The sequence below is a fragment of the Cervus canadensis genome, chromosome 28, assembly GCF_019320065.1.
Source record: "Cervus canadensis isolate Bull #8, Minnesota chromosome 28, ASM1932006v1, whole genome shotgun sequence".
NCBI lineage: Eukaryota > Metazoa > Chordata > Mammalia > Artiodactyla > Cervidae > Cervus > Cervus canadensis.
In genome coordinates, this window is record NC_057413.1 from 43,842,505 (window position 1) to 43,914,593 (window position 72,089).

The 72,089-nt window shown below is 40.4% G+C and overlaps 1 protein-coding gene across 1 annotated transcript; it reads right to left on the minus strand.

Annotated features, from left to right (window-relative positions):
• Positions 1 to 12,675: 12,675 nt before the first annotated feature.
• GLO1 (glyoxalase I) lies at positions 12,676 to 38,664 on the minus strand. The gene is made up of 6 exons (XM_043450261.1): positions 38,481 to 38,664; positions 21,829 to 21,911; positions 19,061 to 19,201; positions 18,174 to 18,241; positions 17,168 to 17,257; positions 12,676 to 14,161 (listed from the first exon to the last, which is right to left on the minus strand). The coding sequence occupies exons 1-6, from the start codon at positions 38,562 to 38,564 to the stop codon at positions 14,073 to 14,075; spliced, it is 555 nt and encodes a 184-aa protein (XP_043306196.1). The 5' UTR covers positions 38,565 to 38,664; the 3' UTR covers positions 12,676 to 14,072.
• Between the last annotated feature and the right edge of the window lie 33,425 nt (positions 38,665 to 72,089).

The window sequence follows — 72,089 nt, forward strand, 5'->3', positions numbered from 1 at the left end:
GGCAAACGCTCTACCCCCAGCCAGCAGATTGTTACTGAGTGGTGTGTGAATATCTTGGGTTGCCAGATTTTTAATTTATTCATCTCTTAATATTAGTAACTAATGTGAGCATGGGTTAAAAACACAAATGACTTGTCTGTGAGTTTGCAGACCCTCTGCCCTGTTAGATAGAACTTCACAAACTTGAATACTTCATTCTTCTTATTTTGAAGAACTGGGTTTGTTTTTTGTGTGTGTTTTTTAAAGAAAATTCTAGACCGCCTTCAGGTGCTCCCTCTGTCCACCCCCATGAAGAGAGGAATGTTCCTATTTAGGTGAGAATCTCAAGGGGATGACTCACTGTTCACAAAAGGCTGTCACCCACCCACCATCTGCTGATCAGATTACTGAACAATATGTATTTGCTTTTAGTCAAGCCTGGGTATTAACTGGTCCATCAGAAAATTGCATCCCTGACCATGTTGTCCTGAGCTCATACACACAGAAATATTTCTCACCACCATACCAGGAGTGTTTTACTGACTTATCTTTTGAATACTGTGGCTTCTACATACATTAAGGAATTCTAAAAGAAACAGTTCTACAAAGCACACTGTCGCATTTGCTGCAGAGCTATTGTTCACTGAGTCATTTCTGTTCCTTACGGAAAACCCCACAGGAGAATTTTCTTTCAGAGCCAAGTGTCAGGAAATGCTGGTTACCCTTGAGTAAGTGATGTGTTTTCCTCACAGGCAAGTAGGTAATGTAACTAGATGTGTTGCTCTTCACTTTCGCTGTTGTGAAGCTCCAAGTCCATTCTTAGCTCAGCTTTAATGCTTGCATAGGAACTGTGGCCTACGTATCTGCGTTCTAATTTATTCCCTGGTCCTGATCTTCTATTTAAATTTGGGTTTTCTCTTACTCAGATTTATCTGTAATTTTCTGGATTGTGTGTATCATTGCACTGGGCAACTCAGGTTGATCATGGAAAAGCTAGGGAAATGAGTGATATTTATGCTTAATAATGACTACCTTTTAGATGGTTGGATGGCATCACCGATTCAATGGACATGAGTTTGAGTAAGCTCCGGGAGTTGGTGATGGACAGGGAACTCTGGCGTACCGCAGTCCATGGGGTTGCAAAGAGTCGGACACGACTGAGTGACTGAACTGAACTGAATCCTTACTTCAGTGAAGAGTTAAAACTTATGGACCCAAATTTGTTCCTTTTTATGCTGAGTAATATTCCACTGTATGTATGCACCACACCTTCTTTCTTCATTCATCTGTCAATGGACATCTAGGTTGCTTCTATGTCCTGGCTATTGTAAACAGTCCTGCAGTGAACACTGGGGTACATGTGTCTTTTTGAATTAGGACGAATCTAGAGTCTGTTGTACAGAGTGAAGTCAGAAATAGAAAAACAAATTTCATATATTAATGCATATATATGGCATCTAGAAAAATGGTACTTATAAACATGTTTTCAGGGCAGGAATAGAGATGCAGACATAGAGAACAGACCTGTGGACACAGCAGGGGAAGGAGAAGGTGGGACTAATTGGGAGACTAGCGTTGACGTATGTAGACTACCATGTGTGAAATAGATAACTAGAGGGAAGTTGCTTATAACAAAGGGAGCTCAGCCTGGTCTCTGTGATAACCTAAAGGAGTGGGATAGGGGGTGGGATGGGAGCAAGACTCTAGAGGGAAGGGATATATGTATACTATGGCTGATTCATGTTGTATGGCAGAAACCAATAGACCATTGTAAAGCAATTACCCTCCAATAAAAAATAAATAAATAAAAACTATGAACCCTTCCATGCTGATAAGGATATTTTGTTTATAAGATGTCCAGGGTTTTACACTAACTAAACAATCAGAACAATAAATTATTTTCAAAGAAGTTTTAATATTATTGTAAATCTAAAGAATGTCACTTTTAACTCTGCTTTCGTTCTTCTGAGGGAGGTATTAACAGATAGATAAAGTAATGGCTGAGAGTCATAAATGAGATACTTCAAGTCCCCAAATCTCTAAACACTTTTCTTATAGCCTGTCTCAGTACAGTGTTCTAGTAGGCCATGATATAAAGAACTAGCTGTCCTATATCTAAACCATATTCTTTGTTTTAAACCCTTTTCTGTGTAGTGTATTAGTGATCTGATTTGTATACACTGGTGTACATATTTGTACACATACACTTCAACTGAAGATACATGGAAAGATCCTAAGCAAGATTCATCATTGTCTTAATAACATCTTTTATATTTGCTAAATCAAAGGCAGAAAGGTAATTGAGTACCCCCCTGACTATTAGGTTCTGTTCTCAGACACCAACGTGTCTATGATTTAATATTTTAATCCTGTGTTTATCTTGAGAAAGGACAATAAAGCTGCTTTGTAAGTAAAGATTTAGAATGTCCAGAAAACACTTTTGTAATCCTGTTTTGGCATTTCTTTTCTTAATACACCAGGAACATCAAAAAACAAATGGGAGTAGCGTGGCCTTATTTCAGTTTTTATTTACTGGGTTGTTCTGTGTCAGGCACAAGGAAGATGCAGAGACCGAGGGTACAGTCCCTGCTCTTGAGGGCTGACGGTCTGGAGCTGTGCGGTCTAATGTGGTAGCTTCTAGCTGCGTGTGGCCATTTGAGTTACATTAAAAAATGGGTTCCTCGGTTATACTAGTCACACCTCAGGAGCTGAGTGAGGCTGGTGGTTACTCTATCGGACAGCACGTGTAAAGTACATTTCTATCCAGGAAGAAGGTTCTATTGGATAATGCTGCTCTAAAAGTTGTGTGGGAACCACGAGGTACAGCAAGGTGATTTCAGCCTGAGAAAGATCCTGTGTGAAGTATGCGTGAGAATGACTTGGAGGGACTTCCCTGGTAGTCCAGTGGATAAGAATTTGCCTGCCAACGCAGGGAACACTGGCTTGATCCCTGGTGCAAGAACTAACGTCCTGTATACCACAGGGCAACTAAGCCCAGTGCGCCGCCCCTACTGAGCCCACACACCACAACTGCTGAAGCCCGTGTGAGCCCATGCTCGGCAACAAGAGAGCCCACCGCCATGAGAAGCCCAGGCACCGCAGTGAGAGTGTAGCCCCCTCCTGCTGCAACTAGAGAAAGCCTGCTTGCAGCAACCAAGACCCAGTGCAACCAATAAACAGATAAAAAGAATGACTTGGGGGCATGTTGAGTCCTGCCAGATTCTGATTTGACGGGTAATGTGGGTCTATTTTTAACAAATAACTCAGGTGATTTGATACAGAGGGTGTATAAACTACACTGAGAAAAACCAATGTAGGGTAAGTGGGAATAGCTCAACAGAGTGATTCTGAACTTCCTACCTAATTGGCATCTGGGTGCTTGAAACAATTTAAATTTGAGTTAGAGCGACAAGAGTGTTGGGACTACATTTATATGTTATGGAGCATTTCCTACCCATTATGTGTCTTAAGACATATTATTTCAAATGCCTCTAATTTGTCATGTATATTTTAAATAGCTAAAAGGGTATGTGATAGTTTCAGTCAAGATAGGCTTTCCTATGCAACAGCAAAAAATAACCCTGAAATATAAGGCTTCCACTAGCAGTTAAATTCTTGACCCTCAAAGTGACAGTCACCACTTCTACTGATAATTTATGCCAGAATTAGTCACAGAACCAAAGCTTAAGGAGGTCTGGACATGCATCCTACTACGTGACCGGGGAGGAGAACCAGACACCAGTGAGCGGCACTCATGATTACCCCCGGGATGGTGAAGGAAACACGGTGATCAAACTACGAGAGACGAGACCTCCAGAAGCACAGAGCAGGGTGGTGAATGGCAAAGGCATAGAGGACTAGGATGAACTTTCGGGAAAATTTTACTTGGTTTGGAGAAAGAAGCCAAGGAAAAATGACAACAGAATGCTGAGTTAGCGTTTTCTGGACAAACATCCTTAATTACTTGGACGTTTGATCCTGCAGAGAGGATTAAACATCCTTCTCTTCTTCCTGAAACAGAGCATATCCGAGGCTTAAGGTTCTTTCTTTAGAGGCTGATATAGGGCATTATGACAGAGACACAGGGACACATCTGTGTATAATGTTCCTATGCCAGAGAAAGACTAGGAAGCCAGTGGCCTTGGAGGAAACCTGCCTCTTTCTGAATCCGGGGAGAAGAATGTTCAGTCTGGTAGATGCCTGAAAGGGCCCTGTGTACCTCTCAATAAAGGCAGCTCTTGGAGAAGCCATTTATTCCACTGACACCAGGAGTTGCCTGTTGTGCAGCTCCATCATTAGCTGAGGCTGAGATGGTCAGTGGATATGCAGTGTGAGGGAGAAACAAATCTTGTAAGCCACTGAGATTTGGGGGATCCTTTGTTTCTGCAGTGTAACCTCACCCATACTAACTGATAGTATGTTTATTCTTTCAGTGTCTATGCAGATGAAGCCATTGAGATCCATCAGGCAGACAATGATAAATTTAGAATGAGAGATAAGGGAGAAATATCTGTTCTAAAATACTAGAGGAACTTACAGGTGATTTCTTGATTAAGGCATAGAGAGGAGAGTATTTTAGGTTCTCAGGTTTCTTTAGATGTGAGTGGGCAAGAATGGGGAGAATTCTCTCCCAATATCATGAAAGGGGTGTAAAAATCACAGTTCAATCAAAAGACGAGAAATATTTCTAAAACTCATGACAGAAGAGTTAAGGAAAATAATCCAAAGGAAAAAGGATCAAAGGAACTAAAGCATTGCATAAAATAGGAAATACAAATTGCCAAAACAATATGAAAAAAAGTCATCGCCACTTATAAAAAAGGAAAATTCAAATCAGATGGGAAGTGTTACAACCTTCCTGGAAAGTAAACTGTTGACTTCTATTAAAATTTAATACTTATCTATAGATCCTCATAGGAGTCTATTGTCCTCTCCCCTCAAAAAAAATTCCAACATATAAAACACATACATACATTTCCTGCAGCACTATTTACAATGGAAAACTGGAAACTAGAAAGTCTAGAATGTTTAAATGAATTATAAAACATCTATACTATGGACTGTTGTTGTTGTCTGATCACTAAGTCGTATCCAACTCTTTGTGACCTCACAGACTGTAGCCCACCAGGCTCCTCTGTCCATGGGATTTCCCAAGCAAAAATACTGAAGAGGATTGCCACTTCCTTCTCCAGGGGTTCTCCCCAATCCAGGGATTGAACCTACATCTCCTGCATGGGCAGGCAGATTCTTTACCACTGAGCCTACTACGGACTATTCCTTGGTTATTAAAAAGCATGGCATCCATAGATATTGACCTTTGAAGATATAATTGATCTATTTTTATATAATTGATATATTATTAAGAGGGACAGAAAGTTAGTCCAGAGCACCATAAGAGTATGATGTCGTATTTATCAAAAATATTAAAAAGGGGGAAATTTTAAACTTACATATTAGCTTTCTATTGTTGCTGTAAAAATTATAGCAGCAGAAAGATGGTGGCTTAAAACAGTACATGTTTATTCTATTCTTTGAGACTTCTGGAGGCCAGAAGTCCAAAATCAGTGTCGCTGAGTTGAAATCAACATGTGGGTAGAGCCACACTCACTTGAATAGTTAGAGGAAAATGTTCCTTATATTTTCCACTTCTGGTGGCAGACAGCATTCCTTGGCTCACAGTCCCATCACACCAATCTCCACAGTAATTTTCACACCATCTTTTTCACTTCTGTATCAAATCTCTGTCGGTCTCCTTCTTAGGACACATAGCGGTTGCATTTAGGGCACATCCAGATAATCCAAGATAACCTCATGTCAAGATTCCTAACTTAATCACAGGTACTGTGACCCTTTTCCCATATAAGGTGACACTCACAGGCTCCAGAGATTAGTATCTAGACATGTTGAGGGCCATTATTGGCCTACCACAACATATTTATACAGATTTATGAACTTAGAGACTAAGGTTGAAGAATAACTTTTTTTTTTTTTATTAGTTGGAGGCTAATTACTTCACAACATTTCAGTGGGTTTTGTCATACATTGATATGAATCAAGTTTCTTTCAAATGGATGTGGCTGGGGAAGCAGACGTTTTTCTATCTACCTTGTTTGACTTGCTAAAAATAATAAAATTGAAAAATTTGAAAAAAACAAAAGCGAAAATTTCAGGTAAGTGCAAACAAAAAGAAAGCAGAGGCAGCAATATTAATTTTCCTATAATGGAATTCAGAAAGGGGGAGTAGGAGTGGGGAGAAGAGGGAGAAGAAGGGGAAGAAGAAGAGCAGACAACAGCTGCTGTGGAGGATTTTTAGTTGAAACTCAGTCGGTTTGATCTCAACAGTTTTAAACAGAACTTAATATCCCACAACAGACGATACTGTTCTTATCCAAGGAATATTCACAAAATCAAGCACATGCTTGTTCACAAAGAAAATTATAGTAAATTTCAAAAAGGAACAATACAGTTCACATCCACTGGACACAAAATTAACATCAAAAGATAGCAAAATAATAACAATGGGAGCCTACGTAGCAAAAACTGTGGGGCCTGCCACCAAAACAATTCTGAGGGAAAAAATAACATTTTAAAATGCACTTTTGAGATTTCAAAATAGTTTCAATAAGCAAACCAATCACTCCAGTTAAGAAGTTAGAACAAAGAACAAGATAAACTAAGAAATTTGGGGAGGATAGATAGAAGTGTGTCAATCAGCTATTGCCACAAAATTCTGTGTAACACACATGCAGAAAGCCTCAGTGGCATACAATAAGGATTTATTTCTAGCTTATGCAGATCAGCTGCGTAAGCAGATCACTCTGCTCCAGGCTGTGGGACAGCTGGGATGACACTCTCTCTGCTCCAACTGCCCCTTTCTAAGATTCCCGCTGGAAGGTCAATGGTTCTCTGGAGCGTGTCCTTCTCTTGGTGATGGCAGCCCAAGGGGCCCATTTTAGAGCATAGCAATTGTGGCAGTAGGCACATGACCATGGGATCCCCTGGACCTGTCACCTGCTTCACCATCAGAAGATGCTGCTCTGAGACAGTGATGAAATGGTCTTCTGAAGGTGCAGCTGAGGTACCAGCTTGGAGATGATACTCTGTAATGATGAGATGCCAACTGCCAGGACACATGATATACCCTAAGTCAGTTATCATTACTGGCGCTCTACTCCCAATAGGTATCATATGGGTTCACGAACCAAGGCGGGAAATACGAGCAGCCCCTCTTAGCATCATTGCTCCCAGTTATTCACTTGGATAACTTCAGGTTCTCCTTGTCTAGAGGTCCTTCTTCTAAAAAATGGGACACTTTCACCAGAGCACACATTAATTTCTTTTATTGTCGTAAAATATACAAAAACAAAGTCTATCCTTTTAACCATTTTAAAGTATACAGTTCAATGGCTTTAAATGCGTTTCCATTGTCCTAAAACCATTACCATGATCCATCTCCAAAACTTTTCCTTCTTCCCAAACTCTCCATCTATTAAACAATTATTTTAAATAATAGATGAAACAATTAATCTATTAAACAATCCCCATTTCCTCTGCCCTCCAGTCCTTGGAAACCACCATTCTTTCAGTCTCTGTGAATTTAACTACTCTAGGTATCTCATATAAATGGAATCATACTGTATTTATCTTTTTGTCTGACTTAGTCCGGTGTCTTCAAGTTTCATCCATGTTGTAGCATGTTTCTAATTACATTCCTTTTTAAGGCTGAATAACATTCCATTGTATGCATATATCACATTTTACTTATTCATCCATCAATGGACATTTGGGTTGTTTCCACCTTTTGTTATTGTTACTCAGTTGTGTCCAACTCTGTGACCCCATGGACTGAAGCACGCCAGGCTTCCCTGTCCTTCACTGTCTCCCAGAGTCTGCTCAAACTCACCCACGTTTTGGCTACGTGAATAATGCTGCTAACAACCCTTGGTGTACAAGTATCAGTTTGAGTCTCTGTTTTCAGTTCTTTTGGGTATATGTCCAAAAGTAGAATTGCTGAAGAAATGGTAATTGTTTGATTTTTGGAAGAACTGCCATACCGTTTTCCACGCCGCTGCACTGTTTTACATTCCCACCAGCAATACCTGGGCCATGGCAGTGAAAGCCAGAATCCTAACCACAAGGCCACCAGGGAACTCCCGAATATCTTTAAAACTGATTTTTATTTACTCAATGACACATAAAAATCACCTGCAGAGCCTGAAAGCTCAGTGTTCATTCCTTGTCTTGCTCTTTGCAGATTCTGATTTAGTGGGGAAAAAAAGCTTCTAAATTTTTATAGGATATATTGTATTAGGGCTTCCCTGATAGCTCAGTTGGTAAAGAATCTGCCTATAATACAGGAGACCTGGGTTTGATCCCTGGGTTGGGAAGATCCACTGGAGAAGGGAAAGGCTATCCACTCCAGTATTCTGGCCTGGAGAATTCCATGGATTGTATTGTCCGTGGGGTCGCAAAGTGTCAGACACGACTGAGCAACTTTCACCTTCATATTAATCCATAATGTTAACATTTATAGGATGTAAATATTATATGATAACTAGTGACCTATTAGGATAAATTGCAGGTACAAATGAAGTTACTTGTAATAAAAGTATTAATCCAAAATGTAAATATTCAGGCTTTCCCTAAAACATTTGTCATTTTCTGTTTTTGTTTTTATTTTTACATACTTCCCAGCGGTAAAGAATTCACCTGCCAATGCAGGAGACTCAGGTTCAACCCCAGGGTCGGGAACATCCCTTGGAGAAAGAAATGGCAACTCACTCCGGAATTTTGCCTGTGAAATTCCACGGACAGAGGGGCCTAGTGGGCTACAGTCCATGGGATTGAAAGTCAGTCACAACTTAGCCAGTAAACAACAGCCGTCTTAATGGGTACGGATGTTATCTCATTGCCGTATTGACTGGCAATCCTCTGCTCGTTTTAAAACTGGGTGGTTTTTGTTGTTGTTGCATGTGGTTCTTTACATATTCTGAATATTATATCAGATATATGATTTGCAAGTATGTTTTCCCATTTGTGGGTTGCCTTTACACTCTGTTGATAGCATCCTTTGATATAAAATTTAAATTTAAATGTTTTAAATTCGTTGACTTTTTTTCTTTTGTTGCTTGTGTTTCTTGGTGTCATAGCTAAGAAATTATTGCTAAATCCAAGGTCATGCAGCCTTTTCTCATGTTTTCTTCTAAGAGTTTATACTTTCAGCTTTTACATTTAGACCTTTGATCCATTTTGAGTTAATTTTTATAGACGGTGTAAGATAAAGATCCACCTACACTACACTTGCCTCTTTTGTGTGTGTGGATATCCAGTTTTACCAGCACTATTTGTTGAAAACATTTTCCTTTCCCCATTGAATGGTCTTGGTATCCTCATCAAAAATCATCTGAACATATGTGTGAGGCTCAATGCCCAGAAACAAAACCCACTGGTCTGTATGTCTGTCTTTATGCCAGTACCATGCTGTTTTGATTACTGAAGCTTTGTGGTGAGTTTTGAAATCAGTATGTGTGAGTCCTCCAATTTTATTCTTTTTTTTTTCAAGATTGTTTTGGCTATTTGTGTTCCCTTGAGATTCCATGTGAATTTTAGTTTGAATTTTTCTATTTCTGGGAAAAAAATCATTAAAATTTTGATAGGTTTTAATTGAATCTGTAGATTGCTTTGGGATTACTCCCATTAAGTTGTGGCTGCTGCCCTGTTACTTTGGACAATAATAATAATCAGTATCCTGGTGTCAGTAACTGACCCTTATCATTATGAAGTAGGGCTGCTGCTACACAATGGAAGCAGCTAGGAGACTACTCTGTAGCATCCCTGTGACCCCCTTAGGTGCCTGTTGGTATTCGCATGCTCGGGTTTAAGGGTAAATGGACAAGTGCTGCAACCCTGGCTGGCCTGAAAAGGACATGTTAATCCAGGTGCTTGGACCTCTCAGAGATGACAGGATGGGTCACTCCACCAAGTTTGCTACCTATACTAGCAGAAGTGCTAGCCAAGGATGGTTTTGTTTGTTCTTTTTTCTAGTTCCTTTAGGTGTAAGGTTAAGACTGAGATTTCTAATTTCCTGAGGTAGGCTGGCTTGTATTACCATGAACTTCCCTCTTAGAACTGCTTTTGCTGTTGGATCGTTGTTTCCATTTTCATTTGTCTCCAAATGTCTTCCTCTTTGATTTCTTTGGTGACTCACTGGTTATCGAGTAGCATATTGTTCAGCCTCAGTGTTTGTGTTTTCTTGCTGTTTTTTTTTTTTTTCTTAGAGTTTATTTCTAGGCAAAGAGGCTAGATCTTAATTATTCCCATCACAAAAAAGAAGAGGTAATTATGTGACAATATAAGTGTCAGCTAAGCCTGTGGTGGTAATATTGCAAACATAAATATCAAATCAACATACTGCACATCTTAAACTTACACAGATCAACTGAAAAATTATAACACCTGCTTTTATCATCTGAGCCTAGAATTTCTACTTACTCTTATACCTAATCTTAATATTCACTAGAGACAAAACTATCTCATAAACAGAAGGAATATTATTCTTTTATTCAAAACTTCCATAAGAATTGATCACCATTTTGGAATATGATGTTTCCAACAGTTAACATCACTCAATTTCTTTGAGTGACCAATAAAACATACCTGTTACCAATATGCATTTAAAAGTTGTAACAGAGCTCTTCAGGAGTCATGAATTCAGTCTCTATTTTAAAGTACCAATAGAGTTACCAGTGCGCAATTCAACAATTTTACTTCTTCTATATAGTAGTGGTAAGGAATCCACCTGCCAATGCAGGAGATGCAAGAGAGACGGGTTCCATCCCTGGGTTGGGAAGATACCCTGGAGTAGGAAATGGTAACCCACTCCAGTACTGTTGCCTGGAAAATTTCATGGATAGAGGAGCTGGTGGGCTGCAGTCCATGGGGCTGCAGAGGACGACACGACTGAGCAACTGAGCGCGCACACACTTGTGTACATAAGAGCAAGCACTCGACTACACCGTTGTTTCTTAGTGTGGTCGTATCTGGGCGTTTACATGCTGAAATGCACATTTTATTACAAATTGATTTCTTTTTTATTACAATAAAGGCATTGGCTTAGTCCTTTCTGAAATTGTGTATATAGGTTTACGTTACATATGAAATTTTGTTTCAGGATAGGGGTGTGAGATGTTATAAATGTTCCCATGATGATATGTTATGATGTTGTATTATGTTATGTTAATGATGTTATATTAATGTTATGATGAGGATCTGCTAAGTAATCTCAGAACAAGTTCTTTGAGGGTAGAAAATGCCTTATGATTTCTCTGAGTACCCTTGCACCAAGTTCTGAATATTTAATCTCACCCTGTTGCAGTTTCTGTTTGCCTCTTCAGAAGCCCTCATTTGCTCCTGTATTCTGGAAATCTCAGTTTTGATGCAGCGTCCACCCTAATACAGGTAACTCAGATAAATATGACCAATCCAAGTCAGAATGGCCTCATTCCCTCTGCCGATCATCAGAGCCAGGCGAGTGACCTGATCCCAGTTTTAAGACATGAAGAGAATTCTGTTGATGAGCTTTGAGAAAGGTTTTACACTCATTACAGACACCAAAGGTTATTTTCTTTCACTGAACATTGTTTATACAATGACACCTGGAATCATAGTAGGGGTTTTTTGATCAAGTATTATTTGCACCCCCAAGTCCCCAAATTGCTGAGAATGACAGTTTGGGAAAGATAGATAGGAGAAAACCACAATACTTGTTATTTCTGAACCCTCTCTCAACCCATTCCAGAACCTCTGAAGTGTTTGTTATATCCAACAGAATTGGGTCTTTTCTTATTGTCAGCAGTATGCATGTTTACTGATACAGAACTCTTCACAAGTAGTTGTGTTGCTGAGGAATAGTTACATACACTGTACACAATCCTGGTGAGAATGCTGCATGGGGAAGCTCTAAGTGATTTTCTCTCAGCCATCAGCTCCTATTCAGACCATCTGTGTTATAACTGAGTCCCAGGCTTAGCTGTGTAGGCTTCCTGAGAGACTGATTTATTTTACATTGACAGTGAGCTATACAGCCTTGCTGTCCAGTCATGGAAAGCAAGAAAATTTCTTGTGCTCTAATTCATCCTTTCATGTCACCACTGCTCAGGTAAATTAATTTAGAAGTTGTCCTAATCCCTAGCAAAGCCTGGTGATATAACACATATTTTGTCAACATATCTAAGGATGAACTTCAAGAATAATCAAGGGCTATCTTTTTGGCAAGTTTTACTTAGCAGGCAGAGAAGACTTCTTTCTGTGGGAATAAGGTTTAAATGATTAAATTTATGAATCTAATAACCCTCCCATTAGGGGAAGCTTATTTATGAATCTAATAACCCATTAACCCAAAATGTACTAGCATTGCCTAACCACAAGTCACTTCTGACATTTCACCTTTCTTCTTCTCTGCACTTTTTCTATCAAAATCCTTCACCCTTATCTCCTTTCCTCTTCTCATCTTCCACACTCTTCATTATTCATAGAAACTATGTGCTTTGCTGGATGTAGAGAATTACAAACTATTCCCAGTTCTCGATGAGTCTGCAAGCCCCTTCAAATCCCTTCAGTACTCCTCAAGGGCAGTTTGTAGTTTAGCTTTTTTTTTTTTTAAGAAAGAATGTACAGGATAGAAGTTTACAAAGTAAGCATAGTCTTATCTAAAATTTTATTTTCAGCCTGTGAGTATTGCCACTTGTTCAAATTGCTCACATAAACCCATTCCATCCAAAAAGGAAATATAAAATGCTTCTAACAGCGTAAGCACAGTTGGCATGGCCTATCCAAAGGTCTTCCACTAGTGTCCGCACACACATAAAATCTACATGGAGTTAAGCCACAAACTGGATGTTCTTATTATCTAGGCCATAAGAAATTTTCAACATCAGTTTGGTTTTAGAAACCCATCAAGTTATCAGTCATGGCAAGGAAGATCACTGAGCTGATTTCTGATAACTAAGTTATGTTATCACTGAACGTAATTTACCCTACATGATTACTGGAATGCGAAGACCTTGGGGTAGGGACTCTTCACAAGTAACACAAGCATCACTTGCACGGGGACGGCCGGGCATTCCCAGAGCAGCCGTGTGCTCCTGACTTCCTCCACTGCTTCTTCCTCACCATGGTACGCAAGGCTCCAAAGCTGAGAGGGCAATGCTCAAACTCACTGAAGGTTTTTGCAAAGAAGACTAATGAAGGAGATGTTGTGAGGTACTAATTTTTGAGGTACAGCTAAATACTAAAAGTGATGATGATAATGAGATTTTGAGTACTTGAGCCTATTTATATTGCCTTGGATTCATTAATTTTGCATGTTAACCTGCTTTCTATCTCACAGGACACTGTGGAGGATTAAGTGAGATAAAGTATGTGACAGTCTAGTTTGTGTCTGCATAACCACTATATAATATTCTCATCCTCCTCCCCATCCTCAAAGAGGCTAGTCCTTGAACTTTCAGAGTACTCTGTAAAGAAGAAATTAGTATTTCTACCTGCATCCGTGTCAGCATGATTCTAAATTTCTCCCAAGAGTCACTTCTCTTTTGTAAAATAAACTTTATACTATTTGAAATATATGTGAAGCTTCATTTTTGTTCAGGGTTTTTAACTTCCCATTGTGAAAAGTTACTTCTGAGGAACTGAAACCCCAGAAGGTAACCATAACAAAAACATGTTTAGTGTTTTTTTTTTTTTATTTTAAATGATGGTTCAAAGGCAGACTTGTAGACTTGTATCTCTTCAGGAGATGGAAGGCAAATGCAGCCTCTGAAGGGAACTGTTCTAATTATTGCCCAAAAAAGTAAAGTTACACAACTATATTCAAGGACATAAGACAAGGCACTACATTAAAACTAGGGTGACTGAACAGTTAGAGGGAAACAGCTGAAAGAGGAAAGGGAGATAGATTTAAGAATAATCTGAGTTGGGACAAGGATCCATCAGTCCTGAATGCTTCTGTTATCTGAATATCTTGAATCACATGATTTCCTGTTTTACCTTCTACAATGTCTCCACTGAAATTTCAAATCAGCATTCTCACAGAACTAAATAATAGTTATCATTGTGTTGGGATTCAAAATTTCAATCCAGTAACCATCAGGATCTTGAATAAATGCCAGGCCTTTCATTTTACCTGTAAAACAAAATAATTTTCATTATTTGAGAGACCTAAAATAAATAAATAAATAAAAATTTAAAATAACTTTTATTAGTTCAAATTTTATTTTGCATTTTAGTTAATTATTTTGTTTATAGTTTTAATTTTAAAAAATCCTATTGTTGGTGTGGCCCAGATGCATGATTTTCAGAAAGACATGTTTTATCTTCTACACATAGCTATAAACCAACTATCACGAAATAAACAGCGGGACTGGCTATATCTTGTAGGTATCAGGTATCTACTTTACCTGCACAATATAACTTCATGCAACTAGTTGAGTAGTCACAGAAACTGTCTTATTTTAAAGAGGAAAAAGAAAATAGACAGGTGCTTAAGGGAGCTGGTAGCACAGTGTATCTAGACAGCCAAGGGACCCAGATGCTTGGTCATACACTATTCTGTGTAACCCAAGCTGTGCCAATCAGATTCTTTCTCCCAGGACCTCATAACTGGGACTGAGAGGTTAATAGGTCTAGAAGTAGAGTTGTTTGCTTAAATGGAAAAAGTGTGACCTCAGAAATTTATTTTGGTACCAAGATGCTGAATTAGTTTGACTCCTATCTCTGGCTCCTCTCCTCAAGATCAATTTCAGTGGAACACAAATAAAAAATGGCGGGGGGGGGGAGTACAACGCCTCTGACGTGACAGCTGGGGAGAGAAATGGTAGGGGTGAGGTGGTGACCACTTTAAGCCGCGTTGTGTGGACGGGGGTTCTTGTGGCTGGACCGCAGGGCAGTCCCTCGCGGCTGCCGAGAATAAACAAGGGGATTTGCTGGTTTGGCTCTTGCGTCTCCCAAGGCCTCGGGCCTCAGCACCTACTCCCACAGAGCGGGGGGTCTGAATGACTGGTTCAGATGTCCTCGGAAGTGGGCAAGGGCAGAAAAACAGGTGGGGACCAACTGATCTCCCGGAGGTTACACTTCCCATACATCCAGGGTTAGGGAAAAACAATGCCAGAAGCGTCTCCTACAAACACTATGTCAGGGACAAAGGGGGAAAAGGATATGACTACAGAATGTGAAGTATTTGTCTTAACTCTTATTTTCTCTCTCTGCCCTGCACATGTCCCTGAGATCATTTGGATTTTTAAGAACCGAGGTCTGGTCTTCCCCCATTCACACTGCCTGATGGTTGGAATATCTAATAGTTTCAGTTAAAAAAAAAAAAAAACAACCCACCCCTCCTCCCGGCCAAATCTCTGAGACCAAAATAATAAGAATTTGAGGAATATAACTATAAAACAAACAATGGATTATAGATTCTAACTGAAGAACAAATATGAGACTGATGGACCAAGAACTACTGAAATATGTAAAAGCAATGTGGAATATTAAATAAAACCAATATGAAATAAGAAAATATTAAAGGACGTCAGCAAAAATTAGAAATCAAAATTATAATGAAGTGAAGAAAAGTGAAAGTCACTCAGTCATGTCCAACTTTTTGTGACCCCATGGACTATAGCCTTCCAGGCTCCTCTGTCCATGGAATTCTCCAGGCAAGAATACTGGATTGGGTAGCCATTTCCTTCTCCAGGGGATCTTCCCAACTCAGGGATCGAACCCAGGTCTCCTGCACTGCAGGCGAATTCTTTACTGTCTGAGCCACCGGGGAAGCCCAAGAATACACGAGTGGGTAGCCTATCCCTTCTCCAGGGGATCTTCCAGACCCAGGTATCAAACTGGGGTCTCCTGCATTGCAGATGGATTCTTTAACAGCTGAGCAATATAAAAGGAAGTCAGCAAAAATCAGAAATCAAAATTATAATAGCTGAAATAACACAATAGATGAGAATACAAAAGACAAATATAAGAACAGATACATCTGAGGAAAAATTAACTAATTGGTATGCCAGTTTGAAGAAATCCCCAGAAGGAAGTCAAGGACAAAGAAAACAAATATAAAAAGTTTCTAGGACAAAATAGAAGAAAATATACAAAGGAACACAAATCAGCAGATTTTTCAGCAGCAACACTGGATGGGAAAAATAGGACAACAGATTTGTATTTTCAAGACTGAAGGAAAATAAACCTAAGGTTTTATAGACAACAAAACTGTCATTCATATATATAAAGGCGTGGTTCTGGGGTATATGGAATGCCTCAAGAGTTCTGCCTCACAAACCCTTTGAAAGCAGTTTTGGTTAAGGTACTTAATAAAGAGACAGAAAAATCCAAAAGATGTTACAGCAAGAGATATATGGAGAAAAAATATATACCTTTACATATTTATTATCTTAAAAAAACAAGCCAAAGAAAAAAATAAATCAATACTATCCCAACCTGGGTCTAGTAAGATAATGGAGGTAGAAGGGAGCAAGTTCTTATCTTAGTGGGGAGGATGATTTTTGGATATAAAATCTCCTAACTGGGAAAAAAAAAAAAAGGATGGAAATGAAACAGTGAAATATTCCAAGTGAAAATTTTAAAAAATAAATTAGGATGGCAAAAATAGATCTAAATAAAATAATTATAATACATGTAAATCCAACAAAATCCAGATACATACTATTATCAAGAGACATACCTAAATCATAAGGACATGCAGGAGTTGTAAAAGGATGGAAAAGAAAAACCAGACAATTATGAACTGAACAGATTTGCTGTAGTTACATTAACAGCAGAAGAAACAGACTTTAAGGAACTTAGTTTTTGGGTGGCTAGAGAGCCCTGAGATAGTAAAAGCTGGTGCTCACTGAGACAAGGGCAGGGCTGAGGGGTGGACAGGCAGCCTCGGTCCTCGATGGCTCTCCAGATCCCGTGATTAGTCCCATGTGAAGCCACCCTCGACGCGGCCTTTCAGTTTCCTGAGATAACTAAGTGTTCTTCCAATCATTTCTCTTCTTTCCTTAAGCTGGTTCGAGTAGGATTCAAAGTCACTTGCAACCAAAAGGTTTAACTACAACAGGACCCTCTCTGAGTGCTGAGTAAATGTTACAGAACTAAAGAGAGGCCTGAAGAGAACAACTAGCAGACTCACCATCATTAGGTTTCTTCACAAATTTGACTCCCAGTTCTTCAAATCTTTTACAAGCACCATGAACATCGGGAACAGCAATTCCAATGTGACCTTAGGTAAAACCGCCCCCAAAACATGGCAGAGAGAAAGAAGGAAAAATTACAATGGGGTATTCATGTGCAGCAAGTGGCTTCCAAAACTAGTTAATTTCAAAACACAAGGCATCTGTAAACAGACTGAATCAAGTTGGTTCAAAACCTATAAAATATTAAAGAACAAGAATCTAAGTGGCTGGGTATAATAATTAGTTGCTCTAAATTATAAATTATTTGACATAAGCCCAATATTTGCTCATAAATAGTTCATCAATCTGTTAAGAATAACCTACTTCAAAAAAGAGCATCCATTTATTCATGCTTAATAAGCTAATTGTTGATAATGACTATATATACCAGTCCTTTAAACTGATAATCCTGGCATTTGATTGAGAGATTTTAGATTAAGGCAGAAGTATATGCTAGCAGAAATTAGGATTATTATTTACCATCATTTTTGGTTTTGTTTTTTAATTAAAAAGTTCTACTGGAAATACAGTACTGAGACTGAAAAGTGAAACCATGGTAAAAAATTAAATGTAAAGTTTAGACTGATATGATGAAATTATACTCCTAAATAAAATTAGGCTTCCTTGGTGGCTTAGATGGTAAAGAATCCACCTGTAATGCAAGAGACACAAGTTCAATCCTTGGGTCAGGAAGATGCCCTGAAGAAGGGAATGGTTACCCACTCCAGTATTCTTGCCTGGAGAATTCCACAGACAGAGGAATTAGTCCTCTGTCTAATTCCATAGGGTTATAGTCCATAGGGTTGCAAAGAGTTGGACACAACTTACATGTGGAAAATAAAAATAGCCATACTAACAAAAATCTAAAAATTAATGTTTTAGATTGCTTATAACCATAAATAGGTACACAATGCAAAATCACAAAACCATAAATGTGTATTACACACAAATAGGCAAACATACCAAATCCTCGAGGGTCTGAATTGCCACTGTGGTAACTCTGGGTCTCATCATCTTCCGTGCCCCAATTGCTACAAATGGAGAAAAAACAATTCTAAGTGACCTGGAGAACAGAAATCCTGAAAAGAAAGCTGCAACAATCTTTGAAATCTTTCCATATATATATATGCTACTTAATATACTCGGTCTAATCTCTGCTACTGTAAACATTTAAGTTTTCAACAACAAAAAGAGCAAATAGGCAAAGAATGATAAACTAGACTAAGGAGACAATAAAACTAGGCATCTGGATAAGAATAAAAATGATAATAATAGCAACTATCATTCATTGTGCTATGTACTTTATATTTCATGAAGCCCTCAAAACAGCTGCATGGGTTAGATATGAGTATCTCCATTTTATAAGTGAGACTGCCACTTAGGGAGGTGGTATAACTTGATCAGGGTCACAGAGCTATCATCAGAGGCAAGACTCAGGCCAGGTCTGTCTGACTCCAGGGCTGTTCTGATTCAGGAGACACATGAAACAGCACACCCTGAAACAAATCTGTTTTGTTAATTTTTAAAGACTGCACAAAAACAGCATAAAGAATAAAAACAGAAAGGAGAATGCCTATGACAATCTCAGTTGTAGTACCCAAACATTCATTAACTACAGCTTGACAAATATCTTGCGATTTCATTATTACGTTCTCTGCAAATGATCTCATTTGCCCTAGTTGCACCATAAGAACAATGCAAAGATCCATGAAAAAATACTCAAAGATATTAAAGTGGTTAGATAGACCCAGTTTGAATTAAGCTGGTAAGTAAGGGGGAAAAGTTTAAAAAAAAAAAAAAGCTTTCAAAAAAATGTAGAATATATAAACAAAATAAAGACTCGTACTTACTGTGTCAGTTCAAGTGTAGCTTTTCTGGAGAATGCCCATGCTACTTTTTCATCTTTATCTTTTGGGATGTCATTTTTATCCTCATAAGCCAAGAAATAGAGTGAAAATTTCATGGTGGGGAAATCAAGTTTCTGGAGTAGCCTGAAATTAAACAACAACAAGCCTGACTCAACTTACAGGAAAAGTCGATTAATACTAAAATCAACATGACAATATTCAAGTTCTACTGAGAATAAGAACAGTACACAGTGAGCCTGTTTTAATAGAAAAAGCAAGGAAAAATCAATAAAAAAGTCTAATTAAAAAACTTTTCTGTTCTGTAAATATCAGTGAAATTTTAAAAATTTAAATGTAAACTTGTAATTCATCAGTTCTTCAAATACAATGAGAATTAGCTGGATTTATGGTACCTGTTTATAAGTGTCAAAAGATATCTTCAAAAGAAAATTTTATTTTTCGGTGAAAAATATAATGTCTCACACCTTTCAGATATATGGCATTTGGTTAAACAAAATAAATTTATTGAATTCTTACTGTGCCAAAACTCCTAGGAAGATAAATTGAGGATAGGTGTTAAGAGAGGACAGATTAATATCACAGAAGACATGAATGTCAATAATAAAGTGGCTGAGAGTATCAAATACTGCAGAAAGGTCAGACAGGATTAAGTCTGAGGAGAGGTGAGCAGATACAGAAAGGTCCTGTGGGGGCAGTTTCACCAGCACGCACGGCAGAAGCCGGAGAATGGGGGTGAGCCAGGGGGTCTATCTGTACAGACAGTCGTAATGATGGGGTGGACCGCAAGAGAGCAGAGAGCAACAATTATCCTACAACAGAGAAGACTTAAGTTTCTTTTGTAGGTTGAAAAGAGCAGTGGAAAAGGAGAGACTGATTGTGAGAGTAAGTGCATGAATTCCGCATCCTGAGGTTCTGCAGAAGATCCAACAAAGCTGTGGCTTCGAAAATGAACTTAGAGAGTGCAATGTTATTCTGCAAGGAATAGGGTAGAATGACGATACACACAGTATAGTTTTCTTTAGCTTATGGAGGGTTAAATGCTCGAAGATGACCTCATTCAACACCAGTAAGAGGGACTGACTGAAGCACAGCAAACAAAAAGTTTCTAGAGCTCTGTTTCAAATATTCTACTTATTACTGCTATGTAATATGCCTTGGTCCACTAAGATCTATACATTGACTCGTCACAAATAACTCTTACTCAAACATGTTTACGATGAAGTGCCAAACAACTCAAATACTCCAGTCACAAAAAACTGTCTCTACACCAACCAAAGCAGACTTCACAAGTTCTTACAGACCAATAGAATGGAACACGTGAATCTGTGGTACACCGCTCCTCTCAGCACAGCCCATCTTTTACTATAACGTCAAACTGTACTCTATTTCTGTTCGTCGCTCAGTCGTGTCCGACTCTTTGTGACCCCATGGACTGTAGCCACCAGCCTCCTCTGTCCATGGGATTCTCCAGGCAAGAATACTGGAGTGGATTGCCATTTCCTTCTCCAGGGGATCTTCCCGACCCAGAGATCGAACCTGGGTCTCCTGCATTGCAGGCAGATTCTTCACCATCTGAGTACTTTATCTGGGGCTCTTTAAAAATAATATCAACATTGGAGTTGACTGAACCTGGATTCAAATTCCAGCTCTGCCACGTTCCCACTGTGGGATTTGGTGCCTTAAGTTAATGCCTTTAAGCTTTGGTTTCTTCCTTTCCATGTAAAATGGAAATACAGGCTATCTCATAAGCATATGGTGAAGACTGAATGAAAGAACATGTAAAGGGCCTGGCAAATAGCAGATGTTCAATATATTTGTTTCATTATGTCCTTTAAATATGTCATGGTGGTTTAGTAGCTAAATCGTGTCTGACTCTTGTGAACCCGTGAACTGTAGACTGCCAGGCTCCTCTGTCCATGGGATTCTCCAGGCAAGAATACTGGAGTGGGTTGCCATCTCCTTCCCCAAGAATCCAACCCATGTCTCCTGCATTGCAGGCAGATTCTTTACCAACTGAGCTATGTGCAAAACCACTTTTTCTGGAAAGAATAAGAAACTGTTAACAGCAGTTATCTTTGAAGAGAACTAGGAGAGGGAGGCTGTTGTTTTTCACTTTGTACTTCTCAGAAGCAGTCAGATTTTCTAAACATAGACATATACTGTATTACTTGACGTTTTCTCTTAATGTCAATGAAGGTTATCTAGGCAGTAAGTTAAACATCATTTTATTCCGCATGTATCTATACTACCAGAAATAAATAAAAACTCTCATATTATTTAGGGAAACAATTGAGAAAAGCAAGTATGTTGAAGGTATCAGATCAATGAATATTACTTATTTGGAAAAAGAGAACATATCCTATAAAATGGGACAGATGGTCAACTTTAGGTAAAATCACTAAATTTCTAAGTAATATGTCTTTATAGCTATATCTTTTCTGAAGTAAACAGAGGCTAGGAGTGGTCATAACATCAAAATGGTCTGGGCACGTTAAGGATTTAACTGGCAGCTCTCACTGAGAAGGGCATTAGAGGAAATGCAAGCATTGGTGTCTTGCTGCCCAGTGAACCTGGCTGGGAGAGAGGAGAGGAACCTGATGGAAGCTCTGGCCAGTCCCAGACTCCTGGCCAAAATCACTTTTGTGACCTTTGAAGCAAACTTTAATCTATTTTAAAAATAGATCTGAAAACATTGCCTGTATTTGCAAAGCTATGTATTTAAACATCACAGGTACCAACAGTTTACTTACGTCATTCCAAGAATTCTCGTATAAAAATCCAGTGACTTCTTAGGATCCTTAATTCGCAGCATGGTCTGCTGCAAGAGAAAATCCTAAGGGAAAACAGTATGTATTAAACACCTTTAATTTCTACTACTTGTTACCAACATTAGCTTTGCTTTCTGTAATAAGATACCAATAAGTCCACCAGTGCAGTCCCTTAGTCCATCATGGCTTTATTATTGCTTCTGTTCAGTCCATAAAAGCTATGCTCAAATTTGTGTAGCTTGGTCAAAGAGTTGGGTTTTTTAAATTTTTTTCTTTTCTATAGATTTTGTACCAAGTGCTGTAAAACAAGTTCAACAACCCTGTTTATCTGATCCCTATTTCTATTCTACCCTAAAGTCTTTTTAAGCAGTGATCTGGGTCTCAAGAATCCTAAAGAGTTCATACTCATTGACCAAGATAATGCCCTTCTAAAAATCTATCTAAGGAAATAATTAGAAACTTTGACAGAGATTTATGTATAAAGACATTCATCACAGCATTTACATAGTAACTATGTGCCAAATACTGTTCTAAATGATTTACAGAAATTAACTTATATGATCTTTACAACAACCCTCCTTATGATATGTATATATATATATATATAATATATATATTATACAATCCCCATTTTACTATCGAGAAAGTAACTGGCAGAGGAAAAAAACCCTCAGTCCAAACAGTTTGGTTCCAAAGCCCTTGCTTTCAACCACCTTGCTAAACTGCCTCTAACAATGAAGAAATAGACTTAATAAGATAAATACATTATTTCTAAGAAAACACAGATTAATATAAATTCCAAAATCATTTAACCTTAAAAAAAAGTCTATATAGGGCAAAAAGATTAACAAAAATTCAATGTTAGTGGATTTATTCATAAAAATAAAAGCATATAAATCCTTTGCTGCCAAAGTATTATTTGGATGATATTTAAAAAAACAAGCAGGGTTTGCTTTTTATAAAATGATTTAGTTATTCTATGCTCAAGTAACAGTTTTCTTTTTACCACCAAAATATTCTGTTAACTCTCTATAACAGAATGTTAAACCACTCTGTTACTTCTGATAAATACTCAAATGATTTTGGGAAAAAGTTTCCTTAAAAGTTACTAAAAATCAGTTTATTGCTATCGTTCTAAAATATTGTTTGAAATAAATATATCTTGTGTCTAAAAAAAGACTTGTGCCTAAAAGTTGATGTCTTATCTCATGGGACAGTTCTAAACTTTGTCTCTCCTTTTGGTTGTTCAGTCGCTAAGTCGTGTCCAACCCTTCTGCAACACCATGGACTATAGCCTGACAGGCTCCTCTGTCTTTGGGATTTCCCAGGCAAGAATACTGGAGTGGGTTGCCATCTCCTTCTCCAGGGGATCTTCCCAACCTAGGGATCGAATCCTCATCGCCCGCATTGCAGGTGGATTCTTTACCATTGAGCCCTCAGGGATGTCTTTCCCTTATTATGCTCTAAATTCAGAACAGTAAAAGATGTCTTTTTGTGAGAGTTGGACTGTGAAGAAAGCTGAGCGCTGAAGAATTGATGCTTTTGAACTGTGGTGTTGGAGAAGACTCTTGAGAGTCCCTTGGACTGCAAGGAGATCCAACCAGTCAATCCTAAAGGAAATCAGTCCCGGGTGTTCATTGGAAGGACTGATGCTGAAGCTGAAACTCCAATACTTTGGCCACCTCATGTAAAGAGTTGACTCATTGGAAAAGACCCTGATGCTGGGAGGGATTGGGGGCAGGAGGAGAAGGGGACAACAGAGGATGAGATGCTGGATGGCATCACCGACTCGATGCACATGAGTTTGCATAAACTCTGGGAGTTGGTGATGGACAGGGAGGCCTGGCGTGCTGTGGTTCATGGGGTCGGAAAAAGTCGGACATGACTGAGCCACTGAACTGAACTGATGCTCAAAAAGTTTCAGGCTTTCTGGGAAGGCTGCTAGGCAACAAAGATTTGCTCCTTTGCCTTGCAAAAAGAAAGAATAATAGAAATAATCAGTCTTTTGCAGGAATGGGAGAGGGCAATCTCCAAATTTAATTAAAACTACTGTGCAAAAACATCAAAGGTACAATCAGGGATGTTTCTAGTACATGTACTATGTGCCTACAATATAATCCTGACAAAACTATAAAAAGTGGAGCTGGGGAGTGAACCAAAGGATCAAGGCCAAGGTCCCTTTGAGCACTTCTAAATGGACTTTTTTTTGGTATAAGACGTGAACGTAGGTAAAGCTTCACTTTTTAGCTGTGAATGTCCAATGGCTCCAGCACTATTTGTTCAAAAAATTCATCCTTTCTCCACTGCATTACTTTTGCATCTCTATGAAAACTTTGTTGGGTTTTTATTAGTGAGTTTATTTCTGGGTTCTACTCTTTTCCACTGATCTGTATCAGTTGTAACTTACCACAGTCATTTGGCATCATCATAAAATGGTTTGAGTGAAGTGTAGAAACCTTATCTCTCCTTATATCCCTTTACTCTCTCCGATTAATAACTGTCTTAAAATACTTTCACTGCTGGGCCGGGGTGGAATGCTAGGTTTTCCATGTTTCTCCAGTGAAAACAGCACGAGGGGAAAGATTGTTACTGCCTGGCAAGACGAAACCACTGCTCCCTACTTAAGTCTTCTCTGACGCCACCGTAGCATGGGGAGGTTGAGCACCTTTTATTATAGCCAGTTGGCTGGAAGGCTAAACTCCCCACTCAGCCTCTGCTGGCACAGGTGTGGCTGAGGCCACTGTTTTTTCTATGGGGTTTGGTTGTAGTAGACCACTTGTTGTCTAAAAGTTTTCTGACTTATCAGGAAATACTGTGTATTTCCTGGTCCTGTGGCTAGAGAGAGTAGGCATTCATTGGGCTTTTTGTGTGTGTGCATCCATGGGCATTTCCAAATCGCTAGCTTCTTTAGCTCTAAGTCTGGGCTATATGAGGCAGAGAGAAAACCCAAGAAACTTACTGCCATGATGTTCCTAGGGTTTCAAAGTCCCTACCCAATCTGTCTTCTTCTCTCTGCTTTTCAGAGTCTTTCTATTTTTGTTTTATAAAAGCATATCTCATTTTATTGCACATCACTTTGTTATGATTCACACAGTTGTTGTTTTTTTCCCCAAATTGAAGGTCTGTAACAACGCTGTGTCCAACAAATCTATCAGTGACACTTTTCCAACAGCATTTGCTCACTTTGTATCTCTGATCACATTCTGGTAATTCTCATAATACTTCAAGCTTTTTAAATTACATTTGTTATGATGATCTGTGATCAATGATCTTTGATGCTATTATTGTGATTGTTTTGGGGTGCCATGAACCACATCCGAGCTTCCCTGGTGGCTCAGATGGTAAAGCATCTGCCTGCAATGCGGGAGACCCGGGTTCAATCCCCGGGTCAGGAAGATCCCCTGGAGAAGGAACCACATCCATACTAGATGACAAACTTAATTGAAAGGCATTGTGTGTGTTCTGACTTCTCCACTGACAGACCACTGGCCCATCTCTCTCCCCATCCTCAGGCTTCCCTATTCCCTGAGACACGATACTGAAATTAGAGTAATTAATAATTGTGCAATGCTCTCTAAGAGTTCAAATGAAAGGAAGAGTTCCATGTTTCTTATTTTAAGTCAAAAACTAGAAATAATTAAGCTGAGTGAGGAAGGTATGTCAAAACCTAAGACAGGCTGAAAGCTAGGCCTCCTGCACCGAGTTAGCCAAGCTGTGAAGACAAAGAAAAAGTTCTTTAAGGAAGTTAATAGTGCTACTCCAGTGAATACACAAATGATAAGAAAGTAAAACAGCCTTATTGTTGACATGGAGAAAATTTTAGAGATCTGAATAGAAGATCAAACCAGTCACAACATCCCCTCAAGCCAAAGCCTGATCCAGAGCAAGGCTCTCTCTCCCATTCTAGAGGGCAGAGAGAGGTGAGGAAGCTACAGAAGCAAAGTCTGAAGCTATCAGCGGTTGGTTCATGAAGTTTAAGTAAAGAAGTTAATTCCATAACATAAAAGTGCAAGATAAAGTAGCAAGTGCCGATGTAGAAGCTGCAGTGAGTTATCCGGAAGATCTAACTAAGATAATGAACGAAGGTGGCTGCACTAAACAACAGACTTTCAATGTAGGTGAAACAGCTTTCTACTGGAAGAAGATGCCATCTAGGACGTTCACAATTAGAGAAAAGTCAATGCCTTCAAAGCTTCAGAGGATAGGCTCATTCTCTTATAGGAGCTAAAACAGCTAGTTACTTTAAGTTGAAGCCAACGCTCATTACCATTCTGAAAATCCTAGGCTTCTTAAGAATCATGCTGAATCTCCTCTGCCTGTGCTCTTTATAAATGAACAATAAAGCCTGGATGATAGCATATCTGCTTACAACATGGTTTACTGAAAATTTTAAGCCCACAGTTGAGACTTACTGCTCAGAAAAAAAAATAAGATTCCTTTAATATATTTACTGAAAATGCACTCGGCCGTCTAAGAGCTCTGACAGAGGTGAACAATGAGATTAATTTTGTTTCCGCGCCTGCCAACACAACATCCATTCTGCAGTGCAGACATCAAGGAGTAATTCTTTATTCTCAAGACTTATTCTTTTTTTCATTGATTTATATTAGTTGGAGGCTAATTACTTTACAATACTGTAGTGGTTTTTGCCATACACTGACATGAATCAGCCATGGATTTACATGTGTTCCCCATCCTGAACCCCCCTCCCACCTCCCTCCCCATCCCATCCCTCTGGGTCTTCCCAGTGCACCAGCCCTGAGCACTTGTCTCATGCATCCAACCTGGGCTGGTGATCTGTTTCACAATTGATAATATACATGTTTCAATACTATTCTCTCAGATCATCCCACCCCCGCCTTCTCCCACAGAGTCCAAAAGTCTGTTCTGTACATCTGTGTCTCTTTTTCTGTCTTGCATATAGGGTTATCGTTACCATCTTTCTAAATTCCACATATATGCGTTAGTATACTATATTGGTGTTTTTCTTTCTGGCTTACCTCACTCTGTATAATGGGCTCCAGTTTCATCCACCTCATTAGAACTGATTCAAATGTATTCTTTTTAATGGCTGAGTAATATTCCATGGTGTATATGTACCACAGCTTCCTTATCCATTCGTCTGCTGATGGGCATCTAGGTTGCTTCCATGTCCTGGCTATTACAAACAGTGCTGCGATGAACACTGGTGTGCACGTGTCTCTTTCAGATCTGGTTTCCTCGGTGTGTATGCCCAGAAGTGGGATTGCTGGGTCATATGGCAGTTCTATTTCCAGTTTTTTAAGGAATCTCCACACTGTTCTCCATGGTGGCTGTACTAGTTTGCATTCCCACCAAGAGTGTAAGAGGGTTCCCTTTTCTCCACACCCCCTCCAGCATTTATTGCTTGTACACTTTTGGATAGCAGCCATTCTGACTGGCATGAAATGGTAACTCATTGTGGTTTTGATTTGAGTTTCTCTAATAATGAGTGATATTGAGCATCTTTTCATGTGTTTGTTAGCCATCTGTATCTCTTCTTTGGAGAAATGTCAAGACTTATTCTTTAAGAAATACATTTTGTAAGGCTATAGCTGTCATAGATGATTCCTCTAACGAATTTGGGCAAAGTAAATTGAAAAACTTCTGGAAAGGCTTCCCCATTCTAGATGCCATCTAGAACATTTGGGATTCATGGGAAGAGGTCAGAATATCAACATTAATAGGAGTTTGAAAGAAGCTGACTGCAGCCCTCATGGATGACTTTGAGAGGTTCAAGGCTTCAGCGGAGGAAATAACTGCAGATGTGGTGGAAATAACAAGAGAACTAAAATTAGAAGTGGATCCTGAATGTGTGACTGAATAGGTGCAATCTCAGGATAAAAGTTTCAATCTTGCATTAGCTAAATTTTCAGCAATTTTTATACTTCTTTGTCTGAGCTGTGTGTTCTGGTCTTAATAACAGCGAGGCCAACTCTCCATGGAGCCTATCAACCCTCTCTCCCAATGAATTTTCAAATGTGATGCATCACCCCCAGCAAAAGGTCTTCTTCAGGTTCAACTAAGCATTCAGAGTCACAAGACAACTATAGGCTAGAAGGCTCTCAGTCAGGAAAACACAGTTTGCCAACAGAGCGGTGTTAGGTGTCTCTCTTGAGCAAGAGTTTGGAAAATAATCTATACAGCTCAGGTGCAGGGAGAAGATCCACATTAGGGCAGGAGTGGGAATCACCCTGGTGTAGAAGCCCTATGTACCACAGAAGGCCACCATCTCTAGTAGCAACTCCACAGGTACAGCTTTCGGAATTTTCACATGGGACAGTTATAAGAGTCACTGAATTCAGGCAAACCCAAAGCTATATTAGATATTTATAATTCTCCCTTTGCAGATGCAACCTTCCAGTAGAGTTATTTCTACCAAAAGCAACATTGCCAAGTAGCAAATAGCATTTTCCTGGGAAACAGAGCTAGAGATAACCAAAGGTCAGATTCTTATCAAGGGAAAAAAGCCTAACTTTTTACCCCTAGGTGTCACATCTCCTATGAAATAGAAATGGATAAAGTTTTGCTTTTTCCTGACTTTAAAAAAAAAAAAAAATCACAATTGCCTTCTGTGAAAGTTCATTCTGGAAAAAGAAGTGTATTTGAGGGGAAGATTATTTACTATGTGACAGCTGGAGCACATGGCTGATATACAATATGGTATGATACATTTTTTCTCTAGTATCTTTTTCCTACTATTACTTCTCTGATTCAAACTATGTCAGAGAGTAACAGTTGTTTCAGAAAATAATTCAGCCACTTCCTCTACACTTATTGTCTTATCTAAATTGATTTCATGTGGTTCTTTCCTTCTTCTCAACAGCTAACAACATACTGCAAGTATACCTAACCTACAAATAAGGAAGACAAAAACAGCTAGGAGACACAAAGGAAATTAGTTTTATTTTAAAAATTACCTATGGTATTTGTAAACATACCTGCACCTGACTACTCTTACAACAAATAAGAGAAACAGGAATATCCTAGAAGCCTTCAGTATCATGAGGCCTTTCAAATCTCATGCAAAGGGAAAAAAACATACACAAGTGTGAAAGAAATATTAATAATTCTTCAGAGGCAATGTGGTTCAAATGCTGGCTCTATCACTGTTACCCTCAGTAAATCATTACTTTTTTTTTTTTAATCATTACTTTTCTTGAACATCAGTTTTCACATCTTTAGAATGGAAGTAATAATGGTTTTCAGCTCTTAGGGCTGAGTTGGAAAATAAATGGGAAAACGCATGTAAGTGCTTAGCAGAGTTCTGTCTCAGAGTAAGTTACTCCACTTACTACTGCTCTTGTTGTTATTATTATAAAATATAACCCAGAATTTCTACTACGTAAACTATCGTTTTTGATTCCCAAGTCTGTATTCCCTAGCCCATACCCCTAGCCTCAGCTCTGGATTTACATCTCCATCTGTCTACTCGACATTTCCACCTGAGTCAAATATGAAATTAATCACAGCTCAAATAAACACTCCTTCCATTAATACATCCCCCTCAGGGAATGTCTCTAGAATCCCTTGATCCAAAGTCTTTATCCCTCTGGAATCTTTCTCCTTGCCTTTCCAATGACCACTACTACCTTGCTCATGTCTTCACTACTTCCTGCCTGGACAACTGTCAAAACCTCCCTGGAGGGACTTCCCTGGTTGGTCAAGTTGGTCAGGAGTTCGCTTTCCCGTGCAGGGGGTGGGGTGTGATTCTGGTTGGGAAGCTAAGACCCCCACATGCCTTGTGGCCAAAAGAACCAAAACATAAAAACAGAAGCAATATTGCAACACATTCAGTAAAGACTTTGGAAGTGATCCACATTTAAAAAAAAAAAAGAAGCCTCCTGGGTCTGTCTGCTGCTTGAGAGCTTACCCAAATGCAATCCAGAGTGATGCATAACACTACCAGAATTCCAATAACACTACCAGACTGAGCTTTCTATAATAAAACCCAGTTATGTCATTTCTGGGTTAAAGATCAGAATTTCAATGGTGCCTTACAGCTTTAAGAAGAAAATCCCCAAAGCAAAGCACATACAGTTGTTGCATACTTCTCTAACTTCATCTTTTGTCATCACTCCACTAAACTAGTCATCTTAAATGGTTCTGATTTCATACTCTTAGCAGGTAAAAAAAAAAAGAGCATGCACCCACCATTTTTAAATATATTAAAAATATATTTGCCAAACGAAAATCTTCGCAGGATGAGAAAAATGAACCAAGTGGGAATGTTCATCTTTTCTCTGAGAATCCCAGTGATTACTTTGTGAACCTCACCATTAACTCCCACTGCCTTATAACTTCAGTCTCGTTGTATACTTGCAGGTCCCTGCATCGGTGTCTATTGGCACTGTGCTTTTATATAAACTACAGTTCTCTCTGTCGAGAACAGTCAATTCATCCACCTGGCCACTGTCCTTATTCTTTCCTTTCCGTTTTTCTTCCCTCAATCCCTGCACCCAATTCTACCTAGCTACCTCCTTTGTATTCGGTAAACCCCAACTTAAGTGTCACTAGTATTCTTGCCTTGAGAACCCCATGAACAGTAAGAAAAGGCAAAAAGATAGGACACTGAAAGATGAACTCCCCAGGTTGGTGCATGCGCAATATGCCATTGGAGATCAAGGGAGAAACAACTTCAGAAAGAATGAAAAGACAGAGCCAAAGCAAAAACAACACCCAGTTGTGGATGTCACTGGTGATGTAACGTCCGATGCTGTAAAGAGCAATATTGCATAGGACCCTGGAATCATGAATCAAAGCAAATTGGAAGTGGTCAAACAGGAGATGACAAGAGTGAATGTCGACATTCTAGGGTCAGCGAAATAAAATGGACTGGAATGGGTGAATTTAACTCAGATGACCATTATATCTACTACTGTGGGCAGGAATCCCTTAGAAGAAATGGAGTAGCCATCATAGTCAACAAAGAGTCTGAAATGCAGTACTTGGGTGTAATCTCAAAAACAACAGAATGATCTCTGTTTGTTTCCAAGGCAAACCATTCCATACCGCAGTATTCCAAGTTTATGCCCCGACTAGTAAAGCTGAAGAAGCTGAAGTTGAATGGTTCTATGACCTACAAGACCTTCTAGAACTAACACCCCAAAAAGATGTCCTTTTCATTATAGGGGACTGGAATGCAAAAGTAGGAAGTCAAGAGCTACCTGCAGTAAGAGGCAAATTTGGCCTTGGAGTATGGAATGAAGCAGGGCAAAGGCTAATAAAATTTTGCCAAGAGAATGCACTGGTCATAGCAAACACCCTCTTCCAACAACACAAGAGAAGACTCTACAGATGACATCACCAGACGGTCAATACCGAAATCAGACTAATTAAATTCTTTGCAGCCAAAGATGGAGAAGATCTATACAGTCAGCAAAAATAAGACCAGGAGCTGACTGTGGCTCAGATCATGAATTCCTTATTGCCAAATTCAGACTGAAATTGAAGAAAGTAGGCAAAACCACAAGGCCATTCAGGTATGACCTAAATAAAATCCCTTATGATTATACAGTGGAAGTGACAAATAGATTCAAGGGATCAGATCTGATAGACAGAGTGCCTGAAGAACTATGGACAGAAGTTTGTGACACTGTACAGGAGGCAGGGATCAAGACCATCCTCAAGAAAAAGAAATGCAGAAAGGCAAAATGGCTGTCTGAGGAGGCCTCACATATAGCTGAGAAAAGAAGAGAAGTGAAAGGCAAAGGGGAAAAGGAAAGATATATCCATTTGAATGCAGAGTTCCAAAGAATAGCAAGGAGAGATAAGAAAGCCTTCCTCACTGATCAATGCAAAGAAATAGAGGAAAACAATAGAATGGGAAAGACTAGAGATCTCTTCAAGAGAATTAGAGATGCCAAGGGAACATTTCATGCAAAGATGGGCTCAATAAAGGACAGAAATGGTATGAACCTAACAGAAGCAGAAGATATTAAGAAGAGGTGGCAAGAATACAAAGAACTATGCAAAAAAGATCTTCATGACTCAGATAATCATGATGGTGTGATCACTCATCTAGAGCCAGACATCCTGGATTGCAAAGTCAGGTGGGCCTTAGGAAGCATCACTACAAACAAAGATAGTGGAGGTGATGGAATTTCAGTTGAGCTATTTCAAATCCTAAAAGATGATGCTGTGAAAGTGCCACACTCAATATGCCAGCAAATCTGAAAAACTCAGCAGTGGCCACAGGACTGGAAAAGGTCAGTTTTCACTCCAATCCCAAAGAAATGCAAAGCCAAAAATGCTCAAACTACCGCACAATTGCACTCATCTCACACGCTAGTAAAGTAATGCTCAAAATTCTCCAAGTCAGGCTTCAACAGTACATGAACCAAGAACTTCCAGATGTTCAAGCTGGATTTAGAAAAGGCAGAGGAACCAGAGATCAAATTGCCAACATCCCTTGAATCATCGAAAAAGCAAGATAGTTCCAGAAAAACATCTACTTCTGCTTTATTGACTATGCCAAAGTCTGATTGTGTGGATCACAATAAACTAGAAAACTCTTAAGAGATGGGAATACCAGACCACCTGACCTGCCTCTTGAGAAATCTATATGCAGGTCAGGAAGCAAAAGTTAGAACTGGACATGGAACAACAGACTGGTTCCAAATCGGGAAAGGAATACGTCAAGGCTGTATATTGTCACCCTGCTTATTTAGAGTACATCAGAGTACATCATGAGAAACACTGGGCTGGAGGAAGCACAAGCTGGAATCAAGATTGCTGGGAGAAATATCAACAACCTCAGATATACAGATGATACCACCCTTATGGCAGAAAGCGAAGAACTAAAGAGCCTCTTGATGAAAGTGAAAGAGGAGAGTGAAAAAGTTAGCTTAAAATTCAACATTCAGAAAACTAAGACCATGGCATCTGGTCCCATCACTTCAGGGCAAATAGATGGGGAAACAATGGAAACAGTGAGACTTTATTTTGGGGGGGCTCCAAAATCACTGCAGATTTTGACTGTAGCCATGCAATTAAAAGACGCTTGCTCCTCGGAAGAAAAGTTATGACCAACCTAAAACAGCATACTGAAAAGCAGAGACATTACTTTGCCAACAAAGGTCTGTCCAGTCAAAGCTATGGTTCTCCCAGTAGTCATGTATGGATGTGAGAGTTGGACTATAAAAAAAGCTGAGTGCCGAAGAATTGATGCTTTTGAACTGTGGTTGGAGAAGACGCTTGAGAGTCCCTTGGACTGCAAGGAGATCCAACCAGTCCATCCTAAAGGAAATCAGTCCTGAATATTCATTGGAAGGACTGATGCTGAAGCTGAAACTCCAATACTTTAGCATCTGATGCGAAGAACTGATTCACTGAAAAGACCCTGATGCTGGGAAAGATTGAAGGCAGGAGAAGGGAACGACAGAGGATGAGATGGTTGGATGGCATCACTGACTCGATGGACATGAGTTTCAGTAAACTCCGGGAGTTGGTGATGGACAGGGAGGCCTTGCATGCTGCAGTCTATGCGGTTGCAAAGAGTCGGACACGACTGAGCGACTGAACTGAAGTGTCACCAACACTGAAAGTATTCCCTGACCTCCTCATCTACCACTCATATGGGAAGGGACTTCAAGTAACTGTATCAAAGAGGACTGACAGAGACAGTAAAAAGAATGTCAGGAGATCACTACTTGGGGAAAGAAGCATTTGGCGTTTTGAAGCAAGTTAGTAAGTCTGCCCGGGATGTGGTGCAGCTGTATTCTTTGGTCTGCCTCTATGACAAAGACGCAAATGATCAACAAACAAGGTGACCGTCTATCACTGCTCTTTCTTTTCCAAACCAGGTCCTCCTCACTATTCTCACCTTTTAGGTGTCCTCATCATCTCTATGCCTATAGATCTCTCCAATCTATTCTATAGAATGATTGGAATCCCTCAGTGGTTCCCCATAACTACACGAAATTCAATTTTCTAAGAAGTGACACTCCAGGCTCCCTCCAAGACCTGGCTCCAACCTACCATTCCAGTCTTCTCTGCTGCTGCTGCTAAGTCGCTTCAGTCGTGTCCAACTCTGTGCGACCCCATAGACGGCAGCCCACCAGGCTCCCCCATCCCTAGGATTCTCCAGGCAAGAACACTGGAATGGGTTGCCATTTCCCTCTCCAATGCGTGAAAGTAAAAAATGAAAGTGAAGTCGCTCAGTCGAGTCCAACTCTTCACGACCCCATGGACTACAGCCTACCAGGCTCCTCCATCCATGGGATCTCCCAGGCAAGAGTACTGGAGCGGGGTGCCATGGCCTTCTCCCCAGTCTTCTCTACCACTGCTTAAATAACTTGAACCAAAAACACATAACTCATTTCTCCAGAACACGTTTCACACTGCATCTTTCTGTCACCTCACCACATTTTTGCTCAGATGTCTCCTCCACCTAGAAGCCCTCCCATGCAACCATCTCCTGTGTGATGCTGGGATCCCATTTATCTTTCAAGGTCTAGGCTCACCCCCGCCTTCTGCTTGACTCACTCCCTGATATCCACAGTTGAAATACAACCTTGAATTTTATTGCTTTTCATAGTTTAGAGATCATGGATACATTTTATCCTTACAGCAGCTCTGTTTCTGCTGCTTTTACAAACTCCGTGCAAGTGTCCTGCTAAGAACATTATGGCCAATGATAGAATTAGGGATTCAAACGTAGGTCTTCAGCCTCCAAATACCCTTATTATACATCATACTACAGATGCTACTCACCTGGAGCCTGACATCCTGGAGTGTGAAGTCAAGTGGGCCTTAGGAGGCATTATTACAAAAAAGCAGGTGGCAGCAATGGAATTCTTGCTGAGCTATTTCAAATCCGAAAAGATGATGCTGTGAAAATGCTGCACTCAAAATGTCAGCAAATCTGGAAAACTCAGCAGTGGCCACAGAACTGGAAAAGGTGAGTTTTCATTCCAATCCCCAGGAAGGGGGATTCTTTGGTAATGCCAAAGAATGTTCAAACTACCATACAATTGCACTCATTTCACATGCTAGCAAGGTTATGCTCAAAATCCTTTAAGATATGCTTCAGCAGTACCCCCAAGAACTCTGAGATGTACCAGCTGGGTTTAGAAAAGGCAGAGGAACCAGAGATCAAATTGCCAACAATCATTGGATCATGGAAAAAGCAAGGGAATTCCAGAAAAAAATCCGTCCACTTCTGCTTCATTGACTACACTAAAGCCTTTCACTATGTAGATCACAAAAAACTCTGGAAAATTCTTAAGAGATGGGAATACCAGACCACCTTACCTGCCTCCTGGGAAACCTGTGTGTGGGTCAAGAAGCAACAGTTAGAACAAGACATGGAACAACAGACTGGTTCCAAATTGGGAAAGGAGTACAACAAGGCTGTATATTGTCACTCTACCTATTTAACTTACATGCAGAGTACATCATGTCAAATGCCAGGCTAGATGAATCCCAAGTTGGAATCAAGATTGCTGGGAGAAATATCAACAAACTCAGACATGCAGATGATACCATTCTAGTGGCAGAAAGTGAAAAGGAACTAAAGAGCCTCTTGATGAGGATGAAAAAGAGGAGAGTGAAAAAGCTGGCTTGAAACTCAATATTCAAAAAACTAACATCATGGCATCTGGTCCCATCACTTCTTGGCAAATAGAAGGCGACAAAGTGGAAGCAGTGACAGATTTTATTTTCTTGGGCTCCAAAATCACTGTGGACAGTGACTGTAGCCATGAAATTAAGACTTCCTTGGAAGGAAAGCTATGACAAACTTAGTGTGTGCTAAGTCACTTCAACATGTCCAACTTTTTGCAACCCTATGGACGGTAGCCTGCCAGGCTCCTTGGTCCATGGGATTCTCCAGGCAAGAATACTGGAGTGGGCTGCCATGCCCTTCTGCAGGGCACCTTTCTGATCCAGGGAATGAACCCGTGTCTCTTTATGACTCCTGCACTGGCAGGCGGGTTCTTTGCCACTAGTACCACAAACCTAAACAGCGTATTAAAAAGCAGAGACATCCCTTTGCCAACAAAGGTCTGTATAGTCAAAGCTGTGGTTTTTCCATAGTAGTCACGTACGGATGTGAGAGTTGGACTATAAAGAAGGCTGAGTGCTGAAGATTTGATGTTTTCAAACTGTGGTGCTGGAGAAGACGTGAGAGTTCCTTGGAGATCAAACCAGCCAATGCTAAAGGAAACCAATCCTGAATATTCATTGGAAGGATTGAGGCTTAAGCTCATGCTCCAATACTTTGGCCATGTGATGGGAGGAGCTGACTCTCTGGAAAAGACCTTGATGCTGGGAAAGACAGAATGCAAAGGAGAAGTGTGTGGCAGAGGATAAGATAATTAGATAGCATCAACAACTTAATGGACATGAATTTGGGCAAACTCTGGGAGATAGAAGAGGATAAGGAAGCCTGGTGTGCTGTAGTCCATGGGGTTGGAAAGAGTCAAGACATGACTGGGCGACTGAACAACAAGAGATGCAACCCTTGAAAATCTCTATCTTCAGTGCTCCCACAGCGCTTTATAATTCCAATAGCATATGATCCCAGTTCCACTTTATGTTATAGTTGGTGTATGTTTGGTGCAGGAAGGAACTTCATCTTTTTGTTCATCTCAATATCCCCCAAGGTACCTATCATGCTCTTTACATATATCAGATGATCAATGATCATTGAATTTACACTTTCCTTTATGTCAAGTTTCAAAACACTATAGTCAGTATCTAGAAGCAGAACAGGGTGGAGACTAGGAGTGTGGGCTCTCCCTAGGCAAATTACTCAGCGCCACTGTGCCATTGTCTACTTATATGTAACATGGAAATGAGTATGCCTTCCTCACACAGTTGTGAGGATTAAATGAAGTAATGGACTTAACAATGGAGAAGGGGATGGCAACCCACTCCAGTATTCTTGCCTGAGAATCCAACGGACAGAGGAGTCTGGTGGGCTACAGTCCATGGGGTCACAAAGAGTCGGACACGACTAAGCAACTAAGCACACACACTTAACAAACCAGGGCCTGGCACAACTCAACACATACCAGCTGCTATTAATATTACATAGTCCATTTTATGTCCTCCATATGGTACCTCAAGAGTGAAAATGACTAATTCAAAAAAATAATTCCTTCAAATCAAGAGGAATCTACTTAAATTAAGAATGTGTAAATTAAGATCACAAGGGATAGTATTCAATCAATTTCATCAAGCTCTCCTTGGAATCTTTTTTTTTTAATAGTCCAGTACATAAAATGTCCAGTTATCTTGGAAATTAATTTACGCTGAATAACTCAATCGGTATTATGTGAAATAACGAGGTATTTAACATTAAAGAGTGTAAAAATAAGGTAAGTGTGAGAGGAAATGTCTATATTTATTTCTTCCCCCTTAGTCTTGCAGTGACTAACATTTTTCCTTACCTAAGTATTATCAGGTGCTAGTCAAAGGCTTTAACAATTAGAAGTGTTTGACTCTTCACCCTGAATGCAAAGAGCAAGCAGGGAATAAAGTCACCAACTGGTTTTAAAGGTCTGTACAAAGCATACACTCAATCTTCAAGGAATAAGAGCTTTTCCAGTCAAATGAATGCATACAAAGGCATTTGCAGACAGTGTGGAGTATGCTGGAGCAAACCCCAGAGTGGCTGCCCCGTCTGATCTTGACAAGGCCTGCAGGCACCACACCTGAGTGAGTTACACTGACTCTCAGTACAAACACGTTAAGCAAGCTGAAAAGCCTTCCTATGCAACCAGTTATTCCTCTCACTGGGTCTCAGTTGCAATAAGAGGATCAGTGAAGGAATTTCCATGACTCCCTTCGGATCTAAGCTCCAGGATTCTAACATCCCTCCTGTGGGGCACTAAGTCCAGGCAGAGAAGTGTCGCTGTGAACAACTGCAAAGGCCAATCCAAAGCGAAATTCTAGGCGCCGCTAAAGTCAGGAGCCATCAGATTGGTTTGGAGGAGTTAAACCCGGAGCCAGGGCAGTTACAGAAAAATGACTGGGACTTCCCTGGTGGTCCAGTGGCTAAGATCCTGTGCTCTCAACACAGGAGGCTCCCGATGGGATGGATCCCTGCTCAGAGAACTAGATTCCACACGCCACAACTAGGAGTTCGCCTGCCGCATCTAAGACACGGCGCAGACAAATATATAAACTTTTTTTTTTTTTTAAGAAAAAATAAATAAAGAAACATCATCCAGGTTGGGAGGAGCCGGCACGTAGAAACCTTTGACCAAGACTTGAGTTCTGAAACTGCTCTTCTCACCGGTCAGGGCTATTGACCCGGGGAACACTCACAACTCACAGACAAGGGCTCTGATCCTGGCTGAGTCAAGGTTTCAGGTTACCGTCCCAAATCGAACAAGTTAAAGCAAGCAGGGTCACAGTCTTTCAAACAACTTAGAAACGGATCCTCTCTCTGATCTCCTGTTGGGACACCCCTGGCCCTCTTCCCATCCCACTCCAATCTGTCCAAGAAGGGCGGAGCTGCAGCGGTGGCCGGATGAGGTTCGAGTCCAGAGTTCGAATCATCCAGCCCAAGCCGGGCCTGGTTGAGCCCGGGAATTGCTCCCTCTGGAGGCCCCAGCCGCGCCACGCAAAGGGGGCCCCGACTCGGGAGAATTAGGTTCTGCGCCCACCTTGGTGCTGGGGTCCGGGTCGGAGCAACAGCTGAGGGCAGCCTCGTCGGTGAGGCCGCCGGACGCGGACTGTGGTTCTGCCATGGCCGCACTGCTGTATCACGCACGACGGTCCCGGGGAATGCAAGAGGTACCCACACTCCGCCGACTTAGAAGCGCTCTTCACCAGCGCCGGCGCGACTGCGCCCCGGGGCGGGCGCCGCTGACTTCCAGCCAATCGCTTGCTGGAAAGGAAGTTGGCTTTCTGCTGATAGGGTCCCAGTTCCTCCGCCCACAGCGCTCTACGCCCAAGACTACAATTCCCAAGGTGCTTTGCGTATGATGGAGGCCTGCGTGTGGATTTAAAAAAAAAAAAAAAACCAAACCCAAATCGGCCAGAAAAAAGTGCGGTTTCTCTCTGTCGCTTGATGACTTAATTTCGTTTCTATTTAAGGATTATTAAAGTTCAGTAATCACCCATACCTCAAGGCTGCCACGTGTAGGAGATAGGAATCTGATGAAAAGAGAATTGGGAGCTATAATTTTTAAATTATAAGGACCCAAAACTATTTTCTCAGTTTAAACAGCAGAAGATAATTAAAGCAACTCTGACTTAGTGAAAAACCTAGGTTTCGAGTTTTGGCTCCACTACTTATTAGCTCCAGAAACTTGGAATAATTACTGACGCTTCTCTGAGCTTCCTTGATGGATTTTGGTGAGGATCAAATAAGATTTAAGTTACGGTTTCACTACTTATCTAAATGTCCATGACTTTCGTCGTCTTTTATGTTAATTTTGCTAAGGCATGTATTTTAATTATGTTCATTGGACGACTTAGTCATCACTGTGTTTTGATGACTGGCACAAAATAGATTGTCGATAAATACTTCATGTTGTTAAGACTAAATGACCATGACCAGTGTAAAAATAATTTAGAAAAGGACTTTATGTTAATAAATGAATGAGGCATGAGATTTGACAAGAGTTTCTAAGTGAAGAGCAGGGTCTTTCTAAATTAGCAAGAAGATAGATGAATGTCAGGAATTTGGATTGCAGAGAGTTGGGCAAAATAGAAACTAACTCATCAAATCAAACAAGCAGGGAGGCACCTGGTACCATGCACCTGGCCACCACCAAGATGTCTCCGTCTCTCATCCCAGCTTCATTTTGTTCCACATACCTGCTCCGCTAGTCTAGAAACCTGGAACTCTCAGCCTCTCACCAGAGAGAGAGGGAACCTCTTCCCTGAATTCTGATTTTGATAAAATCCAGAGAGGAGCCTATGATTGGCCTAGGCTAGGACCTGTACTTACTCCTAGGGTCAGGGCACTGTGACTGACTGCCTGGGTTAGAACCACCAGGTTGGAGTTGGGGGGTGAAGCAGTTCTCCCAACAGAAAGAGATGCTGCTCATATAGGAAGAAAAGTGTGAAAGTGTTAGTTGCTCAGTCATGTCTTCTCTCTGCAGCCCCATAGAGTGTAGCCTGCCAGGCTCCTCTGTCCATGGAATTCTCCAGGCAAGAATAATGAAGTGGGTAGCCATTCCCTTCTCCAGAGGATTGTCCCAAGTCAGGGATTAAACCCAGGTCTCACACATTGCAGCCAGATTCTTTATCATCTGTGCAAACTGAAGCATAGATGCCCACTGCAAAAAGAGGGGCAGGATAAGCATTTCAAAATAAATTTTGTGCACACCTTGTAAGGTAAAGGAACTAGAGGAGGTAAGGTTCGGAGAAAGGAGACCGACACCCTGCAGGAACAGCTCACCTTTAATGAGGCGAGAATGGGCAGCAGGCAGACCAGTGAAGAAAAGAGTAGGTCTATATAGAAAACATATATATGCAGAGATACACTGTTTTGAGGGGGTGTGTTTTTCCTCAAGATTATTTTGATTAGTTAGCTTTCAACAACCGGGGCAAGGAATTCCTGAGACCGGCCCGAAGACTGGGATCAGCTCGGAGCTGAACGTCATCAATCTTAATGTTCACTCCTTTCTTCAGGGAAGAAAGTTCTTTATTCTGTATAGAATGGTGGGGAGGACCTGGAGGGGAGTTTTAACTCCAGGCTATTCTGAGCAGTGTAGCTTTCCTTCATTCCAGACCCTAAGGAATATATAAAAAGAGAAAGAGAGATGGGCGTTGTCAATGTTCAGGGCTTTTTCGTGCTGGTAAATGAGGGTTGGGGGTTTGTGGTCTGGGAAGAAGGCAGTCTAAGGCCCACAGTGTTGATTTTCTATTCTAGCTGCCAAGGTCTCGAGCAGAAGAACAGTCTTGACTTGATCTTGAGAAATGGCTCAGATTCAGTCCTGGAGGATTCCCTTGAAAAGATTAAACAAACAAGGTCCAAATGTGAATAGGAGGATAATGAATGTGAATGGTCCAAGAAGGGGCAAAACCGAAGGCATCCAGCTCCAATCTGTAGACCATGACTGCCAGGAGTTGCTTAATCTCTGGCGGAGTTGAGAGGCTTGATCTGTAAGGTTTTTTGCAGCTTCCTGGACAATACCTGACTAGATGGCATAGAAGCAGCAGGATTGGTCCAGAAAAAGGCACCAACCTCCCTTTTCTGCAGTTAGTAGATCTAATCCCATTCTATTTTGTAACACTACAGCTGCCAAGGAATTGAGATGATTTTGGATAGTTATTAGACCTTGGGCTATTTCCTGGAGGCTCTCCGATCGGTCTTTAGACAGTGCATGGTAGCTTTGGATGGAGGTGGTTAGGCCGGCAGTTCCTGTTCCAATTCCAGCCGCTATTCCTAGTCCCACTAAGAGGGGAATGAAATGAATGGCTCGTTCCATTCATTTGTGAATGAGAGGAATGGGTAGGGGTTGATCATTGGGGGCTATAAAAATGTTTGGACTGGAGTATACCAGGGAGGTTCCAGTCCAATTAGTAGGTAAATAGAGGTATGTAGACTCCCCACACAAGAAAAACAGGCCTGGTATCACAATACAACAACTGAAGTCGATGGCGAAGAGGAGTCGAGGGGTGGGGGTTTGATCGTTCGTTCAAGAACAGTCAGGGACCCCACTAAGGTGGCCCCAACGATGGGAGAAGTGGAGGAATATGCTGAGGGAAACCATCCTGTAAAGGTTAAAGAAACATTATATATAATTTTTCCAGTGGCAAAGAGTAAAGTGGAGGTATGATTATGCATGGATTTAGGGATTATGCCCACGGGTTGGTCATATGAGCTATTTTGGGAATTTCTAGATATGCAAAAAGGAGCTGGTCATAATAGTGTTACTCTCTGGGTGATAGGGCCTTTCCATTGTAGGAGGGAAGGTCAGTGAGTAAAGATTCTAAGAGTTTGTTCGAATTTCGGATTTGATCATTAGTGTAAAGATATTTAAGATTTGAGACGTATAAAGGCTCTGCACAGTATGAGTGGTGTAGGGATATGTTACCAGTGGTCCAGTCAAGGATGGATGTGGGGAGGGCTGAATCTCCCAGAGGAGTGGTATGTAGACATATCCAGCAGTCTTTAGCCAATTGTGGGTTAGAAGCATTGAGGAGAGTATGGGTTAAATTAAGGGTCTGGAATAGATAGCTGAGTTGAGGATTTTGAAAGAGTTCTTGGGTCAGAGGAAAGAGAGAAGATAAAAAGAAGATGTCAAGCAACATTTGAGGAAGTGAATATAAGATAGGCTACTGTGGAGAATTGGATTTTGAAAGGGTAAAAGTTATAAAAGGTTCCCTGCAGCCACAGGGTGAAGATGTAATCTTCAATGTGTTTGAACGTGAATCCTTGAGAACTCACGACCCAGATATGTGCCAGGAGTTGTTCCAGAAATAATTGTAGCCATGAAACCGACAGGTTCATCCATCGTCAGTTGGGGCCAGTGGAAGCCGGGAGAACTTCAGAGTTGTAGGGCCTCTGTGAGAAACTTGATAAGTATTAGTCTGATAAGCATTCTCATCATTGGGCTGCATAACCTTTTTTAGTCAAGTAATGTGCACCCAAGGGGTGATTTCTTTTAATTTTGCAGCAGTAGGGGTCAGCAGAATTACCATGTAGGGTCCTGGCCATTTTGGGGTTAGATCTGAGTGGGACTGAACTGTCACATAGACTTTGTCTCCTATTTGGAAGGCTGGGTACGGGAGATTGGGATGTGGTCGAAGGAACAGGTTATCCATATGTTGTCAAAGGGCATCTCGTATCTGGGCAGGTAAGGGAAAAGGAAGGTGGGATGGTAGTTTGGGACCGTCATGGCAGTGGGGGAGTCCTAAAGGTACTATGGGCCTCCAACACTTGGCCTTGGATGGACTGATATTTAGAGGTTTTTTTGGTGAGGCCTGGACCTTTAAGAAGGCTAAAGGAAGGAGTTTAGTCCAGTCTTGCTGAACTTTGATTGTTAATTTGATCAGAGTTTCTTTTAGGGCTTGGTTGGCTCTCTCAACCTTACTGGAGGACTGGGGGTGATAAGGAATGTGAAACCTCCCAGGAACTTGAAGGGTTCATGAAATAAATATTTTGGGTGATTTGGGATGTGAACTCGGGCCTGTTGTCAGACTGGAGGGAGGAGGGCATTCCAAACCCAGGGAGAATTTCAGTAAGAATAAGGTGAGTAACCATAGGGGCTTGTTTGTTAGTAGTTGGGAAAGCTTCAATCCATCCAGAAGATGTATCTGCGAAGACTAGGAGGAATTTAATCCTTTCTACGGGTGGCATGTGGGTGAAATCTACTTGCCAGTCTTGTGCGGGAAGATGCCCGCGAATTTGGTGGGTGGGGAAAGCAGGGGGGCAAATGTTAGAATTAGGGTCTGTCTGCTGACAAGTGATACAAGTTTGGGTCAGATTATTTAAATAAGTCACGTTGTCTTTAGTCAGCTCAATAGAATCCTGAAGGATAGTCTTAAGCACTTTTGCAGAGGGGTGCAAGAGGGAATGTAAATATGAAAGTAATGTGAGGATGTTAGACTCATCAATTTAGGCTATAGTAAAGACAGGACTAACAGAGGTGGCCTACCACTTTGCTTCATGATCTCCTATATTGTTATAAAAGGAGGTAGGGCCATGTCGAAATCCCATATAATTGACAGCTTTGGAAGCAATTTGTGCCTTGGAGAGCAAGACTCTGTAGCCTCAGTTGCCTGGGGCATTTAATATGTAACATGTGGACTAGGCAGTTATGGTGAGAGGAACTACATTACAATAAATCGTCTACATATTGAAGTAAGGTAGCAGAACCTAGGTCTAAAGTTTGTAAGTCTCTTCGAAGGGCTGGATCAAAAAAATGAGGGCTATCTCTAAACCCTTGTGGCAAAATAGTCCAAGTTAATTGTTGAGACTGGTATGTGTCTGGGTCCACCCAGGTAAAGGCAAATAGGGGCTGTGAGGAGTGGTGAAGAGGTACAGTAAAGAAAGCATCTTTGAGGTCTAATACCGTGGAATAGAGTGTTTCAGGGGGAATATGTGAGAGAAAGGTGTAGGAATTAGTGACCATGGGGTGTACAGGTATTATGGCCTCATTGATCCTGCAAAGATCTTGGACTAGATGCCAGGAGCAGGGTCCCTTTTTGACTGCCAGTATGGGGGTATTCTGGAGTGAAGAGATAGGCCGCAAAAGGCCGGCTTTGGGCAGTTGGGAGATTATTGGTTTAAGTCCTTGTTGGGATTCTGTGGTCAGGGTATCTTGAGTTTGAGTTATGACCTGAGAGGTATTCTTAAGAAAAACCTGTATGGGGAATGGTGTTGAGCTACTGATGGGGCTTCGGTGTCCCAAACCCGAGGATTTATCAGGGGAAGATCAGGGGGCAGGTTTTGGGAGTGAGGGCTGGCCAAGGGTTTGGGTGCCATTTGGATGCGAAGAATTGATGTGGGCTCTAAGAATGGGAGGTTTATAGAAGTTTGCAGCTTAGCGAGACGATCACGTCCCATTAATGCCATTGGGCATTGGGGAACTACTATAAAATAAAGTGTTGTTTTGCCAAAAGAACAAAGGAGAGGGGGCTGTTATTTGGGGATGAAAAGGGATCTTTTCATGAGACCCTTTTGATGGCCACTTCTGAAGGTTGGAGAGAGCCTTGAAAGGAGGTTAAAAGTGAAAAGGCCGCTCCAGTGTCTATTATGAACGAATCTTCGTGTCCGGCCACTGTGCCAATTACCTGAAGCTCCGAGTCCGTCCATATGGGGTGTACTTGGGGTCTGGAGCTTGGGCTCTGTCACTGGAATAATTCAGGCACAATTGGATTGTCTCTCACCTCATCTGAGGAACCATGGTCTGGGGTGCCAGGGCCCCCCAGAGTCTGGTTCCCGGCCCATTGTTGTTGGGCCTGAGGTGGACCCCGAGATTTGGTAGGTAGTACCTGAGGATAATCCATTTTCCAGTGGCCCCATTGTTTGCAAGTGGGGCAGGGTTTGGTGGGTGGCTGGGGGTTTGGGCAGGACTTAGCCCAGTGTCCCGTTTGGTTACATCTGAAGCAGGGGTCTAGAGGGTTAGGTCCCATACGGGTGGGCTGAGGTTGATGGGCCAAAGGGATTGAATTTTTTTCTTGGTTAGCTGCAGCGAATAAAGCATATTTGGCCTTTCTTTCATTTTCTTTTTCCTTTTTCGCTTTTTCCTCCCTATTATTGAAAACGTTAAAGGCTATTTCTAGGAGATCTTGCTGAGGAGTTTCGGGGCCCTTTTCTAACTGAGGTAGTTTTCAGTGAATATCAGGGGCTAACTTATGAACTGGACGTGTAAGTATAGGAGTCCAGCGGGTGTGAAAATATCTAGGTTACTGTATTTCTGGACTGCCTCAGTAAGCCGTGAAAGAAAAAGGGCAGGGTTTTCATCCTTTTTTTGAGTCACTTCTCTAATCTTATCGTAGTTAACATGAATGTGGGAGTTTTTAACATTCCTTTTAGTAAACAGGTGATCATATGATGTAGGTACCAGATGCCGGCATTGCCGGCTTGATATGTCCACCATGGCTCAGATAAAAGAACTGTATCATCAGCCACTGGATTAGTCCTATGTTGGTTATGGAATTGATCAGCATGAGTTTGGGCTTCCTGCCATATCTGATCCTTTTCATCGGGGGTTAACGTGGCATTTAGGATGTAATAAAGATCATTCTGGACAGGGAGGCCTGGCATGCTGCGATTTATGGGGTCTCAAAGAGTCAGACATGACTGAGCAACTGAACTGAACTAAAAGGTCATTCCAGGTTAAGTGATGTGCTTGTGTAAGGCAGAGGAATTCCTTCCTATATCTAGTAGGATTTTCTGAAAAAGATTCCAATTTTTCTTCAATTTGGCTCATATCAGAAATTGAGAAAGGCACATGAATCCGTGTAGGGCCCTCTGGTCCCACTACCTCTCTGAGAGGAAACATGTGTTTGCTTCGGGACCTGATCAATGGAGGGGGAGTGGAAATCTCTTTTGGGGTTTTGGGGGTCATTGCTTCCTGATTTGGAGGACGAAGGGCTAGAGTGTGAGGTCTCGTTTCTGGAAGCCTCACATCTGGGACGGTAGGAAGGAGGCTCACCTGCCGGGTCGAAATCAGGAGCTGAGGGTTTAGGGGGCCTTTTAAGGTCTTTTAGATTTGGATTCTTTTGTAGTGGAGGAGGAGGGAAAACAGAGGAGAATTTGATAGGAAGAACAGTCCTTGCAGAGAGAAGGGTAGTTTCTAAGTTCCCAGAAGTCTTGAATATAGGGGACCTCTGACCATTTGCCATTCTGTTTGAGGAAGTTAGTGAGATCTGATAAAATATTAAAATCGAAAATCCCAAACTCAGGCCAGCGGTTTTGGTTATTCAATTTGTATTGAGGCCAAATTTGAGTACAAAGTGACTTGAGTTTATGAACCTTGAGATTGGTCAAGAGTAGAGGTTTGAGGTTTTGTTTTATGCAGGCCAAGAGAGAGTCCCTCGGGATAGATTGGCTTGACCCCATAGCAAATGGCTAACAACTGTCTGGTCTAGAGAAAAGGTCATCACCTAATTCTTCGACCAGGCAAAGGGAGAGAGAGACTCTGAAGGAGGGAGGTGCGTCCCCCAGGTCCCTCCCCAGAGGGCCTTTTGGCCGGAGGGTTCCCCGGGAACCCTGAAAGGAGCATAGTCTATGGCGCCCTAGAGTACCGTCCGAGCTTACCTGGGCTACTGGGTCAGGTGCGAATTCGTGGTGGATGGAGGGATGTTGAATGGCAAAAGGCCTCTGTCCTGGAGTTGGTCAGTCTCTCAAAAAAGACAGTGTAGAGGAAAGAGGAAGAGAGAGAGAGAGAGAGAGAGAGAGAGAGAGAGAGAGAGGCCAATAGTCCCCGGGGTACGTGGAAAACCAATAAAGCCTTTACACAGGGCTTGTACGGCTCACGAAGGCACAGGGCGTCCTCTCGAGGAAGTCTTGAAAGCCCAGGTGGGAAAGTGAGCTCGGCAGGCTTCCACGCTTCCAAGAGCTGGCCGTGGAGAGTGAGAATAAGAAGGAACCTCAACCTCCCTGGTTTCAGCACCAAAAATGTAAGATAAAGGAACCAGGGAAGGCAAGGTTCAGAGAAGGCAGGAGACCGACACTGCAGGAACAGATCACCTTTAATGAGGCGAGAAGGGGCAGCAGGCAGACTGAACTGCTGCGCTAGGTCAGGAAAAGGGTAGGTGTATATAGAAAACATATATATGTGGAGATGCACTGTTTTGAGGGGCTGTGTTTTTCCTCAAGATTATTTTGATTAGTTAGCTTTCAACAACTGGGGCAAGGACTTCTTGAGACGGCCGGAGACTGGGATCTGCTGGGAGCTGAACATCATCAATCTTAATGTTCATTCCTTTCTTCGGGGGAGAAAGTTCTTTATTCTGTATAGAATGGTGGGGAGGGCCTGGAGGGGAGTTTTAACTCCAGGCTATTCTGAGCCGTGTAGCTTTCCTTCACACCTGGTGTTAACTTACTGGGGAATATTGAGTCAAAACTCATTGTACTAGAATTACAGTACTTAGACATGCTAAACCCAGGGATTGAGGTATTACACTGCATTACCAGTAAATTTTTGCATAGGAAATCCAGATGAAATAAATTTGTCTGAAATATTTTATTGAAAAGACATTCCGAACTGTTTTTCCTCTAACCCCTCTGGTGAATTTCCCAGAATATGTGAGAGATAAACCGTGTAAATGGATAGGAAGACCCAATATCGTGAAATGCTTTTTCCTTTATAAATTAATACAGTAATGTAATGCAATTCCAATTAAAACCCTGATAGGTTTTTCAATGAATTGAATAAGCCAATTGTAGATTCTAATTTTAGAGTCCCAAATAGACAAGACACACTTGAAGAATAAATAAGGGGAGCATCCTAGTAACCTAGTGGTTAGGGTCAGGGAACTGAGATTTCCCAAGCCATTTGGCAAGCCCAAAAAAAAAAAAAAAAGTAAGGAAACCTACCTATCTAGATAACAAGAGTTTAAATCTATAGTAAGGGACTTGCCTGGTGGTCCAGTGGTTAAGAATCCACCTTCCAATGCAGGGACACAAGTTTGATCCCTGTTCGAGGAACTGAAAAGCCGCATGCCATGGGGCAACTAAGCCCACACGTCACAACTGCTGAGCCCAGGAGCTCTGGAGCCTGCACACCACAACTAGAGGAGCTCTCGAGGTGCAACGGAAGATCCCACATGCCGCAGTGAAGATTCTGAGTGCTGCAACTAAGACCTGATGCAGCCAAATAAATGAATAAATAAATAAATCTACAGGAAGACAATATGGTGATGGCACTGGTATAGATCAATAAATGGAAACTGTGGCAAGCAGCTGTAAAACAACTCCAGTAATCCCCAGCTCCTGGTAGTTGTGCTCTTGAGTTAGCCCCTCCTTTTGAATATAGGTTTGGTGACTCACTTCGAAGAAAGATAATATGGCAGAAGTGATGGGCTGTCACTTCTGAGTCAAACTATGTAATAACTGTGATTCTTGTCTTAGGATCTCTCTCTCTTTTTCTCCAATCTCTCATAAGAGGGTAAGTTAAGCTGCCGTGTTGTGAGCAGCACCATAGAGAGACCCAGGTAACAGGGAATTGATGTTCCCTGTGAATAGCCAGTGAGGACCTGAGACTTGCCAATGGCCATGTAAGGGGGCTTGGAAGTGAGTCCTCTCCTAGGGAAGTTTGAGAGGACTGCTGCCCCAGGTGACCCCTTAACTTTGATTTTGTGAGAATTCTTGGCTAGTCCACTCCCAGATTCCTAACCTATAGAAACTATGGGAGATAATAAATTTTTGTTGTTTTTAGCTGCTAAAGTTTTGGAGTAATTTGTTATGCAGTAATTTGTTATGATACACAGCTAACACACACACGCATGCACATGAAAATTTGATTTAGATCAGAGCTAGTACTGCAGATCAGTGGGGAAAGGATGACTTTTCCAATGAACTGTCCTGGAACACTATCATTTATCTATATGAAAAAAGTAATTTTCTCCATTTCATACCACAAAGAATAACAGAAGTCCAACTGTATTAAAGATATAAAAGTGAAAAGGCAAAACTTAAAACATGTAAAGATTAAGATATCAGAGAATCGCTTTATAAACTCATGGTAGGAATTTCTTAATGAGATGTAAAAGCACAAAATATAAAAAAAGAAATATTCTAACTAAAGCATACCATTAAAAAAGTAAAAAGACAAACCACAAAGCAGGAGAAAGTAGGGGAAACACACATAGCCAACAAAGGATCAGTATCCATAACATGTAAAAACCCTGAAAAATTAATGAGAGAAAGATAACTCAATAGAAAAAATGCCAAAAGAGAAAAATAAGTAGTTAACAAAAGATGAGACAAAAGTAGCTAGTAGGCACATAAAAAAATGCTCTAACTTGCTGGAAAACAGGGAAATGCAATTAAATATAAAAATGAGGTTTCTTTCATATTCTTCTGATTGAGAAAAATTTAAAAATTTGTTGTCTATCAGTATCAAGTGTTGGTGTGAATGAGGAGCAATGTTTGCTGGTGGAAACCAAAATTATTATAAACATTTTGGGAAATAATTTGACAGTATCTAAAGTAAGCAAAATATTCAAACATGTGGGTAGTTCACAAAATTTAGAACTAGTTGAACAATCAGGCCTTGGGAGAAATAGGAATAGAGAGTTTCCATGAATTCAGGATAGTTTCTCTGGATTCATCAGTAGACCAATTTGCTCAATGCCCCTTTTATCTTTGTCTGTCTCCATTCAAGATTTACAGTCTTGCCTGCTGAGAGTCTAGTTAATCTAGTTTTCACATGCGTATCCCCGCAGGGCTCTGAGACCAGTGTCCTCCAGAATTACAGGACAGGAGAAATTCCCTAAACCCAAAGGAAGGAGGGCTGGGCAGACAAAAGATGTTTACGGTTTTGTGATAGCAATGTAAAATATTCTTTTATCATATTTCAAATAGGTTATGGTTGTGACTAGGAAGTCACAAGTCACTAGGTCACAAGTCACAAGTAACTAGGACTATGGTTGTGACTATGTTGATTTTTTGCATAGTAATATTGCAACCAGCCATCTAACAGAATTCTCATATTCTTTTTTAAAAAATTAATTAATTTATTTTAATTGGAGGCTAATTACTTTACAATATTGTGGTGGTTTTTGCCATACATTGACAAGAATCAGCCATGGGTGTACATGTGTCCCTCTGTCCCAAACCCCCCTCCCAAACCCCCTCCCTCCCTCCCTCCCCATCCTATCCTTCTGGGTTTTCCCAGTGCACCGGCTTTGAGTGCCCTGTTTCATGCATCGCACTTGGACTGGTCATCTACTTCACATATGACAATATAAATGTTTTAATCTATGCTCTCAAATCATCCCACCCTTGTCTTTTCCCACAGAGTCCAAAAGTCTGTTCTCTTTTGCTCTCTTGCATATAGGGTCATTGATACCATCTTTCTAAATTCCATATGTATGCATTAATATACTGTATTGATGTTTTTCTTTCTGACTTACTTCACTCTGTATAATAGGCTCCAGTTTCATCCACCTCATTAGCACTGACTCAAATGTGTTCTTTTTAATAGCTGAGTAATATTCCATTGTGTATATATACCACAACTTATCCACTCATCTGCTGATGGACATCTAGGTTGCTTCCATGTCCTAGCCATTGTAAACAGTGTTGCGATGAACACTGGGGTATATGTGTCCCTTTCAATTCTGGTTTCCTTGGTGTGTAAGCCCAGCAGTGGTATTACTGGGTTGTGCAGTGGTATTACTGGGTTGTATGGCAATTCTATTTCCAGTTTTTCAAGGAATTGCCACACTGTTCTCCATAGTGGCTGTACTAGTCTGCATTCCCACTAACAGTGTAAGAGGGTTCCTTTTTTTCCACACCCACTCCAGCATTTATTGTTTGTAGACTTTTTGATAGCAGCCATTCTGACCAGTGTGAGATGGTACCTCACTGTGGTTTTGATTTGAATTTTTCTAATAATGAGTGATGTTGAGCATCTTTTCATGTGTTTGTTAGCCATCTGTATGTCTTCTTTGGAGAAATGTCTGTTTAGTTTTTTGGCCCATTTTTTGATTGGTTTGTTTATTTTTCTGGTATTGAGCTGCACAAGCTGCTTGTATATTTTGGAGATTAGTTCTTTGTCAGTTGCTTCATTTGCTATTAATTTCTCCTATCCTGAAGGCTGTCTTTTTACTTTGCTTATAGTTTCCTTCATTGTGCAAAAACTTTTAAGTTTAATTAGGTCCCATTTATTTATTTTTGGTTTCACTGAATTCTCATATTAACAGTTTTTAAACATTGAAGACAGATTTCTAATTAAATGATAAAATTTCATTGAAATTAGATCAAGGAATGATTTAATATAAGTTGGGTGCTACAAAACTAGATAGCTTATTAAAAAGCAGAGACATTACTTTACTGACAAAGATCTGTCTAGTCAAAGCTATGGTTTTTCCAGTAGTCATGTATGGATGTGAGAGTTGGACCATAAAAAAGGCTGAGTGCTGAAGAACTGATGCTTTTGAACTGTGGTGCTGGAAAGACTCTTGAGAGTCCCTTGGACAGCAAGGAAATCAAACCAGTCACTCGTAATGGAAATCAGTACTGAATGTTTATTGGAAGAACAGATGCTGGAGCTGAAACTCCAATACTTTGACCACCAGATGCAAAGAGCTGACTCATTGGAAAAGACCTTGATGGTGGGAAAGATTGAAGGCAGGAGGAGAAGGGGACAACAGAGGATGAGATGGTTGGATGGCATCACCGACACGATGGACATGAGTTTGAGCAAGCTCCGGGAGTTGGTGATGGACAGGGAAGCCTGGCATGCTGCAGTCCATGGGGTCGCAAAGAGTCGGACACGACTGAGTTAGTGAAATGAATGAGTATATTTAGTAGAGGACAGGATTTTCTTGAGGGAATCAGTGAAGTTTTCCCTGAGAGGTAGCATTTCGACTGAGGTGTATAAGATTAGGGGCTTTCCTGGTGGCTCAGTAGTAAAGAATCTATCTGCAAAGCAGGAGATGCAGGTTCTATCCCTGGGTCAGGAAGATTCTCTGGAGGAGGAAATGGCAACCCCTTCCAGTATTCTTGCCTGGGAAATCCCATGGACAGAAGAGCCTGGTGGGATACAGTCCAAAGGGTCGCAAAAGGGTCAGACACGACTTAGTGGCTAAAAACAACAAGTTAAAGACAGTGTGTCCTACTAAGTATATATCAAGAAGATTATCATGCCTACCCTCTAAGTATAAGAGACAAGGTTTGAATAGAAAAAAAGATTGCTAAAACCTAAGTGTCCAACTGTGAGAAAAATAAATTATGTTCTTTTCATACAGTGGAATAATATACATAAGTGAAAATGTCTGAGGAACATATTCTAACATTGATAAATCTCACAAACAGAAGTGAAATAATTAAAAGTTGCAAAGGAATTCACATGACCAATACAATTTTTGCCAAGTTTTAAAATCTGCTTGAATATAATGGGGCTTCCCTGGTGGCCCAGATGATAAAAAATTCTGCCTGCAATGCAGGAGACCTGGGTTCGATCCCTGAGTCAGAAAGATCCCCTGGAGGAGGGCATGGCAACCCACTCTAGTATTCATGCCTGGAGAATCCCCATGGACAGAGGAGCCTGACAGGCTACAGTGCCTAGGGTCATAAAGAGTTGGACATGACTGAAGTGACTGAGCATGAACACAAGGATATAATGAATTCAGTTCAGTTGCTCAGTTGTGTCCGACCCTTTGTGACCCCATGGACTGCAGCATGCCAAGCTTTCCTGTCCACCACCATCTCCTGAAGCTTGCTCAAACTCATGTCCATTGAGTCGATGATGCCATCCAACCATCTCATCCTCTGATGTCCCCTTCTCCTCCTGCTTTCAATCTTTCCCAGCATCAGGGTCTTTTCCAATGAGTCAGCTCTTTGCATCAGGTGGCCAAAGTATTGGAATTTCAGCTTCATCATCAGTCCTTCCAATGAACATTCAGCACTGATTTCCTTTAGGATGGACTGGTTGGATCTCCTTGCAGTCCAAGGGATTCTCAAGAGCCTTCTCCAATACCACAGTTCAAAAGCATCAAATCTTCGACACTCAGTTTTCTTTATGGTCCAACTTTCACATCCATGTATGACTACTGGAAAAAACTCTCACATCCATACATGACTACTGGACATATTTTAGGGGGACATAATTCAACCCACTTCAAGGCACTTATACCTGTTTTGTTGTTTTTGTTAGTTAAATTAAGATTAGGAAATTTACTCAGAGTATATTTAAAATAATTTTATGGTAGTTAATTGTCCTTAATGAACATTGTTTTACTTGTTGCCTAAGTTCCTATTGTCATTCTTTTTTTGTCCTTTTATTAAATAAAATGGACAACTAAACAGAATATAGGTGTGCTGTTTCAGCTATAAACCAATAATCCTGGAAGAAACGCTCTAAGGATGAACTGTGAATAATTACTTGAGAGATATATATTCAAGATATTTTACTTGAATGACTGACTACCTAAATTATTATTTGATAATAAGATCAAGTGGCTGTGTTAGGACAATTATTAACAACAAATATTGATAAGCTGTGTATTTTAATTGCATGTTGTAACATCTAGATATTTCCAGTTGGTTGTCTTGATGTTTTTGTTTCTGTCAATAGTATCATCTCCTGGAGGAGGAGGAGGAGGCGATTTTTGAAACGGGAAGGGAACTTAGAGATCATCTCATCTCCCACATTTCATTTTATAAATGAGGACACCCAAGACGCTTACTCCTTGGAAGGAAAGTTATGACCAACCTAGATAGCATATTAAAAAGCAGAGACATTAGTTTGTCCACAAAGGTCTGTCTAGTCAAGGCTATGGTTTTTCCAGTGGTCATATATGGATGTGAGAATTGGACTATAAAGAAAGCTGAGCACTGAAGAATTGATGCTTTTGAACTGTGGTGTTGGAGAAGACTCTTGAGAGTCCCTTGGACTGCAAGGAGATCCAACCAGTCCATCCTAAAGGAGATCAGTCCTGGGTGTTCACTGGTAGGACTGATGTTGAAGCTGAAACTCCAATACTTTGGCCACCTCATGCGATAAGCTGACTCATTTGAAAAGACCCTGATGCTGGGAAAGATTGAGGGCAGGAGGAGAAGGGGACGACAGAGGATGAGATGGTTGGATGGCATTACCAACTCAATGGACATGGGTTTGGTAGGCTCTGGGAGTTGGTGATGGACAGGGAGGCCTGGTGTGCTGCAGTTCATGGGGTTGCAAAGAGCTGGAGATGACTGAGTGACTGAACTGAACTGAACTGAGAACTCTAGCATTTTCACAATCTGAGTTTCAGAAGTAATTAGTTGAGTAATTGGGTAGCACAGTCCCAGGCCTAAAATTCAAGTCCTCTAATTTCCAATCCAGTAATTTTTTTCTTTACTACATATGCTAACACTAATAACTGGCATTGATTAAGGCATTACTGTGTACTACTGTCCTAAGTGTTTTTGTATACATTCCCTCCTTGTATTTTCAGGGACATTTAATTCTCAGGGTCTTGGACAGTCTAACCATTCAATGTTTTATATGTGCTACATGGTGTTTTCTTTCTATTAAGTCTCAAGAAAACTATGGAAAATGTACTTTCCCCATATTTCAGGCATCCTCAGGAATGTTATCATTTGGTAGTTTTCCGTGAACCTAGTTTTCTGCCAGAGTTAATAAAACTTTTGCATGGACTGCAATGCTAACAGATCTAATGCTGCAATCTACATCTTTGGAACAAAAACTCTGTCCATGTTTAGAATTATTTCTTTAGAATATATTTTCAAAAGAAGAATTTGTAGGTTAAGGCATATAGATATATTTAAGGCTCTTTAAAGAATATGACATTCTGTAACTTATTTCTGACTACATCCAAATATAACTATACCTCTGACTGGGAAGATGGCAAGGATTAAACTTGCCATAACTCTGTAAGTGTCAAAAATACATGATGAAGCAAGGCTGGATCAGAGAGAGACCCTTTATCAGAGCCCAACAGATGACAGGAGTACCACACAGGAGGCCAGTGCTGGGCAACATGGGCCCAGATGCAGGTGAGGTTGGAGACAGATGGGCCCCTGGGCTGGACAGCTGGTGTTTGCCAAGGGGCGTAAATATGAAGCTCTGTTCTCACCTAGAACAAAGTTAGTTTATTCTGCTGGAATAAAAAGAGAAGACAACCACGCCTGAGGTCAAGAGAAACTTCCCAGTTTTCACATGTGTAGAAAGACTCCTTGGGAGTCAAAAAGCGAGAAGATGCCACTCCATAATAAGTGTGGACATGCACCCACAGGCCTCTGCAGTAGAACCCATATTGACAAAAGTTGTGCAGGCATCTTGGGGAGGATCACAGGACAGATCAGGGGTGAAAAAGAAACAAGATAATTGGCCAAAGATAAACAAAGACCTGGACAAACTGTCCTATATAAGCGGTTTAAATCACCTCCTTACTGTGCTCCTCCTCACTAGAGAGGACACCCATACTCTTTCTTTCTGGGTGTGTATTTATGCCTAACTTCTGACTTCTATACTCCTCACTCAAGATGCTCACACTCCTCTCCAGGTGTTTATTTCCATCTTAAATAAACAAACTGTTTCTCTCTGTGCTCTCCCACATGTTTTGCTGTGTCTCTTAATAAACTTTTTACCTGGTTTTTTTTTTTTTTTTTACAGATTTTAGCTCCTTAAAACATTCTTGCTTTCAATGCAGGTAAGAGCCAGGGGTACTTTGCCTCTAGCCTCTAGGCCCTGGTGGACTAGTGACTAGGATTCCTGGTTTTCATCCAGGCTACCTAGGTCCAACTCTTGGGCAGAGAACTAAGGTCTCTCTTCAGGATTGCTTACTGCATCCTCTCTGAGATCACAGGCAGTGGATTGTGAGACAGCTAAGATTCCAGGGCTAAAGGCTTAGCATCTTCTGTGGCGGGCAGTAAACAAGCGAGTACCCCTCCCACGGAAGTGCCATGGTTGCCGCACGGGTTGCTTCATTGCCTACACACCAGCTAAAGAAACAGCTCAGGGTCAAAGGACAGTTAGGTCTTGCAGTTTAGCTCTCTCAGCGAGGTGGGCAAGAACCCTGTGGGCCCATGTGGACTGCCTCGTACTATATGATGACTGCAGTATTCCTTGTCTTTCTTTCTTTCTTTCTTTTTTTTTTGTGCTAAATGTAAGTGAATTTATTGAAAAAAGTTGTGATGCAACAATTCAATAAAATACTAGACAGACTATTAAAATTATATTTTTAAGGACTAGTGTATGGCAGTCACTCAGCTGTGTCCAACTCTTTGCGACCCCATAAACTGCGGCCGGCCAGGCTCCTCTGTCCATGGAATACTCCAGGCAAAGAGTACTGGAGTGGGTTGTCATTCTCTTCTCCAGGGAATCTTCCCAACCCAGGGATCGAACCCTGGTCTTCTAAATTACAGGCAGATTCTTTACCATCTGAGCTACCAGGCAAGCCCTATGGACTGGTAAAGGACTTAAAATACATGAAAATTCTTGAAAGTCAAAATTTAGAGATAAAAAGCAGGACCCAAAACTATATGGAGAACACGATCCCACAAAAATATTTTCACATAAGTAGATGAAAATAAAACTAAAAATATGCCAGTATATTAATATGCCAGTATATATAATATATATGTATATATAAAATACGCCAGTATATATAATAAGTACTTAATATATTAAGTATATTAAGACTCACGATCTCTGGGTACGAAAATTCTAGTAACTTTTATAACCTTTTAATATTTCTCCTGCTATATTTCTTAATTTGCATAGACCATGGCTTATTTAATTTTACTTGTTTCAGTTAACAGATCTTCCAGTCCCCATTTTAACTCCATCTGCTCTACATTCAAATATTGACTTGGACACCTAATTAAAATGGACACCCATCACGCCACTTCACCGGGAAAAGCAGAAATGAACCAGAAAAGGCGGCAGGGGGCGGGGGGGGGGGTGTAAACTTTGAAAAGTCCGTTTTCTTGTCTTTCTACTCTTTGTATTACCAGTCATAGGTGTTTGAGCAAACAAATTCAAAAGAAAACATTTAATGCTGTCTAGTGAGACACGAAGTAACTTCAGAAAACTTAAATGTCACAGAAAAACGTCCTGTCAATCCCCTCAAAGCCCTTGGAATCCTCCCAAATATTCCACAGCCTTCAAACATTCCATCTCTAGGCAGCTGCTCCCACAGTGGCTGGAGAGCCCCTAAACAGGGTTTGAAGTTCCCGGGCTCGCGCGGTGAGTGTCCCCCGCAGCCTGTGAGCTCGCGGGGTGGGGAAGCCCTTCACCCGGCGCCCGTCTCCCCGACGACCCCCGGCGCCCCGCGCTGAGCCGCGCCGGGCAGAACGGCGCGCGGGCGCCGGGGAACGAGCAGGCCTCGGGCTCCCAACGGCCTAGCCTCGGTGGCCGCGGAGGCCGAGCTGGAGCAGTTCCTGGCGCAGCTGAGCTGAGCGGCGCGGCGTCCTCAGGGACGCGCGGAGACCCGGTTCGCCATCCCGCGGAGGCCCGGCCGACTCGCCTCCCTCTGCGCCCACCTCCCAGCCTCCCCCGTTCCCACCCCGCCACAGGCCCCCGGCTGAGCCCCATGCCCTGGCCGACCCCAGTATCTTCCGCTGGACGTCTGAGAGATTCCACAGCCCACTCCTGCTTTTAAGAATTCAAAAGTAAGACCAACAAAATGTCTATCCCTTCAGGCTTGTCTTCTTCTGCCGTCTCCTCCCCACGCTTCTGCACCACGAAAATCTCACCACTAAATTTGACGCTTTTCCCAAGCAAGCTGAGCCTTTCCTGCTTTCTTGCTAGAATACTCCCCTTTTCCCGTCCTTTGGGGTTTCGCTGGGGGCTCAGCTGGTAAAGAATCCGCCTGCAATGCAGGAGACCTCGGTGAGATTCCTTGGTTGGGAAGTTCTCCTGGAGAAGGGATAGGCTACCCACTCCAGTATTCTTGGGCTTCCTGGTGGCTCAGCTGGTAAAGAATCCACCCGCAATGCGGGAGACCTGGGTTCGGTCCCTGGGCTGGGAAGATCCCCTGGAACAGGCTACCCACTCCAGTATTCGTGCATGGAGAATTCCAAGGACAGAGGAGCCTGGCAGGCTACAGTCCATGCGGTCACAAAGAGTCCGACACCACTGAGAGTCTTTCACTTTCTTTCCCGTCCTTGACTTGACGGCTCTAGAGACCCAAGTCAAAGTCATCTTCTCTGTCAGGTTTTTTCCAGAAGTTTCTTTCCCTGCTAGTCTGTCTCAGTTCTCTTGCTCATTCACCCTTTTCCTGACGTACTGTGCGTTTTTAGCAGTCTGTCATCTCCTCACACCTCTTCCGTTGTGCACTTTTCTTCGGAGGGGCGTCTCGGGTGTGTCTGTAGCTACAGGGACCAAGCGCGCAGAGACCATTAGCGATGGGGAAGGGACAAGGTTACAGAGACGCGCGCAAGAGAAAGGGGTGTGGTTGACGTGGCAACTTGCTCCTGGACATGACCAGGGATGCCTTTGTGGAGGTTCAGTGAACCTCCAGAATTGAGCTTAAAGAGAAGGGGTGGTGGGAATTTCGAATGATTGCGTGTGGCAGCAAGTTGTCCGGGGAGGACAAGGAAGGATGAGCAGGAGAAGATGAAAGGGTGTTTATTCTGCACTCTCTCTGCGCTCTTACAGCCAGCAAAGCGTCTTTACTTGGAGTAAAGACCTGCCCTTTCACTGCAGATGATTTAGTCGTGCTAAATCCTAAAATTTAGAAGGAAATTTAGGTTACAAATTTTAAGTCTTAAGATATATAGGAGAAAAACAGACACATTATTTGTGTTATAGTATATGATACAGACACATAGAACACAAGTAAAATACACACATGATTATAATTTTCAAAAAACCATTAAGTTATCAAATTGAAAAGCACAACTCTTCCTCTACTTCTCTCATCCAGCCTTTTTCACTCAAGGTAATCATTCATAATTCATTGTGTGTCTTTCCCAGAAAGTTTTAATGTATTTTTATCAAATCTAAACTACTACTGATTATAATTTTATGCAATTACATAAATGGAAATTCCATACTATATGTAAAAACATAAAGGAAATAATGTAAGGAAAGGAAAAAAGGTTGCCAATTAAACCTTAAAATGAGCATCTTAGAATACATGAAATATTATGCATATGCATACATATACTTCAAAAATTTATTTTTTCCATGTAATGAATTTGAAATGTTTCTATATATACATATGTAGCTTTGCTTCATTTTTATTGCTAATGTAAAATTAAAACTTTATTGAATAGAGTATTACAGTACAATCAATGAGTACTTTTATTAAGGAATATTTTGGTTGTTTCCAAGAAGTGTGTTTGTTTTCTTGCTTCTTTTTGCTTTTGCAAACATGTTGTTTACATACAAAGATATGAATGTGTATATATAGTAAGTGAACTTATATTTACTAAAATTTTTTTCTATTTCAACTATGTACTCTATTAAAATTTTTGCTGCAGTTTTTAGGAATTCTATATAAAACAGTTGTGTACATTTTCTAAGTTACAGTGAAATAACTGCATCAGTCTTTGGAAATGGTAAAGCTGATGCTTTTTATTTCGAGTTCATTACATACCATATATGATTTGACATTTGGAAACCACATAGAAAAAGCAACTCAAATGATTTCATTAGAGCATGAATTCTACAGCTTCCCTAAGCAAAATCTCCCCAAAATGACAGTGGTAATTTATTTATTTATTTTGAGTGTCTCAGATATATGATTTTCTTTAAAAATGTAAACTATAACAAATTATTTAGAATTTACTTGTTTCTCAGTCCTGATAGTGGTTAATTCCTGGTTATCACTTTCCTGATTGTCAGTGTGTACAGACTACTGGTCATAAACACTCTTTATGTTCACAAAATAAGAGTTCATCCTGTCCTTAACTTGAAATATATATGCCAGCACCCAATTCATAGAGAACAGATTGAACTCTTTACATAAAACATGTATTCTGAGAGGAGTATTCTAATAAATTTCAGAATTTAAATGCTATTTTTTTCCTTCCCTAAACAGCTTCACATAAATCCCAAGGAAACTGAGGTAAGGAGACACACATAGAGGTGGAAATGTTATATTAAATGTTTACCTGAATTGAGGCTACAGACTATGTTTATTAGATTACCATAGGATCAGAGTAACTCATGGTGACTTCTTTCAGTGTATTTTATGATAAGCTGGGGGAATTCTTAATTAGGAGATTTTCAAGTATGACCTAGGAGTGCTAGAAAAAAAGCTCTGAGTAGAACTGAGCCTTTTCTGTAAAATGTTAACATTAGGAATCAGTGCTTGTATAAAAACCGCATTTTGTTATTTATTTAACGGATTCTGAGTCCTTGCAGTGTGTGGTCTTTTGGGAGAAGAAATACAATATGGCATTATTCTAAGCATTTTTTCCCAACTAAATTCACCCCCTCACCTCTTCATACTTTTTCATGGCTTTACCTTTTTACTCCTTTTTTTTGGTAGCTTCTTTTAAAAAAATTTTTAAATTTTATTATTAGTTGGAGGATAATTACAATCTTGTGATGCTTTCTGCCATACATCAACATGAATTTATGTCTTTTTAAACTTTAAAGAAATTTTATTATTAAAGTATAATTGCTTTACAATGTTATGTTAATTTCTGCTGTTCAACAAAGTGAATCAGCTGTATGTAGACATATGTTCCCTTTCTCTTGAGCCTCCTTCCCACAGACCCCTGTCCCACCCCTCTAGGTTTTTATCATTTGACTTCTTTCTCTAGATATTTTTCTTTTTGCTTCTAACTGAATCCTTCTCCTTCAAGGCCAACTTACGTCCAAATCCTGCATGACATCGTTTTTGTCTATTTTTTCCACCGTAATTTTTCCTTTTCTAGTTTCTTTTTCCAGTAGAATGTCACAAATTTACACTGTTGGTTGGTTTGCAAAGACTTCTTTATCTCCCCAATAAGACTGTGAATTTTGGAGGACAAGAGTCTTGTCTTGTTTTCGGTCCCAGAGTGAATATCATAGCCCTGGACGTGGTTTAGTTACTCATACCACTTTGAATGGCAGCCGTAGCTGTGGCACAGAAAAGGAGAGAGAAGATTTGGGGTGTGTTTTTTGTTGTTGTTGTTTTCTTTGCACACTATTTGTCTTCCTCTCAGCTTTCTTTCCTTTTTATTTGCTCTCAGTTTTCCTTCTCTAAGCCTATTGATTTAGCCTGACCCTTAGTTATAGATATTGTTTAACCTGACTGGTGGCGTTCAGGACTGACTTAAGTGTTTTTAGTGTTTAATATCCTTTCATTGCAAGATTACAAACAGGTGAGCAAGGAGACAAAGCTGGTGCCTGCAGATGATGTAGTTCCTCAATACCTATACTGGTTCTTCTACCTTCCTCTAGTATTTTTACCTAGTATCTACTATCAAAATGCTTTTTTTTTCTCCTTTGTATGTTGGAGGAGGATTTTCACAAACTAAGACCTCTTGATAAACTATCAACAAAAATTGGTCATTTTCTTAGTGCAGTGCTTAGCCTGTTTACTTTTCTTTTTAAAATATTAATAACATTTTAAAATTGAGATGTACTTCATGTAAGATAAAGTTCACTTGGTTAAAATGTACTCTTCAGTAGCTTTTATTATATTCACTGATTTGTGCTGCCATAGCCACTGTATAATTCCAGAGCATTTCTATCACCCATTAAAAAAAACTCATGCCTGTGAGCAGTTAGTTTCAATTCTTTCCCTCACCTCCTAGCGACCCCTTATCTACTTAGTCTCTATGGGTTTGCCTTTCCTGGATATTCTTTTATATTTATATTTTATGTAAATAGATTCAAACAAAATGTGGCCTTTTGTGTCTGGCTTCTTTCACTTGGTGTGATGCTTTCAAGAGTCATCTACGTTGCAGCATATAAAGTCCTTCTTTCTTTCTTTCCTGAATAATATTTTAGTATATTACTGGACCACATTTTGTTTATGCATTCATCATCTAATCAAACATTTGGATTGTTTTAACTTTTTGGCTATTATGAATAATGCTGCTGTGAACATTTGTGTACAATTTTTTGTGTGCACATATGCTATTCTCTTGGGTAGAATTACTAGTAGAATTCCACCGAGGAGTGGAGTTACTGGGTCATATGGTAATTCTATATTTGGATTTTGAAGAACTGCCAAACTGTTTTTTCCATGGAGGTTGTACTACTTTAAACTCCCATCAGAAATGGTCATTTATTTATTTTTTATTTTTAACCTTTGCCTATTATGAGGTCTTTATTCATTTTTTTATTTATATTTTTTATTGAAGGATAATTGCTTTGCAGAGTTTAGTTGTTTTCTGTCAAACCTCAACATGAATCAGCCATAGGTATACATATATACATATATCCCCTTTGAACCTCCCTCCCGTCTCCCTCCCCATCCCACCCCTCTAGGTTGGTACAGAGCCCCTGTGTGAGATCCTGAGCCACACAGCAAATTCCCATTGGCTATCTATTTTACATATAGTGATGTAAGTTTCCATGTTACTCTTTCCATACGTCTCACCCACTCCTCCCCTCTCCCCATATTCATGAGTCTATTATCTATGTCTTTCTCCACTGCTGCCCTGTAAATAAATTCTTCAGTGTCATTTTTCTAGATTCTGTATATGTGTGTTAGAATACGATATTTATCTCTTTCTGACTCACTTCACACTGTATAATACCTTCTAGGTTTATTCACCTCATTAGAACTGACTCAAATGTGTTCCTTTTTATGCCTGAGTAATATTTCATTGTGTATATGTACCACAACTTCTTTATCCATTCCATGTTCTAGCTATTGTAAATAGTGCTGCAATAAACAATGGGATACATGTGTCTTTTTCAATTTTGGTTTCCTCAGGGTATATGCCTTGGAGTGGGATTGATGGGTCATATGGTGGTTTTATTCCTAGTTTTTTTAAGGAATCTCCATACTGTCTTCCATAGTGGCTGTATCAATTTACACTCCCACCAACAGTGCAAGAATGTTTCCTTTTCTCCACACCCTCTCCAGCATTTATTGTTTGTAGACTTTTTGATGATGGCCATTCTGACCAATGTCAGATGATATCGCACTGTAGTTTTGATTTGCATTTCTCTAATAATGAGCGATGTTGGACATCTTTTCATGTGTTTGTTAGCCATCTGTATGTCTTCTTTGGATAAATGTCTGTTTAGGTCTTTTTCCCACTTTTTGATTTGGTTGTTTGTTTTTCTGGCATTGAGTTATATAAGCTGCTTATATATTTTGGAAATTAATCCTTTGTCAGTTGTTTTCATTTGCTAGTATTTTCTCTCATTCTAAGGGTAGTCTGTTCACCTCACTTATAGTTTCCTTTGCTGTGCAAATGCTTTTTTTTTTTTTTTTTGCAAATGTTTTTAAGTTTAATCAGGTCCCACTTGTTAACTTTTTCTTATTTCTGTTACTCCAGGAGGTGCACCATAGAGGATCTTGCTTTGATTTATGTCATCAAGTGTTCCTCTAAGAGTTTTATAGTTTCTGGTCTTACATTTAGGTATTTAATCCATTTTGAGTTTATCTTTGTTTATGGTATCAGGAAGTGTTTTAATTTCTTTCTTTTACTTGTAGCTGTCCAGTTTTCCCAACATCATTTATTGAAGAGGCTGTCTTTGCGCCATTGTATATTCTTGCCTCCTTTGTGAAAAATATGATACCTATAGGTGCATGGGTTTATTTCTGGGCTTTCTTTTTTTTTTTTTTTGTATTCCACATTTTTTTTTTTTTTTTTTTTCCAGTGGGTTTTGTCATACATTGATATGAATCAGCCATAGATTTACACGTATTCCCCATCCCGATCCCCCCTCCCACCTCCCTCTCCACCCGATTCCTCTGGGTCTTCCCAGTGCACCAGGCCCGAGCACTTGTCTCATGCATCCCACCTGGGCTGGTGATCTGTTTCACCATAGATAGTATACATGCTGTTCTTTTGAAATATCCCACCCTCACATTCTCCCACAAGTTCAAAAGTCTGTTCTGTATTTCTGTGTCTCTTTTTCTGTTTTGCATATAGGGTTATCGTTACCATCTTTCTAAATTCCATATATATGTTATATGCTGTAATGTTCTTTATCTTTCTGGCTTACTGCACTCTGTATAATGGGCTCCAGCTTCATCCATCTCATTAGGACTGGTTCAAATGAATTCTTTTTAATGGCTGAGTAATATTCCATGGTGTATATGTACCACAGCTTCCTTATCCATTCATCTGCTGATGGGCATCTAGGTTGCTTCCATGTCCTGGCTATTTATTTCTGGGCTTTCTATTGATCCATTGGTCTGTATTTCTGTTTTTGTGCCAGTACCATACTGTCTTGATGACTGTAGCTTTGTAGTATAATCTGAAGTCAGGAAAGTTGATTCCTCCAGCTCCATTCTTCTTTCTCAAGACCGCTTTGGCTATTTGAGGTCTTTTGTGTTTCCATATGAATTGTGAAATTTTTTCTTCTAGTTCTGTGAAAAAAGCCATTGGTAATTTGATAGGGATGATATTGAGTCTGTGGATTTTATTTGGTAGTATAGTCATCTTCACAACATTGATTCTTCCTACCCAGGAACATGGAATATCTCTCCATCATCATATGTCATCTTTGATTACTTTCATCGAGGTCTTATAATTTTCTGTGTACAGAAGAGTTTTAATCATAAATGGGTGCTGAATTTTGTCAGAGGCTTTTTCTGCATTTATTGAGGTGATCATATGGTTTTTATTGATATGGTATATCACAGTTGATTGATTTGCATATATTGAAGAATCCTTGCTCCCTGGAATAAACCCAACTTGATCATGGTGTATGAGCTTTTTGATGTGTTACTGAATTCTGTTTGCTAAAATTTTGTTGAGTATTTTTCATCTATGTTCATCAGTGATATTGGCCTGTAGTTTTCTTTTTTTGTGTTGTCGTTGTCTGGTTTTGGTATCAGGGTGATGGTGGCCTCATAGAATAAGTTTGGAAGTGTTCCTTCCTCTGCAATTTTTTGAAAGAGTTTTAGAAGGATAGGCATTAGCTCTTCTCTAAATGTTTGTTAGAATTCTCCTGTGAAACCATCTGGTCCTGGGCTTTTTTTTTTTTGGGCAGATTTTTGATCACAGCTTCAATTTCAGTGCTTGTAACTGGGTTGTTCATAATTTCTATTTCTTCCTGATTCAGTCTTGGAAGATTAAACTTATTTAAGAATCTGTCCATTTCTTCCAGGTTATCCATTTTATTACCATAAAGTTGTTCATAACAGTCTCTTATAATCCTTTGTATTTTTGCATTGTCTGTTGTAACTGCTCCTTTTTCATTTCTAATTTTGTTGATTTGATTCTTCTCTCTCTTGTTCTTGATGAGTCTGGCTAAAGGTTTATCAATTTTATCTTCTCAAACAACCAGCTTTTAGCTTTTTAAATCTTTACTATTGTTTCTTTCTTTTCTTTTTCACTTATTTCTGCTCAGATCTTTATGATTTATTTCCTTCTATTAATTTTGGGTTTTTTTTGTTCTTTTTTTTGCCATTTGTTTTAGGTGTAAAGTTACGTTGTTTGTTTGATGTTTTTCTTGTTTCTTGAGTTAGGATTGTATTGCTATAAACTTCCCTCTTAGAACTGCTTTTGCTGCATCCCATAGGTTTTGAGTTGTCGTATTTTCATTGTCATTTTTTTCTAGAAATTTGATTTCCCTTTTGATTTCTTCAGTAATCTGTTGGTTATTTAGAAACATGTTGTTTAATCTCCATGTGTTTGTGTTTCTTACAAGTTTTTTTCTTGTAATTGATATATAGTCTCATGGCGTTGTGGTCAGAGAAGATGCTGATATGATTTCAGTTTTCTTAAATTTACTGAGGTAAATTTTGTTTATGAGGTAAATGATTTGTTACCCCAGATGTGGTCTATCCTGGAGAATGTTCCATGTGCACTAAGAGAAGAAGTTGTATTCTTCCGCATTTGGATGGAATGTTCTGAAGATATCAATGAGATCCATCTCGTCTAATGTATCATTTAAAACTTCTGTTTCCTTATTAATTTTCTGTTTTGATGATCTGTCCATTGATGTGAGTGGGGTGTTAAAGTCTCCTATTATTGTCTTACTGTCAGTTTCTCCTTTTATGTCTGTAGTGTTTGTCTTACGTATTGAGGTGCTCCTATGTTGGGAGCATAGATATTTACAATTGTTGTGTCTTCCTCTTTGAATGATCCCTTGATCATTATGTAGTGTCCTTCCTTATCTCATGTAATCTTCTTTATTTTAAGGTCTATTTTGTCTGATATGAGGATTGCTACTCCAGCTTTCTTTTGCTTCCTATTTGCATGGAGTATATTTTTCCATCCTCTCACTTCCAGTCTATATGTGCCTTTGGGTCTGAAGTGGGTTTCTTGCAGACAGCATATATATGGGTCTTGTTTTTGTATCCATTCAGCCAGTCTATGTCTTTTGGTTGCAGCATTTCATCCATTTACATTTAAAGTAATTATTGATATATATGTTCCTATTGTCATTTTCTTAATTGTTTGGGGTTGATTTTGCAGATCTTTTTTCTTCTCGTATTTCTTCACTATATAAATCCCTTTAACATTTGTTGTAAAGTGGGTTTGGTGGTTCTGAATTCTCTTAACTTTTGCTTGTCGGAAAAACTTTTTATTTCTCCATCAATTTTGAATGAGATCCTTGCAGGTAATCTTGTTTGTAGATTTTCCCCTTTCAGCACTTTAAATATACCCCATCATTCCCTTCTGCTTGCAGAGTTTCTGTTGAAAGATCAGCTGTTAAGCAAATGGGGTTTCCCTTGTATGTTACTTGTTGCTTCTCCCTTGCTGCTTTTAATATTCTTTCTTTGTGTTTAGTCTTTTTTAGTTTGAGTAGTATGTGTCTTGGCATGTTTCTCCTTGGGTTTATCCTGTATGGGACTCTTTGTGCCTCTTGGATTTGATAGACTATTTCCCTTTCCATATTGAGGAAATTTTCAACTATAATCTCTTCAAAAATTTTCTCAAACCCTTTCTTTTTCTCTTCATCTTCTGGGACCCCTATAATTCAAATGTTGGTGCATTTGGTATTGTCCCAGAGGTCTCTGAGACTATCCTCAGTTCTTTTCATTCTTTTTACTTTACCCTGCTCTTCAGAAGTTATTTCCACCATTTTATCTTCCAGCTCACTGATTCATTCTTCTGCTTCAGATATTCTGCTATTTTTCAGATTCCTTCTATTTTTATTTTTAAAAAAATTTATTTATTTTTGTCTCTGCTGAGTCTTTGTTGCTGCCCGTGGGCTTTCTGTAGTTGCGGTGAGAGGGGGCTACTCTCTAGTTGCGACCTGCAGGCTTCTCAATGTGGTGGCTTCTCTTGTTGCAGAGCACAGGCTCTAGGGCACACAGGCTTCAGTAGTTGTGGCACATTGGCTCAGTATCTGGGCACATGAGTCTAGTCACCCCATGGCATGTGGAATCTTCCTGGACCAGGGATTGAACCCATAGTTTCCTGCATTGGCAGGCAGATTCTTAACCAGTGGACTACCAGGGAAGTCCAATTCCTTCTACTTTTAATTTCAGTAATTGTGTTGTTTGTCTCTGTATGTTTATTCTTTAATTCTTCTAGATTTTTGTTAATTGATTCTTGCATTTTCTTAATTTCGTTTTCAAGGTTTTTGATCATCTTTACTATCATAATTTTGAATTCTTTTTCAGGTAGTTTGCTTATTTCCTCTTCATTTATTTGGGCTTCTCTGTTTCTAGTTTGTTCCTTCTTTTGTGTAGTATTTCTCTGCCTTTTCATTATTTTTTTTTAACCTATTGCATTTGAGGTCTCCTTTTCCCAGGCTTCAAGGCTGACTTGTTTCTTCCTTTTGGTTTCTGCCCTTCCAAGGTTGGTCCAGTGGTTTGTTTAAGCTTATAGAGTGAGATTTGTGCTGAGATTTTCTTTGCTTGTTTTTCCTCTGATGAGCAAGGCTGAGTGAGGTGGTAATCCTGTCTGCTGATGACTGGGTTTGTATTTTTGTTTTGTTTCTTGTTTAGAGGAGGTGTCCTGCACAGGGTGCTATTATTGGGTGGGTGATACCTGGTGTTGTATTCAAGTGGTTTCATTTTTGTGAGTTCTCACTATTTGCTACTCCCTGGGGTTAGTTCTCTGGTAGTCTAGGATCTTGCAGTCAATGCTCCCACTCCGAAGGCTCAGGGCTTGATCTTTGGTCAGGAATGAAGATTCCACAAGTGGTTTGTTATGTCATTAAGTGAGAGTAAAACAAATATCCAAAAACGAGAAACCAAAAATGAGCCCCAGACAAATGACAGTTACAAAATCAAGGAGATAATAATTAAAATAATGGAATATGCAGATATACATATACACCCATGAGCAAAGTCAAAACAGTCCAACACAAGTAAAGTACAATAGATTGACCCAGCAAACAAAGGAAATAAAAAATTATATTTACCAGTTAAGAACAAAACTAACTAAAGTGCAAAGCGGAAAACAATACTAAAGCAAGGTGCCAAGTGGGGAATAAAGCATTGAAAACAAAACTAACAAATATGTTGAGAGGAAAAGGAAGAAAGGAAAGAAAGAATAGATATGCAAAGTTAAATAGGAGGTAGATGAAGAAGTTTTATATACATTAAATATTAACTACAAGGGAAAAAGAACAGTAGAAAAGGCAAACAAAGGAATAAATGTAGAAAAATATAATAGGTTTAAAAAATTAAAAGTTAAAATTATAAAAAAGAGAAGAGAAAAAAAGCAGAAGAAGAAAGAAAAAAAAGGAAAAAACTCCATAGAACTTCAAAAGCCCAATGTAGATGCAGAGGTTTATAACAATAAAAAGTGTGACTGAATATACACATATACACATACACCCATAAGCAAAATCTAAACAGCCCAACAAAAATAAAGTATAATAGATTGATCCAGCAAACAAAGGAAACCAAAAATTATATCTACCAGAACAAACCTAACTACAGCACAAACTGGAAGACAAAACTAAAGTAAGGTGCCAATTGGAGAATAAAGCAATGAAAATAAAACTAACAAACATGTTGAGAGGAAAGGAAAGAAAGAAAAGAAAGAATAGATATGTAAAGTTAAATAAAGGTAGATGAAGAAGGTTTATATACATTAAAGATTAACTGCAAGGGGAAAAGAACAGTAGGAAAAGCAAACAAAGGAATAAATGTAGAAAAAATAATAACAGGTTTAAAAAATTAAAAATAAAAAAAGAGGAAAAAAAAAAGGAAAACTCCCCAGAATTGCAAAAGCCAACATAAAGGCAGGGGTTTATGACAACAATAAAAAATGTGACTGAGAATAAAAGGAAAAAAAAACTCTATTAAGTTTAATTAGACTTCATAGTGCCAATAAAACTGACAACTACAACAGAGGGGGAAATAAAGAAAACAATCCAAAAGAATCTACAGAACAAGTCAAAACATAAGAATAATAAATGTTTTTCTTGAGTCTCTGCTGTCAGAGTCCTTTCCCTCGCTGGGGTCACAGTCCACCTCCCCTCCCTAGGATGCCGTCCAGCACTCTGCTGATCTGTGGACCTGCTCTGGGGGCAGTTCAGATTCCAGTCTGGTCCTACTCCTGTGTGTTCTTACCTCCAGTGTCCACAGCTATCAGAACCAGTGCGTTTTCTTTTGTGGGAGCTCTCCATGATCTTTTATGTATTCCATAGACACAAGAGTCTGCCTAGTTGATCGTGGGGATTTAATCTGCAGCTTGTATGGCTGGTGGGAGGTTTTGGGTCTTCTTCCTTAGCCACACTGCCCCTGGGTTTCAATTCTGGTTTTCTTTCCACCTGTGCATGTGGGTCGTCCATTGGGGTTTGCTCCTGAGGCTGCCCTGGAGGACTTGGGTTTGCCCCTGTGAGGGCCAGGGGTGGAGGCGGTGCAGCTGCTTGGGTCGCAGGGGTTCTGACAGCACCAGGTACTCAGGGGGGTTGGTGGCTAGGGCAGCAGGAAATACAGCGCTCCAGAAGGGTATGGCAACCAGTAATGGCCAATTCACTCCAGTGTTCTTGCCTGGAGAACCCCCCTCCCTGACAGAGAAGCCTGGCAGGCCACAGTCTACAGGATCGCAAAGAGTTGAACATAACTGAAGCGACCCTGCATGCATAGAAGCAAGAATTTTTTTGCCTGTGGCAGCTCTGCCCCAGTGAGAGTTGAGTGTGAAGGTGACGTAGCTGCTTGGCTTGCGGGGACTCTGGCGGCGCCAAGTGTGCAGGGACACGGACTGCCTCCCCCGCAGGAGTTATGGCCCTATCAGAGTCTTTTTTTCGAGCCTCTTGTAGCTGGCAGTCAGAAGGCTTCTTTGGCCAGTCTTTCTCTGTAGCTCTACCCTTTCAGGCACTTAGCAAGCTCCCTTGCCTGGGGTCCTTCTCTGTTGTTCCGTGTGTCAGGCACATAGAGGCGCCCCCCTGGCTGGGGTCCTACTCTGTAGATCGGCACATCAGGCACTTAAAGGGGCACCTGGGTGGGGTCCAGGTCTGACAGTGCGTCAGACATTTGATGGGCCAATCTCTGTGTTGTTAAGCTGCCAGTGCTAACATGTAGTGGTGGGAGAGAGGCTGTGCTGATGGCTCCACCCCCTATATGTGACTCAGCAGTATCTCCTTGCTTCCATGGCTGCCTGGCTTTCCTCCACAGGCATTTCCCACCGCAATCTCCTCCCTCACATCCCCTCGATCTGTCTGTCATCAACGGCAGCCCTCGCCCTGGGATTGCTCCACAATCCCTAAACTGCAGCTCCCAGCTGCTGCACCTTACAAGGGATCTGCGTCCCTGTCTGGGGTATGTATGATTGCGGCAAGGACTGTCTGATTCTCCTTCCATTTAGGCTGCCACAGATCAGCTGTTTCAGTCTCAGCCTTAAGTGTTTCTCCTCTGACTCAGACAGTTGTCCCAATGTGGGGATGGAACCCCTGATTCAGTTCCTCCACCCTTTGTGGGCAGGTCCAGTCCTACTAACACTCCTGGTTTTCTCCCTAGTTCCTTCATCCTACTGAGTTTTGCGTGGGTCTATATATTCTTTTCTGCTGGTCATGTACTCCTGTCCGCTCTCAGCTGGTGTTCTGCATGCCCTTCCATGTCTGAAGGTGTAGTCCTCATGTATCTGTGGAGAGAGATGTACTCCATGTCCACCTAGTCCTCCGCCATCTTGTTCTCTCCATTTTTTTTTTTTATAAGAAGTTAAACCTATCATCTTAGAAGAAAATAAGTGTTGAAGGACTGAAATAACTTGAATTTACTAGTGTTAGAAAAAAATGTTCAAAATATGTATGACTGTGCTATATATTGGGCTTCCCAGGTGGTGCTAGTGGTAAAGAACTCACCTGCCAGTGCAGGAGACGCAAGAGACTTGGGTTTGAACTGTGGGTCGAGAAGATCCCCTGGAGGAGTGCATGGCAACCCACTGGCAACCCACTGCAATATTCTTTCCAGAGAATCCCATGGAGAGAGGAGCCTGGCAGGCTATGGTCCATAGGGTCACAAATAGACACGACTGAAGTTGTTTAGCATGCATACATGCACGGTATATATCTACATATGTGTATGTAGACACACACACACACACACAGACATGCTCTGTTAACCAAAATTTGAGAAACAGAGATCTGATTGGAATTAAAAGGTGTTTATTTGGGGTTTTTTAGGACTGCAGCCTGAGAGAGACAGATTCAAAAAGCATTTGAACTGTGTTATGCAGGACTCCAAAATGAAGGAGACTTAAAAAGGCAAAAATCACAAGCTTGCAGTTAAATTACATGAACGGTTTATCAAGAATAATAGTTGGAACTGGCAAGAAGTAAGGGTGCTTGTTAAGTAAGGATTTGTTGGGATCTGAAATGGTTGCATAGTTAAGTATAAGGGGAAACCTTGAGACTATAAGGTTGCAGCTGCCAGCAGATGCTGTTTTGAAAATGGTTAGTGGTGTCCTTCACTTTGATACAATTCAGAGAAAATTCAAGTTCTCAGTGGTGCAGAGATGTGTCTGAGACCAGGTTCTCAATGTCAGCCCAACTCCATTTTTTACGTCTAGACTATGATTATTATAATGTCAATTTTCATCAAATATACATATTGAGTATTAAATATATTAAGTGTATTAAAAATTCATATTATTTACATTCTCTCTCCATATATATTTATCAACCACAGTTCTATGTCTCAGCAAGCAC

Coding starts and splice junctions, on each gene's coding strand:
- GLO1 (XM_043450261.1), bottom strand. CDS start 38,564: ATGGCAGAACCACAGTCCGCGTCCGGCGGCCTCACCGACGAGGCTGCC. Junction 17,258..18,173: donor TTCAGACCCTCGAGGATTTG/GTATGTTTGCCT, acceptor GTTTTACCTAAG/GTCACATTGGAATTGCTGTT. Junction 14,162..17,167: donor TGTGAAGAAACCTAATGATG/GTGAGTCTGCTA, acceptor TTTGTTTTACAG/GTAAAATGAAAGGCCTGGCA.